Raw genomic sequence first — 72089 nt, 5'->3', positions numbered from 1 at the left:
CAGCTCCTATCCTGAAAGTTTGGGGGTGATTCGTGAAGGGGGACTGAGAAAAAAGGGGGGGTCCCAAAACGGGTTTTCTCCATGCAATTTCCATAGGAAACTTTAGACAAGGCTACAGGTCAAACTGCTGAACGGAATTAAGCCACATTTGGCAGGGAGAAAGGTCTTGGTCCAGAAAGCATCCTTTCATTTAAATGGGGTAAGTCCATTCAGTAGTTTTAGAGAAATATCACAATCTACAGCTATCGATATTTGAGAATTCTGACATCTGATTGTCTGAGGCGTTACGAACACGAGCGTGCGGCTCATTGGCTGTGAACGGTTGAAACTAGGATGTGTTGGCAGCCATTTTGTGACTGAGTTGAAAGGTGTGGGGCGAAAAAAAGAGAATAATTGTATAAGAGGGTATAGTAGGAACACTGTGGTCTTAGTTTAAGCAGTCTGTACGATGCAGAGGCAGGGAGTTTGAATGTTGCATAGGCTGTGGAAATTACGTCCGCAGAACAACGGTGTGAGGTATTGCGGCAAGGTTGCGTAGGCTCTGGAAATCCCGTCGGGAAAACAATGCGCCGTATTGCTGCAAGCAGTGTGTAGGGTGCACACACAGGTAGTGTGAATGTGCGGTATTGCGGCAATGCTCAGTAGGCTGTGTAAATCATATTGGGAAAATAACAATGCGCTTTATTGCAGCCTTCCTTTAATATAATGCGCAGTAATGTTTACTTATAATGCGGTGTTCATTTTTATCACGGACAGTGTCACTTTCTTAGATGAAATTTAATATTATGTGGGAGGGCATGTTCTCTTCCTGTGCCCGGAACAAAATTGACGTTTAATTGGCTGAGGTGTTCCAACAACGAGCTCAATGTTCATTGGCTGCGAACCATTAAAAGTAGAAGTGTTGCCAGCCAGGAGTCATGCGCACCGCGATATAAGATGGCCGCCTAGCGTCGGACTTCTTCTCTTTATCGGAGCGGTTTTGCTGTTCCGTTTCTCATGTGGATGACATCTTCTTGAATCGGAATGCCAGCGCTCTCAGAAGATATCTTTTTCTCCTCTTATCTTCAAGGGAAGAGATGACTTTATTCGGGTGACTTTTTTATTTTGCCTGACGGCCGCCATTTTCTTTTCTTCTCTGCCGATTTTCTCATCAAATCTCCTCACATGATGTACCTTGCTACATTATTTTGACGAATATTGAGTGTATTTGGCATTTTTTCCTCATGACTGACGTTTTGATGCGCAGAGCTCTTGTTTTTGTCGTTTTACAACTTTTTCTGAGGCAATCTACCCGTTATCCTGTGTGGTGTCACTGCTCTCTCTGCACTCTCTTCACCACACTTCATGGGTAGGAGCAAACACCTACTACATTATGCCAGGAAAGTAGATTTGAATACTCCTGCCTCTTCTGGGTGCAACGTCACTACTTTTAACAAATGTTCCTGTTTATCTGACCTACCGGCACACAGAGACTGTCCCATTCTTGCAGAGAGCTCTATCACCATGGCGTCCAAAGGGCCGTTACCTTCGACTACCAGCAAGAGACTTAAACAGGACCCTTCCTCTCCTCCTAAGTCTTCTTCTCCGGTTTCCTTGGACATGGTTTGATAGGAACTGCGTGCCCTCCGACCCTTTATTAAGGAAACCAATACTCGTTTACAAACGGACAATAAATGGTCTTCTATGGATTCCCGCATCACTGTGGTGGAACATCAACTTACTGTAGTACAGGATTCGTCTGCTGAACTGTCCTCATTGGAGAAGGAAATTTTACAGCTGAAAAAGGCGACTGAAGATTTGGAAAACAGAAATTGTCGTAATAACTTACGTATTTACGGCTTTCCTGAAGGTCTTCAAGGGGATCCACAACTAAACTGAATATACAACAAACTCATAGACTGGGCCCTCTTCTTTCTTCCTCATCTGCACCCTCTAACCCTCGTGGAATAATTATTTTATTTTTGCAATTCACTGACCTTCTGCTGATACTAAACGCCACCAAATCCAAAAAGAATCTCTCCTGGCATGGTACCAAAGTATTTATTTCCCAGGATGTTTTTTCAGCGACTGCTAAACGACGGAAGGAATTTTTGGATCTTCGTCCGGCTCTTCACTCCTTAGATGCAAGATATGGCCTGTTTCATCCCTGACTCTTCAAGGTCACCTACCTCAACAAGACTTCCACCTTTGAGGACCCGGCTGATCTTCGCAGATTTATCCAGTCTCATTCTACTTCCTCAATGGAAACAGCTCTTTTTCTACTGGATCTTGACTGCCGTATTTCTTCTGTTTTACTATTATGTCGAAGTTACTGTTATAACTTCTACTTCTTGATATCCATTGATCTTCTGCCTCTATTTTTACATAATTCTTTATTTCTTTTTACAGGTTCACTGATAGTTTATCTTGATGGTCTGTTGTAGTATGTTGGCCCCTGTTAAATGGATTGTTCCCTTTGTCCATTATCACAACATCTTTTTCTTTGTTCCACTTCCTTGAGGGAACTCTTCTTCGGATCTTCACAGTAGTGCTCCTGTTGTTATATTATTATATTTTATTTGTTGTATATCTTATGTTATTTGACTTCATTGCTATGTTTTGTCTTATTTATATCATTTTTTGTTCCCCCTTACAGGTTTATTGATCTTCATTGTGCTTCCCTCCATGTTTCATACTCCCGCTCCCAATCGTATATTATTTTCTCTCATTGAGGTTCTCGTGTGATGTGTGATGTGTTGCACTCCCTGGAGTGGGAATAGTCATTTTTTACCCTCCGCTATCCAACACTTTACCTACTGTTGCACTCACTGAAGTGGAAAATTTAAGTTTAAAGACTTTTAAGTAGTTTAATGTTTAATATAATGTTTTTCAATTAGATTTTATGTTATGTTATGGGTGTATGTATATATATATATTTATTTGTAAAGTTTCATATATACAATTATAAAATAAATTAAAATTAATAGTTTATTAATTGTTTTTAAGTAAATATATATATATAAAATGTTATATACGTATGATTATATATTTATAATTAAATGTAGTTGTTATATTTGTTAAAAAGTATATTAAATCTTATTTTTTAAGTTAATTTTATTATCTAATATATTTAATATTATTTTTTATACATATATAAAATCAATATTTTGTACAACTGTATTTTTGACATTTATATTTTTGTACTTACCATTATAAATATAAGATGTCGATATTTTTGACATCGATATTTAGAACTCGATATTTGTGTAAGGGAATATTTAGGGGGGTTGATATTCTATAGTGAACCGATGGCAACCCTACCAGCCGTTGATGTCTTTGAGTATTAATACGCTTGAGTCTTGTTGGGTGTGCTGTCTTCATTGTCCCTTGCCGCCTCTCATCCCTTCCTTTTGTTCCCCATAAGGTACGTACTACAGTCGTCGCTTTGACATGTACTGTCTTCTTTTGCTCTTACTCCTTCTTTCCTTTCTCTCTTCCCTCCTTGTTGTATTTATTTTTCTTTTCCCCTTATTTCAATTGCATTTTCCTTCCTTTTGCTGGTTTTCCATTTTTCTCTTACTCCACTTTTTTACATATTTTGTTCTTTATGTATTTTTAATGGTTTTAAATTCAGAGTTATCTCCTGGAATGTGAAAGGTTTTGTTAATCCTATTAAAAGACAGAGAATACTTTCTCATCTTGCCTCTTATAACCCTGTTTTGGTTGTTTTACAAGAGACCCACCTTACAGAAATTGAGGCATTAAAATTAAAAAGAGGTTGGGTAGGTTCTGTTTTATTCTCCCCTACTACCAACAAGAAAAACTGTGTTATAATTCTGTGTCACAAGAAATTGAATTGTAAAGTTATTTTGCAAGAAACTGATACAGAAGGTAGATGGATGTTAGCTATTGTTAATTAATAATATTTATTTAACTGTGTTTAATATTTATAATCCTACATTGCCTGATTGTTCCTTTTGGCCTTTGATTACTCAAAATTTTATTCAGTTTAAGGATGATCTTTTTATATTAGGAGGCGATTGCAATCAAGTTGTTGATCCCTTTCTTGACCGTCAGTCTCAGGTTCGCTTTACTCCTCACAAAACTCATAAGCACTTTCTCAACACTATTTCTCAAACACACCTCGTAGACTCTTGGAGACTTTCTCACCCTCATACTCTTGACTTTTCTTTCTTCTCTCCTCCTCACAACTCACTCCCTCGTTTAGACTATATTTTTCTTTCTCAATCATTATCTCAAAATCTGTGATCCTCTTCTATTGAACCTATCATCTTCTCTGACCATGCCCCAATTGTTACTGACCTTGAGTTGCTCCCTCCACATCCCAGGACCTCCCGCTGGCATTTTAGTAACTCTCTTCTCCTTGACCCCCTTTTCTCTTCCTCTTTCACTACTTTCGCTAATGAAGTTATTGACCTCAATAATGACCCCACCTCCTCCCCTTATATATTATGGGATTCCTTTAAAGCTACAGCGAGAGGCTTTATTATAGACTTTGTAAAAAAAAAAAAGAAACGTTTTCTTCAACAACAAAAAGCCACCTTGGCGCACATTAAAGCTTTAGAACATGAGTTCTATACTTCCTCAATGGATTCGATTCCACCAGCCCTGATATGTGCTAAATTAGCATTCAATAAGTCTTTGACCGACAATGCATCCTCAATAGTTCTACACAGTAGCGCCCGATACTATGGCGGTCGTAATAAGGTAGGTAAACTTTTGGCGAACTACCTTAAGACTCGTAAGGATCGAGCTTTGATTGACTCTATTTACTCTTCCGATGGTTCTCTCCTACAAAAAGATCAGGACATTCTTAATGAATTTAAACTCTTTTAGAAGGACCTTTACACCCCAGAATCTCCCCCTTCCAGTTCCCTTATCCCAGCTTATCTTGATAAACTCCCAGCTCCATCTAACTCTCACCTTAATCTTTCTGACCTTGAAACAGATCTATCTCTTAATGGAATATCCACTGCCTTAAATACTTTAACGAAAGGGAAAACTCCTGGCCCTGATGGTTTTTCTGTTGAATTTTATTTGCATTTTTCTAATTTATTACTCCCAAGGCTCTTAATTCTTTTCCACAAATTTTTTCTTTCTGGTAAGACAGAAGACACTTTTCAGGAAGCTACAATTTGCCTCATACACAAAGATGGTCGAGACCCCATGTTTTGTAAAAACTATTGCCCGATTTCTCTAGTTAATGTTAATTATAAGCTATTTGCCCAAACACTTGCTTTACGTCTAGATCCCCTTATGCCCCGTTTAGTTGGTAAGGAGCAATGTGGTTTTGTTAAGGGTAGGTTGACCTCAGACAACTCTCGACTACTTCTTAACGTTTTAAATAAAATCCCGTCCCTTTCTACATCTTTAGCGGACATTTCTGTTGATGCTGAGAAAGCATTTGATAGAGTTGACTGGTCTTTTTTATTTGCATCTCTGAAGTGGCATGGTTTTGGTCCCAAATTGATTTCACTTATTTCTTTATTATATTCTGCTCCCAGAGCCTCGGTATTAGTCAATGGCTGTGTTTCATCTTACTTTCCTCTTCAACGTTGAGTTCGCCAAGGCTGCCCTCTCTCCCCTCTTCTTTTTATTTTAGCTCTTGAACCCTTCCTTTTCTCAATTCGCAATAATGACTCAATTTCTGGATTTTCTTATGGTTATCACCGTTTAAAACTCTCTGCTTATGCGGATGATATTCTACTCTTTATTTCTGCTCCAGAAACCTCTATTCCCCCTTAATTACAGGAATTTGCTTCCTTCTCCCTTATACCTGGCTATAAAATCAATTCCGATAAAACTGAAATCCTCCCTCTCACAAAATTTTGTCTCCTCACTCTTTTTCTTCCACTGGTTTTGCACAAATTAATTAAAAAATCAAATATTTAGGTACGTGGTTCTCCAATTCTATCGCCTCTTCTAGTAAATTAAATATGTCTGCAGTCTTATCTCGAATTGACAAACTTCTTTCCTCTTGGAACCCCCTTTTTCTTTCCTGGTGGGGCCGGTTAGACTCCATCAAAATGATGGTTACCCCTATCTTGATTTATACTCTCTCCATGCTCCCTGTTCATATCCCTACCTATTATTTTAAGCGTATTGACTCTTGTCTTTCTAAATTTCTTTGGAAGAATAAGAAAGCCAGGATTTCCTTATCTTTTCTTCGCAAGACTAAGTCTAACGGGGGTGTGAATTTCCCTGACTTTCGCCTATATCATAAATCATTTTCCCTTCGTCAAGCCTCCAAATCGCTTCTTTCCAAACCTTCTCCTTTCACTCCTCTTTGGCTCTCCATTGAACAATCCTTACTATCACCCTTCTCTCTAAAGGAAGTTTTTTCTCTCTTCCTTTGTTTAAAAACACTTGTTCCCTCTTGAATCCTTTGATCCAACCTAATTCCATTTCTAGAGAATCCTTTTTAGAATCTCCGATTTGGCATTATTCTCATTTATAACAGAACTATTTTTTGGAAGGCTTGGAGATTGAGGGGTATAATCTGGGTTAAGGACCTTTTTGATGGATTATCCCCATGCTCCTTTCCCCAATTTCAAGTCTTATTCCACTGTCCCCGGTCCTTCTTTCAGAAATTCACTACCTTAATGTCGGTCATTCTTGATACTTACTATTCTCTTCCCTCTTCTCCTCCCCCTCTTGTTAAAAATTCTCTTCTTATGATTCTTCTTTCACTACCTCAAGCTTCTTTCATCTTTAAATACTTTTTCTGCTCCTAATCCAGATCGCACTAAAACCAAATTGGAGCTTTCTTGGGAATCTGACCTGGGATGTGAATGGACCACCATCTTCTGGGACAAATTTTGGCCCCGTTCTCTCAAAATCTCTCGATCTGCTTCTCTTACCCAATCTATATTTTTCCTTTACCATAGACTTTATCTTACCCCTTCCTCTATAGCTCACTTTTCCCACTCCACTGATTCCAACTGTTGGACCTGTGGCTCTCCTAATGCTAATCTCTTACATCTTCTTTTCTTTTGCCCTTCAGTCTCTAATTTTTTGGGGAAAGTTTGGACATATATTTCTAACCTATTTAATATTTCCATTCCTTATTCCACTTCTCTTCTTTTCTCTGGAAGTCTATGTGATTCTTTGAATCTCTCTTCTCACAATCCTGGTCTTTTCGATCTTATGCTTGCATTAGCTTTCTAACACATCTCTCTCAACTGGAAAACTCTTACAAAACTCTCTATCCAACACTGGTGGAATAGTCTATGTCATTATCATCGTCTTGATATTGCTTTCGCCTCCTCCTGCAAGCCAATGTTTAATAGAGATCTTTTTTTGGTTGCCTCTTACTACTTATTTAGACAGATTACTGTTAATAATTCTCATTTAAATTCTGAAAATTCTTAGCCTCCTTGAATGTATATCTTCTCTGTTCTTTGCTTTCTACCTTTGTTGGCCTATTATACTTATTAAGTGTATATTGGAGTTTATTCACACTCCTTGGTAAATATGCATTATCTCATTCTACCACTGTGTACGATTTTACCCTTCCCTACCCCTTCCTTTCCCATCCCCATTTATTTTCCTCACTCACTAAAAAAGAACATTTAAACAGCTTTCACTTTTATTTCTATACTAGCCATTTTTACGCTATATTTGATTAATATGCTTAATTTGTATTGCTGGTCTTCTGTACTTCTCATCTTTATCTAAATAAAGCTTTTTAAACATAAAAAAGAAGTGTTGTCAGTCATTTCCTCCCCGTCCGTGGAGTAGCAGGGACATCTGATTGGCTGACGTGTTCCAAGCAGGACATTCCCAAGCTTAATGTTCATTGGCTGTAAACCATTGAAAGTAGAAGTGTTGCCAGCCATTCCCTTCCCTCCCCCTCCGCGGAGCATCAGGGACATCTGATTGGGTAACGTGTTCCAAGCAGGACCTTCCCAAGCTTAATGTTCATTGGCTGTAAACCATTGAAAGAAGAAGTGTTGGCAGCGATTCCCTCCCACTCTGCGGAACACCATGGACATTTTATTGGCTAAAGTGTTCCGAGTACAAGTTTGCTCATTATTGGCAGGGAACGGTTCACTGTTGTGAACCATTTTATGACGCACTTCAATGGAGTACGGGAAATAAAGTAGTAGCGGGGAGGGTAGGAACACTATTAACTCTGTACAGTGGTCACAAGGTGGTGGACAGGGATTGTGAAGGTAAAAACTTTTTTGATATATTTTAAGGGCCATTTATATAATTGGCGTGGGGTGTACAAATCACGGCGGGAAAATAACAGAGTGTATTGCGGTCTTCATATGTACATAGAAAGAGAAAGCAGCCGGGTCACAAGAGACTGCACCACCAGAGTCAGTCACTATCAGTATGCGATATTGCCCACCTCAAACGTTCTTCCTTTTATTGAGTTTGCAGGTGGGATACTTCCCAAGAGAACTATTTACTTATAATGTGGTGTTTACTTTTCTGACGGGGAGCTGTGGTTGCACAGCAAAAATGTCAGTCTAGGTTTGAAGCAGTTTTTATTAAGCAATTACAAATATACTTTCTTCGGAAACTGAAGCTGTATAAATCAAAGGGGTTACAAACAAAAACGCAATTCATAAAATATCCCTTAAGCGTGGCCACGCCCTTCCTTTTTTTTCTGCTATAGTTTGTAAAAGTGTTGCCCCATATTCTTGATAATATAAGAGGGCATGAGTTACTTTTAGAAAAAGCAGAAAAGAAGTGCTACAAGAAACACTCCGGCACTACATCATCTGAGGTCAAAAGAACAATAACAAGTAAAAAACTGTTAAACACAAATGACTTTGTATTACATAAAAATGTACGCTTTATCATTTTTTACAATTTCTATTCTGTACAATTTGGGGAAGTTCTGTCGTAGTGCTTAGAGGTCGCATACTGCTCAGCTAACAAATCACATACTCTTTTAAGAATATATAGGATAGTAGTATAATAATCTGCACTACTGGTCCTATATATTCTATAGGGAGAAGATGAATAGGAACCACAACAGAGAAAAATAGAAATACCAAAAAAAATCAGAAATGTAGGGTTTATCAAAAGTATTCACTAAGAAAGTATGCAAACTAACTTTTTTTAAGCTGCAATTTCAAAAATATTCTCATTGCAAAAATATCTGATCAAGGTCAGTAAGCTGTATTTCAGATGGTTTACTCCTGGCAACGACAAAGCTCCAATTCCTGTTGTGTGAAAATATCACACTCTATTACACAATATATAGTGTCACTGATGCACACAAAAAGGAAAAGGAACATAAACTCATGAATACAAAACAAGATCAATATTGAAATGCTATCCAGCGATGAATATGTTCAGAGCCTCTTTTCTACGGGACTTCGAAATCTTTCATCTTCGCGCCGATGGGTCATAAACTCCTCTGAGATCATAATGGGTGGTTATTATAATATACATAATCACACTATCTGATCCCAAGGAGGAAACAGACTAAGACCAAGAGGCTGCTGACGTTACAAATGAATCTTTAGTCTTCGTGCCGACGGGTCACCAACACTTCTGAGGTGAAGTAGAGTGTCAATATTATAATATACAAAGTCACACTATTTAAGCTCAAAGGAGCCAGAAAAGGAGCAATGTTTGCTGCATTCTGTCTGTTTCTGAAAACAAGCTGCTGACGTTATATATAAATGGCAAAAACAACCAATAACACTTTTTTCTAAATACAAGTGCTTACATATTGACAAATAGCTACGTATTATAAATATCTACTATGCCATAATCAAACAACTTACAACTCAGGATTATGTTTTGTGGCCGCAACAGAAGAATACCACTCTCGGAAAGAGCACCTGCATCACTGAATGGACATGCGTAAATAACTTGCAAAAACTAAACGAATCAATCAACAGGTGTGGTTTATATACTTTTTGGTTATTGAGTAATCTATTGAAGGAAGATGGGGCTCTGCCCATTTAGATGTCACGTTTGACAGTTGACACGTGCTCACGTTTTAACTGTTTAACTTGTGCACCTGTTGGGAAAAGTTACAAAATGTGAAGCGGTAAAAGTTTCGATTTCGATCCTAACACGTATAAGGTCCTTAATATGTACATACGTTGGAGAGCTTAAAAACTGTTACCCGGCAAACTGCGTCATTTCCATTCTCATGACTAAATACATCTATTAATTGCCGTAATTCTAAATAGAAGACATAAAACAAATATCTTTCAGAATAGAAGAAAAAAAAGTGCTAATATTTCTCATCACTATGGTTTTAAATTAAAAAAATGCGAGCATTTGTAAAGCGTACAGCTACCCCTGGAAAGGTGTGCTGGCGCTCGGGGGCGTCGGAAAGATTAAGCAAGGTGTTGCCCACAGTGAGATAGTGGTGTGCTAACGTACCGCTGGAGCCAGGAATCAAACTGTTGTTCGAAGTCAGGTGTCATCGCTGCTGCGTCACACTTTTTTCACACTTATATGTTAATTACTGCTAATTAAGTTTTAAACATTGTTAAATTATAACTTATAACAAACTACTGTTACAGTTAGTTTTTCACTACAAAAAGTATACACGTCTTTTTAAAATTTACTTAAAAACAATATAGGTTTCAGGGACATTGTAGTTAGAAATTAGCATTTAAAAAACCTTTGAAATTCACTGAAAAAACCATAGGTTTTAGGCACGTTATAGTTAGCTGGACATTTCAATCGTACAAAACCATAAAAATTCCACCGTTATAGGTAGTTCAGCTAACTATAACTCGCGCCCCCGCTATGCACTGCTCATGACGTCACATATTACATCATTCATGCCATGGTCAGTGACATCACTGATGACATCACTGATGACATCTCAAATGACATCACTGATGACATCATCCACATGAAAATCTGATGCACCTCCTCACAGTCTAATATAACCTTTGATACACCCACTGTAAAATACAGACTACTATCTTCGAAATCATCGAGACACCAATACCAGTTACTGCACACGCACTCACTGATTCCTAGGTCTACACACACATCCACTCATTCACCCATACAATCACCTATACATGCAGTCACTCATCAATACAACACTATCATATGCACTCATACACCTATTCAGACACTCACATACCACCACTCATCCATAGAGTTACTCACACACCCAGTCAGTCATGCAAAGAATCAATCACACTCCCATTTACTCACCTATACAGTTATACACACACCACCTCACTAAATCAGACAGATACTAGCGCATAGTTACTCTCTTATATAATCTCTGATATAAGTACACACTCATCCATACAGCCACTCTCACAATCACTCACTCCACATATAGTTATTTATATACACCATCACTCACATATACTGCCATTTACATATGTAGTTGTTCACACATGTACCACTGAGACATCCATTCCCTCACCAACACACCCATACACACACTCACCCACCCATACAGCTGTTTCCACATGCACTCTTGAACCGTGAATGAACCACTCACACATCTATGCACAGTCACACACCTCAAACCAACCTGAACACACACACTCAGTCTCCCATACAAATACTCAGGCAAACAATCAATAACCCATATAGACACTCATGTAGCTACTGACCAACCCATGTAGCAGCTTACACAACAACAGACAGACTGATACAGACATTCACACAGTTTAGTCACTAACCTATGCATTTACAAAGACAAGTTTAATCACTCACTTCTACAATCAGTCACACACCTGCTAAATCCCCCATCCAGACACTTATACAACCACTCATTCTTCAATACAGCTTGGCATATATATAAAACAAATTTAAACTTTACAGAAACACACATTCACTGGATGATGTCACATGGTTTTGTATGACTGAACTGTCCAGCTAACTATAACGTGCCTGAAACTTATGGTTTTTTCAGTGAATTTCAAAGGTTTTTTAAATGCTAATTTCTAACTATAACATCTGTAAAACCTATTGCTTTTTCAGTGAATATCTATCTATATATATATATATATATATATATATATATATATACATATATCCTACTGGCGATTGCCAGTAGGTAGTTATAGTTAGGACCAAAGTTTCCATGGTAAAAGCATTTTTTGTTTTGCCAATAACTTTGACGCGACTCTGCTAAACTCCACAAACTTTTCTCAAAACTTTCCCTTTTTGGTTAACTGCTGTGTTGAAAGTTTCAGGGTGATCCATACAGCAGGAGCCAAGAAAAAAAGGGGGGGTCCCGAAACACGTTTTCCCCATGGTATGGGTATGTCTGTGGGGATTTTTAATTTTTTGAACAAGACTACAGCCTGAACTGCTGAACGGAATTACACCAAATTTGACTAAAAGCTAGATTTTGCTCCAGAAGGCATGCAGTTTGTGATTTGGTGTTCATATGTTCAGTAGTTCCAGGGAAAATAAAGTTCAGAAAATATAAATATCTGGGCATGCGAGTACTTGCAGTGGACTCATGGATCCTTCCAAAATTTGATTGGCTGCCAACATTTCAACCTGGAAGTGTTGGAAGATAACTTGGGACTCAGCTTGAAGCCGTGTCCCAGAAAAAACATAACAAATAAAGAAGGGGGCAGGGTAGGAAAACCCTGACACCCCAGATATGTTGGGAAGGTCCCACAGGAACCCGCCATGTTTTAAAACCATTTTATTTTTAAATGTTGCCGTGGACTTGCGGGTGGATTCGCGAATCTGAGGCAAAATAAAAAATAAAAAAAGATGTGGAGGCTCCCACGTGTATTTTTTTAATGCCCCCGTGTGGGTTAAATCCCGGAGGCATCAAGGAGGGGGGCTCATGGGGCCCCCCTCTTGAGCTTATGCAAATCCCCAGGGACCACCACCTCCCGGGGTCTGTAAACATTGAAAATAAGGGCCTGCTTGGCCCCCGCAGTTCTAGGGACAACCACCTTCCCGGGGCACTGTTACATACAATTGCTGGGGGCCTACTTGGCCCCCACATTGTCCCAGGGACCACCACCTCCCTGGGGAACAAACATTAATTAATAAAACAAGAAACAATGCAGGGGAAGCCCTAGAGCCTCCCCTCAGCCCTGGGGACCGCCACCTCCACAGGGCTAAAATAAATTATAATGCGTTGGGGGCTCCAACCCCCAACCAAGCCCAGGGGACCACCACCTCCCCGGGGCACAAATACAATAATGAAGAGGGTCCGTTGCAGGCCCTTGCCCCCGGGCCTACCACCTCCATGGGGTCAATTTGAACATAGGAGGGGGGCCGCGTGGCCAACAACCAGGAGCCCTACATGGTCCTGGTGACCACTACCCCCCAAGGCCAGCTCCAGGAATGTCCCGGAGTTCCCACCCGGAGGACATTGTTGTTTACAAAATCAGCTTGGGAGGGGAGCCGCATGGCTCCACTCCACCCCTCATCTTTTAAAATAATTGGCCTTGGGGCCCCCCTCGCATGTATAAATAAATTAAATAAAGGCCAAGCCCTGGGCAATAGGGTCCACGGGGCCAAAATTGGCCCAGGGAAGAGGAGGCTACGCAGCCCGCCCTTCCTTTATTTAAAAAAAAAACTGAAAAAAAGGAAAAGGCTAGGCCTCGGGGGATGGGGGCCGTGGGGCTGAAATTGGGCTGCGAGGGGGACCCCGCAGCCACCTCCCTTTTTAAAAAAAATAAAAAAATAATTAATAAAAGGGGCAGGTCCCTGGTGGATGAGGTCCCAGTGGCCCAAAACAGCCCAGGGAAGGAGGCCCTCATTCCTAAAAAACTATTTTTTTTGTTAAAAAAAACGGCAACTTGCCTGAGGCCCTGCCCCTTACTCCACCACTCGGCAAACACGCCTCCTGACGCACTGCTGGTTGGGGGACGAAGTCCCCTTGTCTGCTGATGGTCCTTAGGGGCCAACCAGACCTCCTAATATTTAGGATTGATGTGTACTGAGTACTATTTATGCACACTAACATTTTATAATGACATTTGGAATTTGACATTAGCTAGTATTTGTTATGTGACTGTGCTGCTTATTAACATGCATGATTTAAAATGGCATTTCTACCATTTTCAGCAATGAACTAAGAGAATATTGAAGGCACTAATATGATTTATTTTCTGTAGCTTTTAACATTTAAAAAATAATATGTGCAATTCCTTAAAACAATGTGGCCCTTTGGCGATCCTAATGTTAAAAGAAGTACAATGTTGGGAAAAGCCTTAAAAATGTATCATGTGAAAGTAAAGAATTCTATCAAAAACAGAAAACCATCACTACAACCCCAAAATGAAGAAGTATTACCACCGATATTTTATTATCAATAAATGTGTACCAAACATGAACATTTATAACCCACCACAATCTTAAAAAAATACTTTTATCTACAGTTCTTTTTATTTCCCGAAGGAACCCTGCCCAATGCATTTTCTTCTGGTCCCCCAACCTCCGCTCAGGCTTCCCTCCTCTTCCCTTTTTCTTATTCTGGGAATATTTTTCAGCAAGATAGCCCACCAAAGCTCTCCCTTTTTAACCCTCTCCTTCCCTTACCCTCCCACAGTCTCTCATATCAGTCTCTCCTCACCTGGCCCTCCAATGTGCTCCATCTTTTTTATTTATTAAGACAATTAATTTTAAAATATGTAATAAAAATATTGTTTCTTGTTATTCTATTATTATTATTATTATTACTATATTTTAAATCCCTTTCTCAATATATTCAATCATTAATATGTTTAGCACAAAAAAATATTATTATACCTTTTTAGGAGCTGTAGTGTATGTATTTACCCTTTACTGCATTACACCAAAATTATATTTATTATGCTGCAATATTTTCTTAGTTATATTTTTGAGGGTATGGGACCAATAATTATACATAGTGCAGTGGTAAATGTAAGACATTTACTCACATAGGCGTGCCCTCCTATCTAGGGGTGGAACGTGGGCCCCGCTGACCCTGCAGAGCAGGGGGCCCCAGGTTTTCTTGTTTTGGAAGGGGTCCCCTCACTCTCTAAGCCATGCCATTGCATGCTTTGAAGAATGCATGCAATGGCATGGAATATAAAATAGTTAAACGCTCGGGAACGCCACTCTACTCTACCGAGCAGGCCCTTGCAGTGTTGGGGGTACATCCATTCAGGGGGCATCCGTTCAGCCCATTCTGCATGGGGGGCATCATTTTGCCTTACGCCACTGCTTGCTATAGAAAATAAGACTTTGCTGTGTGGATACCCTAAATACTTCGTCTTTTGTTGGACCATTTATTTTTCCTGGCTTTAGAACTCTAAGCACTTTACCCTACTAACCAGTGGTAAAATACCTATGCTCCCCCTTTAAACATGGTCGAAAAGGCATACTCAAAATTGGTATATTTAACTTGCCTATAAGTCCTTAGTATATGGTACAAAATGTACCCAAATGCCATGGTAGATAAATGCCAATAGTGGATACAGCTTGTTTTGTGCCATCAAATATAGTAGCAGTGGAAACATTGCTTCAGGCATGCCACTATAGCCTGACTATATGTCACGGCGCACTCTGGGTGCCATCGGAGAACACTGACGTGCCAGGCAGCTCAGTGATGCGGGAAGCTGTAGTTTGAGGAACTACAGTTCCCATGATGTCACGGGGGACGTGCCACCGATGACGTCACGACGTTTAAAGGAAGCCGGATTTATGCGATTCCAGAGCATCAATCGAAGGATTCCGGTAGGGGTGCTTGCCGCACCAACTTCTCCTTTTGTTCTGTGACAGTAATCATTGAAACCTTGCTTTGCTTTTCTCTCGAGCGGAAGCAAGATTCCATGTCACAGTAGCCCCGTTGGACGAGCCGGGTCTTGGCTCTTGCGGGGTTACTCTTAAACCACCTCTGGCTTTCCTAGCTCTACAGGAACAGAGGGAGTGTTTCCTGCACTTAGACAGCACAAATAAATAGACAAATGGTGTGATTTACAGGTTTTGGTGGTGATTCATTTGCTACACACAGAATATTTGTGTGTGTGAGATGTACTCATGTAATTATTATTGTGAGTTCAAAGTGTGGACACTTAATGAGACCATAAGTGTTTTTCGGAAACCTTTTGATAAGAGGAAATCATTTTTCCTATTGAAAATCTAATGCAATTTTTCTATGTAAGATCTAAATGCATTTTACTCAATTTCCTCTTTCGGTGATATGAACAGCATTAAGGTCATTATGTGATAGTTTGTGTTATCATGTTTGGGTATGTATAAATCACTCTGAGATTGCTGAACACATGGGTGACATGGTGGAGGTGATCGTATTTAATATATCTAGCGTGATTCAGACATATTTTGTTTATAATTTCTCCATAGCCTTGATCAAGTCAGAGATGCGGACGCATCAGATCTGACGAAACACGTGTTGGCTATTGTTGCTATTTTGAAGAATACTGTGACGTGTAAAGAACGGATGGATTTTGACCTGTGCTGAAAATATCTCTATCTCAGGAATAAACAATGGAATTGAAAGAAGACGGATTGGACTTTAATTCTGTTAATACACAAAGAGTAGTGCTCAGGATAACTTGTTCTTTGCTGTAGGACCATTCTCTTCTGGTCTGTTTTTGTGGGTATGAGTGGCTGCCCACTTCCTTGGAGCACACAATCTGATATTTCTATATGTGACAGTGGTGATTATTGAGAATATTGCGCACAGTGCCTTGCCACACTCAGCTGTATTTGTTCCATTAATTCCTGAATTCCTCGCGGAGCCGAGACGAATCGAAGGATTCCAGTAGGAGTGCTTGCCGCACCAACTTCTCCTTTTGTTCTGTGACAGTGATCATTGAAACCTTGCTTCGCTTTTCCCTCGAGCAGAAGCAAGATCCCATGTCACAGTAGCCCCGTTGGATGAGCGGGTCTTGGCTCTTGCGGGGTTACTCAGAAACCACCTCTGGCTTTCCTATCTCTACAGGAAAAGAGGGAGTGTTTCCTGCACTTAGACAGCACGCACGGCTGTCTAAGTGCACAACTTTGCTTTCTCTTTGTTGCATGTATCCAGCTCGGCCGATATGATTGTAACACGGCAAGGAAGCTGGGAGTAAGTACATGCTTGCTGAATACCCCTGAACTAAAGCATATCCAAGAACTAATGGTATGTTCTTTGTAACATTCCTTTGACATTAAGCATCATTGAAATTAAATTCTTATTTGAGGATTCACGTGCACGTGGCGCTACCTTGAAATGGCATTTTATTAGACTCCTGAATTCTATTTGAGATCTGAGTGATTCTACAGGCAGTCAGTAACTGTGTTGCCATTGGCTTGTTTATCTCTATCCTATACAGCAGGGGCTTATTGAGCTCCTCCGAAGACAGCTCCAATTCCCCTGTTACGTGCCACAAAAAGTGCCTCTGGGTATGTTACCATAGCGTCAGGTTTTTCTCACCTTCCAATAGAAACTGTATTAACGATGTGTGTAGTAATGCCATTACTCTATCCATAGATCTGTTAGTGGCAGTGGCGCTTCATAACTACCTATCTAGGACACACAAACCGTTATTTTTCTTTACAGGCATTTGGGCCAGATTTCATTATTATATAAGGATTTCTGTTATCTAGAGTAATACAGTAAGGTGTATTTATTATTGTGTGCCTCTCGTTCCAGATCTCCCTCCGTGCTCATCCCCTCCTTTCCTTCCCTCACCTGATCACTCTATTGAGTCTGTTGTTTAACTCAGACCTTGGGGCTATCAGGAGGTGGACCCCCTAGAGAATCGTACGTCTCTGAGGATTCGAGGACCTGACACTGTAACAGTGCAAATCATGCACTATGATCTGTCAAACTAAAATATTTTTGATAGGTAAAAAACATTCTTTTAAATATTTTAAGTCACCCGTATGTAGACCTTGTAGCCCAAAAGGCAGGGTGTATAGTATTTAAAACAAATGAATGTAGAAATGTAATGTTAACATGTCCTACAGTGGCCAGCACCGAAAAGCTATTTGCACTCTGGCAGGACTAGTCATCCTATGCATAAAACAAGATTACAGATTAAAATACTAACAATGTATTTCAGGAATGGGACCAAATACAAGAATAGTTAAACAACCTTTTGTAATAGTTATAAAACCTTTAATTTAATGGTCAAGACAGATTTTTAATAAATATTAAGGAAAAGTAACTTTTAGAAAGTTACCTTTTCTCTGCCTGAAGTTCTGAAGTCTAATTTGCATTGGCTCTCCAATTTACACCAGCTAGTGACTAACCCTGAATAGATGCGAAAAGAGGTATGAAATGCCTCCCAGGAGTAAGCAATAGACTGATTTGAATGGGCAGAGATGACTCCTCTGAACTCCACAGAAAATGCAAGTTGGGAACTGTAAGCATAATTTTTGACTCTATCACGTAAATTACAGCTTGAATGTTACATTCTGTATTACAGCTATGCTGGGTTCACATATAACACTTGGAGTGCATTTGAAAGGGAGAGAACAGGATGCCAAGACAATTCTTGTATACCCACTGTCTGGTTGCTCATGAACCCTGCTTTTGTCCTACTAGACACATGTCTTTGAGTTTGCTATGGGTATAGGGCCTGCACTAAACTGGATTTTAGTGTTAGATGTGGGAGGGCACTAGAATTATGATAGTACATTCACCACTTTCACCCCAAGCCCTTAGAGTCCAAGTTTGATGTGGCCGAAGACTTTCGCCATTTTAAAAATCTGCCAACACATTGCCTTTAGGGCCTGTTTGTAGTAAGGCACAAATAAACGTGAAAAAGTGGGTATGGTTAGGTCCTGGAACCTTTACTCCATTGTTTTAGGGAGGGGCCAGGAGTCGTCCCACCCACTAGCTTGTGACAAGCATAAACGTGGCATCTCCAGGCAAAGCAACTCTGCTTCACAATACGTTTTGGACTTGCAGACAGTCAGAAGGGGACTGGATCTGCTGTCTTTGTCCTTAGAGGAGCCCTGAAGGACTGGACCTGTTCCCTCTTGTACACAGAACAAAGAAGTGAACTCCAACGGTAAGTTGGCTGGCTTCCTTTGTGGCAGGGAGACAGTAAGTTACAAGGGTCTTTTTCCTGGAAGCAGCCAGCTGACCAGTGGCAACTGGACCTGGACCTGGACTGAACCCTACTGTTGGCCTCTGCCTCCTACCCTGTGAATCTCAAAGTGCCTCCTCTTTAGAAGTGTACTCTGGTACAGGACTGGGACTTAAAGACTAGAGCAGAGAGAGTAAAATCATTGACCGAGGTGAACTTGGTTGGTGGATTAGAGCCACTGTGGTCAGCCTCAAATTGCACCCAGGTCCAGGTCACCGTATCCACAGACTATTATGGCACGTTGTGCCATTTGGTGCTGTATTCTCTTAATTTAAAAACAAATATCAATTTTCCAGTTACCTTTGTTGGACTTTGTCAAGTTTTCTCATTTCGCTTCAAATCTTACTGCTTTGCATTTTTTTTTGTCAAAATTATTTTTATTGTTATTCAGCATCATAGTCAAATACAACAACAATGGAATAATATAGCCTGCAAACCCCTGAGGCGGGAGAATCAGCTAATTGCAGTCCTGTTGCTCAAATCACAGGGTCTTTACATGCCTCCCATATCCGGCTGACAAGACGCTCAGTTTAGGTCCACATTTCGCAAGGGTACACCCTTACGCACGAACAAAGAACCATAAACCCAGGAACCTTCCTCCCCTTCCCCTCCCTTATCCCCTCCCTCCCCCCATGCCCCGGTGGTGGTATTTTCGCACAGTGTGGAGTTGAGTGATATGGACGAGTTGTGAGTGGGCAGCCGAATGAAGATTGGACTTTACCTGCCCTTGGAGAATAAAGATGTCTGCCTGGTTCCCTTGGTGGGGTTTAGAATTAGAAGAGGTGTATAGCTCTTATGGAGGGAGGGCAAACTGCTGATGGTAAGCCTCGGGACAGATAAGTGACCAACGGGCCCCATCTATATTCGAAATTCTTATAAGCATCTCGAAAGATGTCAACAGACGCTCCATGGAGAGTATTCTCCACAGACGGGAGTGCCACAGCGAAATGGTGGGAGCATCTTTCTTTTTCCAAGCGGCCGATATGGTGAGTTTAGCCGTTCCCAGCCCAGCCCACATGATTGCCTTATTGGCTCTCGTTTGGTGTTCCAGCGCGGGGTCCCTGATACCCAATAAATTCCCCTCTATAGTTGTCGGAATGGGGTACCCCAGCATTTCTTTAATTTGTGAAAGGATTTCTTCCAAGAATGGTCAAATGCTTGGGCAGTTCCACCAAATATGGCGAAAGTTTCCCTGCATGCCACAGCCCCACCAGCAGAGATCTGAGGTATCAGGAAAAATCCGCTTGAGCTTAGTGGGAAGAGATACCAATCTAGAAGCGTCTTATAGTGAGCCTCCCTCAGTGCGACCGAGTGGTTGTGACTAGTAATGTCCCCCCACACCTGTTTCTACTCCTCTCCTGTGATGTCCCGACCGAGCACCTGTTCCCAGAAATGCGTGTAACGTGCTCGGGGAGCTCATATAGTATTCACTAATAGAGTGTAGAGAGAAAAAATGGCCCCTTTCATGTTGCCTGCCTTTAAGATCAAACGCTCCACGACCGTCAGGTCCCTAGATGCCGCCTCCCTTACATGGGGTTGCGTGGGCCAGTGCTTCAGTTGGAGATAGTGGTAGTGTTCTCTGTGTGGGATTAGGAAATCACGTTTGCAGTTTTCAAACTTCAGAATGTCAAAGTTGTGGAAGAGGTCTGAAAGCTTTAGGCACACGCCCTTCGTGTAAGGCCCTTCGTGTAAGGCCGGCGGGAAGGCTGGGTTAAAGTGGATAGGGGTATGCGGGGATGGGAAAGTGGTCCAACCCTGTCTTCTTGTAACGTGATCCCAGATCGTGAGGGAGGTGCATGTGGGGTGCTCAGATATGCGTTTGCTGGCCTGTCCTTCTTAGGCTTCCATAGAGCATCCCAAATAGAGCAGCCTACAAAGGCCCGGTCCATATGGAGCCAATGTTTTTCGGATTCCCGTGCTGTCTATTCCATTACGACACGCAGTTGTGCCGCTTGATAGAATAAGGTGAAGTCTGGGAGCGCCACTCCTCCCTCTTTCCTTGGTCGCCTCAGCACCTGAAAGGGCAGGCGGGCCCGCCCTACTTGCCAAATGAAATTGGTGGTCAGTGAACGTAGGCGGGACAACAAATCCCAGGGAAGCTTGATGGGGAGAGCCTGAAATAGATACAGGAATTTCGGCAGAACCGTCATTTTTACGGCATTGATTCCCCCAAGCCAAGAGACATAAAGAGGTTTCCATCCCTTGAAATCTTGTTGCATCAGTAACACTAGCGCAGGGTAGTTGGCTTTGTACAGGTCCCCAATTTTAGGCGTGAGATAAACGCCCAAGTAAAGGAGGGAGTGCGTCGCCCATTGTAAGGGTGTTTGGTGTCGCAGTCTCATTGTTTCAGTATCCGTGAGTGTGAGATTGAGTATGGAAGATTTGGTTAGGTTGACTTTAAAACCTGCCACTAGTTCGAACGAGTCAACTCCTCCTGCACTGCCTGAAGGGAGGAGGCAGGTTCCCGGAGAGTAAGCAGAATATCATCCGCAAAAGGAGACGCTTTATGGTCTGCGCCTCCAAAGCGGATTCCCCGGATCTCCTCATTAGTTCGGAAACTCTCGGCCAGGGGTTCAATACTAAGGGCAAATAAAAGGGGGGAAAGCGGACAGCCCTGTCTCTTGCCTCTACTAAGGGCAAATGGGAGGGACGTGTTCCCATTGACCAGAACTCGCGACCTTCGGGAGTGGTAATTCGCCCGCACTATATGGAGGAACCTATCTCCGAAGCCAAATTTCCACATGGTCAGGAAGAGGAATGATCAATCCACCCTGTCAAAGCCTTTTCAGCGTCGAGGCCCACTAATATAGCCGGGATTTTAAATTTAGAGACTTTCTCCATTAGATGGACAGTACGACGGATATTATCGTGTGTTTGGCGCCCTGTTATAAAGCCGGATTGATCAGGGTGGATAAGTGTGGGCATCAGGTCATTCAGCCGGGCAGCCAGGATCTCTGAGTACAACTTCGCGTCAAGGTTCAGAAGAGCTATGGGCCTATACGAGGCACACGTCTGAGGGTCCTTCCCTGGTTTGGGAATGACCGATATCACCGCTTCGGCCATGGTGTCCGAGGCCCTGGCACCGGTCGCAATTGCATTAATAAGTTCAACGAGGTGTGGAACAAGTATAGACGTGAAACTTTTGTAAAATTGTGGTGTGAGTCCGTCGGGGTTTGGCGATAACCTGTCTGACCTCCTCAGCGGTAATGGGGCCCTCTAGGATTTCCACAGTCGCTGGGGAAAGCTATGGGAGTTCTACTGAATCTAAATATTGCTGTTGTAAGACTATGTCTGGTGTGGTGCCAGTGTAGAGTTCCCCATAGAATTTGCCAAAGGCGTTAGCTTTGCGGTCGTCTGCATGTGTCACATGGCCATCTCCGTCCAAAATACCCCCGATAAATTTGCGTTCCCTCTTCTCACGGAGTTGCCACGCTAGGTGACTCCCCACTTTATCCCCTTGAGAATATGCTGGGTGCCTCAGTTTCACTGCTTTGCATTTTGACTTTATACATTTTTTGATACTAAAGAAATACTTTAAAAATTGATTTACTGAGATGCATTCCATTAACACATATTTAAATATACAGATATGCTTGTAGAAACTCAATGCAAAATACCTTTGCACTTTGTAATCGTTTTTTTTTCCTACAGTGGAAATATTATTCCCTTATGGTGATACTTTTTCCTCTAATAATTTTGGAGGTGCTCTTGACCCAGTCTCACCTTGAATCTAGATTTATTCCTGGGATTAACAGGAGTAAGAGCCTAATATTCAGAGGGCCAGGGTGATTGGCTGTGTCTGTGATGTGATCCAAATCTTTGCACTGCACTGTACAAAAGGTCACTGGGAAAGATGCAAAGAAATTCGACCTCATTAATATGCATGAGCCATGCTTAGCTAGGGAAATCTTTGAGAATGGCTACAAAATCTAGGATGGAAATCTGCAAGATATATAGCACCTCCTGCACTGCATAAACATTAATAAAGTGACTTTGCTGAAGCTCCTCTCCCTTGACTAGGCAGGTGATCAAAACAAAACTGTGGCATCATGCAAAGAGACATTGGAGGTATCATGTGGGGGTCCAAATGATCTGTCTGCTCCATTCAATGCCTGTAGCTGTCATTCACATATTGGAAACTGTGCCTCATGCACTTCTTCCATTTAGAACAACAACTTATAATTGTTGGTAATCCTGCAATGTTTTGAGCCAGCAAGGAGTTGCAAACCACACATGGTTCATTGCGAGTCACAAAGAGCAGGGACACATTTTTTTAACATCCTTATTTAAAATTTGCCTTTGTCTAAAACAGCATAGGATGGCATTCAAAACCAAACGATAACACATTTTACAATGATATTGTAAACATGATTACTTGTCTCAAGACGGGCCCCTGTCAATCGTAGGTACTCCAGTTAATTATAATCATCACACACTGCTCAATCTCTTGAGTGTCAACATTTCCCTCCCTTGGTGCATTACTGAATCTGCATTACTGCACTGCATACACAACCCCATTAATCATCTTCAACACTAGAGTCACTCTCTCCCCATGAGGAGGGCTCCCTCTGAGTACTCAATGGCGTTGTGTCACTCCGCTGAGATTCTGTTAGTGTGCTTTTCAGGTCCTTTCATATTTCTAAATCATTTGCCACAGTTTCCTTTATTGGTCCGTTGACACCCAGGGCCCACTCCATCATATGTCTCTTTCCGTCTCAACCTTGGGTTGTCTATAGGACAGCCAAAATATCACAATCCTCAATTTCACCAGGCGCAACCCCAACTCCGTAAACCTGTGTTGCATTTTATTCCTCGTATGATTAGGGGTCAATTCAAGCAGACAATCTTTTATTGCAGTTTATGATCTGGTCGCCACAGCCTCCCAATGTTCTACCATAACTCTGCATGCCCAGGTCACATGCATGATCCTGTTCTTCACATTGTGGGTGTGCTGGTGACCTATGTGCATATATCCTGTTCAACTTCACAGGTGCAACATAGGTACAATGCAGGAAATTGAAGTGTGCTAACTTTAACCTGGTATTGCTATTTCTATTCTGCACAACATCACGTACTCTCTTCCACTCGCTACCTACCAAATGTTGATGTAAGTCATGTTCCCATGTTTTTTGTGCCCTCAAGGTTGTCCTCTTCCTATCTTTCTTCAGTGCTACATATAAATAATTGTGAAATAAGACTACTCCCTGATCCTGCTTCTAGCATAAATTTCAATGTGTAGAAAGTCTCTGGAGCAGTGGGGAGGTCTGTCGAAATATCTCCGGTGGTCTTCAATAACTAAGCAAACTGGAGAAACTGACCGGGTCCCACTCCTAAAGTGGCTTTGGCCTCTTCAAAGGTCATGAATGCCTCTCCAGGATACAGATCACTCAATGTGTGGCAACCTCCCCCTTGCCATTGGGACATAGTCATGCACTGTGTTATTCGCCTGAATGGTTGTGGCAACCACAGAGGCAGTCATCTAAAGATCGGTGGGTGTCCAATAATTTGATTTCTATTTACCATGTAGCCGCCACCTGTTGTATAAGATGCAGCAACCCTCTGCCTGGTGACTCCCCCTCATTTAGCCAATCAGGAGCTCCCCTTCCTTAATAATCCAGCCTGGAGGCATTACTCTCAATTATTTTCTGCAGCGCACCATTGGTTCTAATAGCATGTTGAAACGCTGCTATTTAATAATATACTTCCAGATCTGGCATGCCCAGCACACTTCCTTTCTGTCGAGTTCCAGTGTATTATTAATTTGCCCACACACACCAATGAAGCAAGGATACTGTTTAGCTCCTTGATGGTCACCTTGGGGATTGTACACATAATGTTGCAAAATATATAGGCATCTTGAGAGGAGCACCATCTTAATAGACACTTGGTGTGTATTCCAGAACTGAATGGATGAATTAAGAGTGTGCAGAATGTGCCCCATGTTCTAGGGGAGTGTTTTACACAGTGTGGGGCTATTTATATCCCCAAACATTGAAACATGCCAACTTCCCACTTCTATTCCACCCTGAGAAACTCATCTATGGACCCAATCAACCCCGCAAGAGTGAACAGGACTGTTTTATTTTTATTAATGTTTAAATCTTATTCCTTCCTAATGTATTCCAACTCGATTTGCAGTCGAGGAATTGAAACCTGTGGTTTCCCCAGACATAGTAAAGTGTCATCAGTGTACATAGATACTGTGTGCAGCCTGTTCCCTGTGTGTATGCACCAGGTGTGCAGGGATATTTGCAGATGTGTCAGCATAGGCCACACAGTCAGGGCGAATAGCAGCGGGGACAATGGGCAGCCCTTTCTGGTCCTCCTTTCTATGATCCACCTATTACATAACAGGACCTTAAAATGCACCCAGGCTGCATGTCTTGAGTTTTACAGTTGCCCCAGCAGAGAAACCTAGGGCCCAATCCCATGCTTTCAAGTACCAGGCAGATCCCAATCTAGGGTATTAAACTGTTTTCAAATTTATCAGGCGCCACCACAACCCCCTCAAGTACCATGCATGCTATAGTGTTCATTAGATGGTTAGTTCTTCTAAGATTCATGTATGTACTCCAACCTGGCATGTAGCCCCACTTGCCTTCATGTACCAGTGTGCCTATTACCTGTAATGTTCTATTTGGAAGTATCTTGGACTACTCTGTATTTTAGAGTCCACATTTATCTTTTATAAAGGCCTGTCAGGCCCCAATACTGTTGGATTTATTTAGGTTTCAACATCATAATAATGATGCCTTTTATCATTGTTTCGGGTGATTGACCCAATTGTCTGGCCTCATTGTATTCTTCCAACAAAATTTGTTGGAGCAGTTATGCAAAGGCTTAATAAAATTCTGGAGGAAAACCATCAACACCAGCAGCGTGGCGCTCCTAGCAATTTAGCAAGGCTGCGCTGAGTCATTAAATAAACGCAGCAATGTGCCATATTTACAAGAATATGGGACACCCTTGTGTTTTCCCTTGCACTGTCACTAAAAAAATCTACCTAGTGCCAACGCAGGCACCCTTGCACCATGGTGCAAGGGTGTCTGCGTTACAGGATTGATTATTTATGTGCAGGACGGGACACCTTCCAGCACATAAACAATCTTTAAAGGCTATTTGCTCTTTCTATGTGTGCTGAGCCAATGCAGCACACATAGAAAGAGCAAATACAAGTAGAAACAAAAGAATTTCTCTTCGTTGTGCCAATCCAATGCATGCTATTCAGTGGCGTTAGTTTTTGCGGCTGCCTCAAATTTAAAGATCCTTGTAAATCTGGTGTTGCAGTGGAACGCCCAAAGCAAGACCCATTGCAGATACCTGCGTGAAAGGGGACGATATTTACAAAGCGGTGTTAGGCCGAGCAAAGTGGCTTAATGCCGCAACGTAAATATGGAGCAGGGCATTGCACCACCGGAACGTCAGAAAAAGTGACGTTCCGGTGGCGCAAAACCCTTGTAAATATGCCCCAGGTGTCCTCCAACTGGGCATCCCATGTGGAGCTTCCAGTGGTTTGTTTTTTAGCATATCTGATTGCAATGCAATTATTTGTTTATTACTAAGTATGGGAAGCTGGACTCATGGTAGTAACTTGTGTGATGCCCCATACTTATCTGGCACCTGTCTTTTATACAGATTCTCCAGAGTAGCATCTGTTCTCTCCAGGGTCAGTATTAATGAAGAGAGACGCTCTCTCAGCAGCAACCAGGCTAAATGTTTCCCTGATTTATCTCCTTTATGTAGCTTCTGTCTGTACTCCTTGTGGATAAACGTCTCCAGTGCACCCAAAATGTCCCCTCTTCTGTTATTTTCCTCCACCTGCTCCCCTTGTATGGCAGATCCTCTGCTACCTGTCGCTGTAGCAGTTCCAGGCTTTGTGCAGTTGTCTCTTAATGCCACATATCTTATTCGTACACTTATCCCTCAATACCACCTTCAGGTCTTTCCATTCGTTTGCCCTAGTGCTCGATGAGCCCCTATTATTTTTCAAATAAGTCTTTATCACACAACGGATATCAGGAGCATTTTTAAGGCCCCCTTTTCCCTTAGTTTTCACAAGAAATCGTAAAGTGGATTTTTGCAACTTGCAATTTCACCTTTGTACATAGCAATTTTGATTTGTACATTCACAAAGCCTGCATTAAATGATAGGCTTTGTTAGATGAAAATCTTTCTATACATCCAGGGCCTTAATCTGCACCTGCTGCCAGCATGGGAAACTGCCTGCAGCCTGCAAAAAACATAATAGCTTGAAGCTTCTGTGTTTTTAGATATTATCAATCTTTAGCAGGTCAAACAATCCTAAAATATGCACACAAACACCTGTGCGTAGATTTGACCCATTTCTTTGTAAGCAAATCCCATCTACAAAGTAAAATCCAACTACCCTGAGTCTATGAACCAGGACAGTGATATTGTCCTCTAAAATTCTACATTTGTGCACCGAAGTACTTAAATAACTTAGTGATTCAGGACCTTGCACGCAAGACAGTGGTAAGTTATAAAGTAAAATGCTTCTGCTGGAATTAGCTGCCCCTCCCTGATGCCTTGTTACATTGCCATCCTTGTGCAAACCAGTGGTGGGAGGTAATTTTACCAGGGAGGGGTGCTGGGGTTCACACACACTCACACATACACACTCACTCATACCCATTCACAACACTCACTCACAAATACAAATATATTCATACATACACTTATGCACGCACCAAACAAAAAACACACATAAAACGACCTTCACTGCAACTCTCCGAGAGGGAAGCCTCGGAGGGCCCAGGAGGGTTGGGACTGCTGCTTTACCTCGTTGGCTGGCTTAAGGTCAGTCAGTGAATGAAGGCAGCAGTCCCTCCCTCGTCACAGAGTGGGATGGGGCCAGTGAGAGTGCTGACCCCACCCCACTCTGTGACAAGATGTCACTGATTGACAGTCGGCCCTGTGCACTTCAGGGCTTAAAACTGAAGCGCCCAGGTCCAAGGCAATCAATGACCCTCCCCCTTGTCACAAAAGGGAGAGCCTTGAGGCACTTTTTACAGGCTGAGGAGGTCACGCCCACAGGGCTGTGAAATCCTCAGCCTGGCAAAGTTCAGCTCAGGCAGTCAGGAGCATGCATATTTAGTGCATTTTTAGCATGTTATGCCCCGTTTTCAGGGCAAAACTCCAAATAGACGATAAATATCACTCCTGATAAATTCTTACTACATCAGTATCATAATTTTTAGAGTGCAATGATTATTGTATGTGTCGTCTGGGCGCTCATAATCGGAAATCAGGGGCGTATTTACAAGCCCCTATTGCCACCACAACGTCACGTGACGTGGCGGCGATAGGTGCTTCGCCTTATTTACAAAGCAGCGTTAAGCCACTTAACGTGGCTTAACGCTGCCTTGTAAATAAGGCACCCTTTCATGCTGTAGTTAGCGTGAAAGGGGAGGGAAATGGATGTTGAGGTGGGCGTTCCACTGCAACACCCATTGATTTTGACGCTGCCCCCTATTTACAAGGGTGGCGTGAATAGGAGGCAGCGCCAAAATTAAAACCAGGGCAAACCTGGTCTTAAACAGGCAAAACGAGGAGAAATGATCTATTCTCCCTATTTTTGCTGTTTCCATGTGTGCTGCGTTGTGCAGCACACATAGAAACAGCAAATTGCCATTGATTGTTTATGTGCAGGAAGTTGTCCCTTCCTGCACATAAACAATAAAGAAAAAGAAATTACATTTTGCAACTTCTATGTGTCTTACATTAAGCAGCACACATAAAAGTTACAAAACGTCATTTAAAGATTATTTATGTGCAGGAAGGGAGACCTTCCTGCACATAAACACTCTTCCCCTCAATGCAGAGTCCTGCGTTAGCGCTAGGCTGCTACGTTTAGTGCCAGTGCAGGGGGAAATGTAGGGCTGCACCATAGTGTTGTAAATATGGTGCAACACTGCGTTTTTGAAGTGGTGGAGCGTGGCGTTAAGCGAGGAAGGCGAACGCCACACTCTGTCACTTCACTGAAAATATGCCCCTTAGTGTTTTCTTGGGGTAAAATTCAGCGTGGAAACACAGTGCGTGCCTTTGCACATTTAAAACAAGAAATTTACTACTAGCAGTTTGGTCTTGGTGAGGGAACATGGCTTTCGCTTGCAATGTGGTATTGTCTTGTTATGAACACGATTAATTTCATCACACACAATTGTACTGACAAACGTCTAACGTGTGCAACCTTTAATATATTTTCACACATAGTTATCATTTGCACATCACGAGTCTTGTCTTGATCCTATTAAAACCTTTGTTTACAATTCACTTCAGCAGGAAAGAAACACTGTGCCTCATTTGTACTCCCCTCGCTGCTGATATATTTTAAAATGCTTGTAAACTTCTTTCACAAGTATTTCAATTCATGTGTGTTTGAAAACGTGTGTCATATTGTAGCCTACTCCTTCCCACTCCATGCACCCCAGCGAGAATTTCTCTAGGTTCATATTTACAAAATTCCCTTGCTTTTCAGTGACAGAAAGAATAAGAATAAACAGCTATTTGTCAGAAAACATTGTCTGACATTTGACCTGTGATTTTGAACGCACAGAAAAACTACAACATAAAACAGATGAAAAGGCTCTTTGTTTTTCATTCTCCTTTCGACTTCCTTCAGGGTTATTCTGGGGGTGCTCAACACTCCCCGCGTCCTTAGTTCCATCGCAACTGAGCCTATCACAGAGTACATCTATCACAGGCTAGACAAGCAACTTTCTCAGGGAAAATTCGGTTTTACATGACCTCCTACAGGAGCAAACGGTGCCTCTCTTTTAAATAATAATTTGCCATAGGCTTCCGGTGTAGACAAAAGCGTATGGTCTGACCTCAAGAGGCCTCTGACCTCAAAAGACCTCGGAGTTGAGTTAAAGTTCTCGAAGGGCAAAGCCGGACCCTAGTAACAAGTTGCCTTTCAGGTAGAGTGTGTCCTAAGTGCCAGAGTAAGCTACTCCTCGAAAGGCTCGGTATTGGTATAGTGCTAAAAACACAAACACAAGTATTGGCAACGTCTATAGGTCTCACTTTTGAGACAAGAGCAATTGGCTTTGTCAATTTGTATTATAACAACCAATGGCCTGCTCTACAACACATCAATTCATATATTAACTGATCAATGGGATTTCAAATCTTTTATGATTCCCTAGTGTATGTTTCCTATCACACCTCATATGTTTGTGTTGTGTCAATTAAAAGTGTCAGAAAAACCATCAAAGCACCAATTCTTCCCAAAAACTTTCAAAAACAAGGTGAAAAAGGAGAGAAAGGAAACAGAGCACCTCACGGTAGTAACACCAAGGAGGGTCTTGCTGGTTGGTACTCACCAGTATACCCACTTATCATCATAGGTTGCTCTTATTCCATGTGAAAAACACAGAGATTATAATATCCTAATATATAATTTCAGTGTATAAAAGTGGTGAAAAAATAATAATAATAGTGCCACGTGCATTTACATGTGTCCAATGAACCCCAGTGAGAACATAAAAGATTGTATTCTCACTACTAAAAAGCAGTGGTGCTTACTAGTTTATCATAACTTTATTGAATACTGTAAGCTCCCACAATAAAAATGGTTTCAATCAAACCATACAATAAAAATGGTTTCAATCAAACCATACCCAGTTCTGCGTATGGTTTGATTGAAACCATTTTTATTGTGGGAGCTTACAGTATTCAATAATGTTATGTTCTTGGTTAACTGTCCGGGCTGTAGCAATATTATAATGTTTCTCGTGCACTTGTTACTGGTTCGGTGTGCATGCTCATTAGTATATATGTGGGGGGTGGTGACGGATGCGTATGTTGCCCTTTGTTGCTATTGTTGCTGCATCATCAACTTGAAGATGTGTCTGAAACCTACCTGGCCTCATTTTGTTTTTATATTGGTGATGATCTCGGAATGTGGCATGCACAATGCACATTATAATTTTGCAGGCCGTTGGGTGTTGCTCCAAGCGTCCCCAAACCTCAGGTTATCAAGTGGTTTATTCCGAGGGTCAGACAACCCGAGTTAAAAAATAAACGGTCGGAGCCACACTTGAGCTGTTTCACACCAGACAACCACCAGTGTGCCTGGCTCCTTACTACAAGGGGTTCCCACATTGTGCACAGCATACCAGTCGGGCCTAATCATGCGGCCACCCAGGGGACACATCAACTGGAGACAAGGACCATCTCTCCCACTCTTGCATCACCTGCTCATAGTGCTGGATAATGCAGTCCCTCTACTCCACTCCCGATCCTGTCAGCATGAGCCCTCCAATGACCGTGGTGCATGGTGCTGCCCTGCCCATGCCTCCTAGCTCCCAACAGCTGACATGGATGGTGGCCTCCTCTACTGCATTGCCCGCTGCCCTTACATCCTGCAACTCGTGCTTGCTGAGCACAATATTTGTCTCCAGTGCCCAGGGGCTGTACATCGTGCTTCTCACCTGAGCATCACATGGTTCCTCCTATAGAGGTTGTGCACTGTTTTGGAGTCGCGTCCTCATCCTCCTATTGGCAATCTTGGCCCCTCCATGGATTCCTCCTGGCGGCAGATACTGGGTCAACACTGTCCCTGCATCTCCGCCTTCCACAGCCACGTCCACCAGCGGCCCATGGACAAAATGCTCCTACTGTAGGCTATTTGGTCATCATGAGGGCTGGCGCTGCCACAACACAACATGCCTACCTCAAGTACGTGACCCCTCTTAGTGGAGTTTTCCACCAGCCTTTTGCCCAGGCATACTGAAGAGCAACAGCTTGGGCCACAGTACTGTTCATAGAACCTTTCATCGACTTTAGAGTCCCCTCATCCCTGGCACCAATTCTTTTAAACGAATAAAGCACTAGCACCTTCTGGACCCCAAACCTTACAGGTTATCAAATATGTGTGCAACCTTAGAATATGACAACCCTGATCCCCCAAGGAAATCATGGTAACAGATCTAGAACCTTTTTCGTTTAGACTCTCATGCATACTCAAAGAAATACACAAGAAATGTTCAGCAAGGCTTTTCAGTATTTATTGAAGCATTACGATTCTTATATGGAATATGTGTGCTGCGATAATCAATAGAATGAAACAGGTTGTGCACTGTTTTGGAGTCGAGCCCTCATCCTCCTATTGGTCATCTTGGCCCCTCCATGGATTCCTCCTGGCGGCAGACACTGGGGTCAACACTGTCCCTGCATCTTTGCCTCCCACAGCCAATTCCACCAGCGGCCCATGGACAAGATGCTCTAACCACAGGCTATTTGGTCATCATGAGGGCTGGCACTGCCACAAACGACCTGCTAACGATGCCTACCTCAAGTACGTGACCCCTCCTAGTGGATTTTTCCACCAGCCGTTTGCCCAGGCATACTGAAGAGCAACACCTTGGTCCTCAGTACTGTTCATAGAACCTTTCATCGACTTCAGAGTCCCCTCATCTCAAGCTAGGGGGCAACCAGAAACGGTCGCCTTGAAACTTATTTTGCGGCAGTGGGGTTGGAAGCAGATTGTCATATGGCTTGTAACTCATCAGTAAAACTGTGCATTTGTTGGACAACATAAACCTCAGGATTGTGCCAGACTGATTCCGCTCACACCCTCAGGATATGTTGACCTATATGCCTGCTAGCCCAGGTGCACCATTCAGTGCGTAATTGGAGCCAGTGGTTTCCAGTGCTTGGCACAGGCACTTATTTTTCAACACCGGTACTTACCACAGCCTGCCACATGGTGGTGCTGTTTTTCTAATCTAAAGATTAGCACCACAACAGTCATTTATTAAATCAACATACATTAAAAATGACTTATGCCTTCCGCGCAAGCTATTCTTATAGCTTTGGGGGCCTGGAATGGTCACACTTGCAGGAGTGTGATGGTTAGTAGTTTTGTTGTTAGTGTTATTGGCAGCACTGGGAGGGGGAAATGGGTAGTGCAAGCTGCAGTGGCCGCTTGACAAGGACCCTGGCACCAATTCTTTTAAACAAATAAAGCACTGGCACCTTCTGGACCCCAAACCTTACAGGTTAACAAATATGTGTGCAACCTTAGAACATGACAACCCTGATCCCCCAAGAAAATCATGGTAACAGATCTAGATCCTTTTTCGTTTAGACTCTCATGCATACCCAAAGAAATACACAAGACATGTTCAGCAAGGCATTTCAGTATTTATTGAAGCAAGAGCAAGTGCAAGGTACAAAAGTACAAGGGGCCCGTTAACAGGCTCACCAGAAGATCAGCGTCCAAAGATCGAACCAGTTGCGTCCATAGGCATATGTTCAGGGCACACTTGAAAGTGCACAGAAAACAGTGGAATATGAGCTGCATGCAATGTAGCCTCACAGGCCAAAAGGACAAGAACCAGTGTTCATTCAGTTCCTGAAGCAAGGGTGCACCAAAACACTGTATTATGCGGTCATGACACAGGAGCACATGTGGAAGTGCCAGTTCCATTTGGCCTCTTAATGGGACATCCATTGCGGAGCAGAAAAAGTAAAAGCAAAGTTCTGAGAATCAGAAACAGGACCAGCAGAAGACCTTCAAAAACGCTTCCCAGAGAGAAGTGTATAAATGATGGAATAACTCCGAAGACTGTCTCGTAGGTACTAACCAAATCAGAGCCCATTTTCTTAAAAAAGTGCACCACTACCAGGGTACTAGACATGTTAAAAATGCAGTGCACAAGTTCCCCAAAATGTAGCGGTAAATTAGTGTGGAGATATTTCTGTATTATGAGAAGCAGACCTTGCAACCTGAAGATCAAATGTCTCTTCTGCAGATATCAAGGCCACATCCCTCTGGAACATTAAGGCTTTCAGTATGCTCAAAGCATCAAAGTGCACATTTGAAGGCTGTATTGAAGGCCAAAGCTTTGCCTCCCTAACTGTGCGGGCAGGTGGAAACAGTACTTGCGTGCAACATGTCACAACTGCAGAAACTGTCACCAGATTGGTGATGCCCAGTTTTATGTCGCAGGAGCCCTGATTGTTCAACATCAAAAATAACTCCCATTCAAGAGTAATCTGAAAGCAAGGCGTATCACAGCAGCCTTCAGATAGTAGGACAAATTTACCATGGACGCATTACTCGCACCATGAAGCGAAACCTCCCTACACACCAGGGAACGCCCCAAAGTATTCTCGCAGTCAATCCCGCTAAGAAAAACATCAGTCTCGCCATTCCTACAGCGATACCTAAAATGTAAATTCCATGACTCGTGCACATATCCTTCTCCTAATGCTTCGTATATCCCTACATGATGGTGTTACAAACAGCATTGGAAGTTGAACGTCGAGATTGGCAGAGAAATAAACCAGTGGATAATTCAATCCGCAGAAGGTATTTTTGTAACAGTGAATGGTACTTTCTCCAACTTTTCTATGTGTATCATATTGTACGTTGCATACTTACTTGCTATTTTTGTTTGCTGTTTTGTAAGATTGTATTGTAAGAACAAGCTTGTGTCATTAAGGTGTTGCCATGGTACGCAACCAGAACGAAGTGTCTGTGGAGTACAGCTTATTAACATGATCGATCTAAGCTGTGACTGCCCAAGTTGTAAAAAGGACATGTAATTCTGTATGATGTCTATTTCAGATGACACAATGTTACCTATCCTAGTGGACAATGTAGTCACACCATTATCAACTACTGCTAGAGCCCTTTCTAGATTTGCCCTGCCAATTTCTTTCAGTCTCTCAGCAGCCTCCTGCTGTGAAACCTTCAACGCTTTGTTGTATTGCATACAATAAGCGCTTTTGACGTCGTTTTTAAGGACCTAATAAAAAGTACTGTAGTTCCATGTCATCAGAAAGAAAGGACAAGTGTTGTTTCACCTAGGACAATGTTTAGGTTTTTACCAATCAAAGCACAACTTCCCACAACTATAAAGTGTTACCACCCCGAGTGTTGTGTCTGACCTGCGGATCTTGAACCCTTTGGTGTCCCCCAGGACACGTAATGACTAAGGGTGGGCGTAGTGGGCGTAGTGGGGCTACGTGAAGCAGCACGTAGTGTGCCCAAATCTACGCACACTACGCGCTTCGCGTAGCCCCACTACGTGCCACCCACCTCCCGCCAGCCCTTCTTTTAAATAATATAAGCAATGAAAAATAAATTAAAGTAAGTCGACTTACCCGTAAGCGCGGCGTCTCCGGGGCTCCCTCTTTCTGTTTCTAATTTCTTCTGGCAAATGCGCATGCGCGGACGCCCGCGCATGCGCATTTCTCGCGAGAAATGCGCATGCGCGGGTGTCCGCGCATGCGCATTTGCCAGAAGAAATTAGAAACAGAAAGAGGGAGCCCCGGAGACGCCGCGCTTACGGGTAAGTCGACTTACTTTAATTTATTTTTCAATGCTTATATTATTAAAAGGAGGGCAGGCGGGAGGTGGGTGGCGGGTGGCAAGCAGCTACGCTTCGCCCTCGGCGTGTGCGTAGCGCTGCCCTGCTTCGCCTACTTCGGAAAGTGCGAAGCAGGCAGCGCTACGTACACTACGTGGGCGAAGCGTAGTGCTACGCCCGGGGTTAGTAATGACATCTGTTAGTATTTAACGGTCCCACTAGCCATCAGCCCTGATTGGTCCTTGAAGAACTGTATGAAGCTTTGCAAAACATGATGTTTCCTTCATGTAATTTGTGAACCATTACCAGTCCAGATGTAATGAATGTAACTTCTCACCAATAAGCCACATCCAAACCCTGCACTCCCTTAAAGAGAGGCAAATGTATCACTGCACCTTTAAATCATACACTTTTGCACAGCACTTCCAAAGGCGAGGCGAAAACCCAGCACTCCCAAAGGCAAGGCAAGAAGACAAATCCCTGTGCATTTGAAATGACAAACACATTTATTAATGCAATATTTTAAAAAGGCAGTCCGAATATATCAGTAATTGCAGACTCTCATATATCAAATGACTAACTAAATGAACAAATGAAATAGAATGCAGTATATACAAGTACTGATTCTGCAATATCCTTGCCAACTCAAGCTGAGGAAGCCCTTCAACAGCCCAGGAAGGAGTTCAGTCAGGACTCAAGTTCCATCACCTCCACAGCAATACGTCTATTCTGTGGTGAACTTCCACCTGGCCCCCGCAGGTTCCCAGCTTTAATACTATAACTGAACGTGAGGCAAAGCTTCTAGAAAACCTCGCCCCTTCTCATTGGAAAGAACAGAGCTGGCTGGTACCCGTCTGCGTCAAGGCCAAGACAGAGGCTGGCCAAGCTCCCGTATATTGACTCTGATGCAGAGTTGTACATTCCACAGACACTTCCCACGACATATTCCAGTTCACTCTGGTCGGTGAGGTGTGAAAAACATGTGAGGAGCAGAAAGACCTTGAATGTGCTGTGCACGCAGAAGTAAGGCAAAGTCAGAAAGCAAGATGACATGAGGCCATGTCAAAGCCAATAGTCTAAGTCAGAAAACAAGATGACATGAGGCCATGTCAAAGCCAATAGTCAAAGTCAGAAAGCAAGATGACATGAGGCCATGTCAAAGCCAATAGTCAAAGTCAGACAACAAGATGACATGAGGCCATGTCAAAGCCAATAATACTGTTCTACTCCGTGACAGCTCCCACTAAAAGACAGCAAGATTACAAGACGGAAGAGAAGCAGGCATATGCAGGACCGTCCTTCATTAAGGCTCCGGTAAACTAAAACACTAAAGCCATTTAAAATGGTAGTAGTCGAAGGTCATCATAGGGTGCCAAATCACAAGAGTGGCTCTTTCACTACATTCCACCCCATGACCTTTGATTATCACCATTTACATATATCAAAAACCGAACCTCCTAACTAAAGACACAGCCATGATTGATAAACTGCATTTCTTAACTGAAAGAACACATCTGTGATTGAAGCACTGCATTTTTTAACTGAAAGCACAAAAACTGCATTTCACAACTAAAAACACAACTACGATCAAAAAACACAGTAAAACAGTAAAATCATAAAGGCATGTGATAATCACTTCAAAGCAAGTCTTAACTGAAAACACAGCCATGATTGAAAGACTGCATTTCATAACTGAAAAACACAACTGTGAGTAAAGAACTACATTTCCTAAATACATGCTGAAGCAGTAACTCATGTGCTGAACTGAAAGCACAAGTATATACTGTGAAATCATAAAAGCATGTAATAATCAATTCAAAGCATGTAAAAATAGCTCATGTATATTTGGATACTCAGCAAAAATAAATGTTTGATGGATACACAACATTAATGAATCAAGCTTTTGAACTCGGTAATGCTCCTAATGTCTCTAATGGTTAAAACTGGAACCTCTACTGCTGAAGCAGCCAAACGTATTTATTTTGTGCTAAAAAATAAAAGTAACTCTTTAACTAAAAAAAACAAATTTTCCTCTCCAAATGCAGAACATTTTTGTCGTTCTGTTTTCTCTTTTACGCAAACAGTCATTCTGTGTGAAAGACACACAGCCTTCTCGCATTTTGTTTTAACTCCATGTTTATAAAACAGTTCACCGGTCTTGGCAAAGCAGGTCCCTCTGGTCCGTTCAGCCACAGAACATCAGCTTGCTTTGTCCGGTGATCACTCCAGGCTTGAGGGGAGGGGAGGGGTGGGGGAGGGCAAGGGAGGGGAGGGAAAGGAAAGGGTGCCACTCATATGGGGACACAGGCATCAAGCACACCAACATGACGCAGTATGATGACCTGGAAAAGAAACAAGCATCACTCTTCTTGCAAAAAACATTTTTTTTTAAAGTGCACATTTTCCTGTCTCTGTTTTAAGTCTAAAGGCACAATATTTTCATTCCTGTCTGCATGGTTCACTGCTGGCTCTGGGGAATTGTCTGAGAATTCTACCCACACTTTAGCCTCTGAATCCTTGGTATTGGAGTGAAACTCTCTTTTCCCCTGCACAGTAAGAAGGGCTGGGGCAGTCTCCTTCCTGACTATTTCTCGACTCACTGATGGATATGTGCTCCCTTTATCAATTGGCAGAAGCCCAAGGCAATCCAGCTGCTCTGTCTGCTCTCGTAATTTTCCTTTCTTCAACTCGCCCTTCACTTTCTGTGGGACTGGTCTGGCTTGTGCATTCTGATACATAAGAATCATAGTTGTGAGTAAATCTAGGGGGACATTCATCCCATAATTTTCTGCCCACCTGTTTGTATGGCCCTTATCTCCTAGGTGCTCGTATTTGGTCATGTAATCATGTGTCACCACATCTGTCTCCAAGATTTTAGCCTTTTCATCTGCAAGGAAATTAAATGTTCTGTCATGCACAGTATCTGCGCTTTGCAGTACAATCTGCCACTTCACTGGGGAATCCTGTGTCTCAAACTCCACCCCTGGACTTTCTATTGGGACCTGCGCAAACTGTTCATGCAAAACTGCAGTCTCTGTCTGTATATGCCACTTAATCATGTCTGCTTTGTCCCATCTGCAAATCACATTTTGTCTAATTGTCCTCTGTCCAGTATCTTTCAATGCGCAAAAGCACAAAAGCATCTGTATTTGTTCAGCATTAAGAAATGTTACAGTCCACAACTTAAAAGCATACTTTTCTTTCCCTATTCTTCACAGTAACTAAAATCTCAGACTGCTCCTGAACTGGCACACATGATACACTGTCTCCTTTCTGAATTGACCACATGTTTGAAACATTCTGCACAGTCTATTGTGCAGATAAAAAAACACATTGCTGCATTTCATTTTTTAAAATAGCGTCTTTCCATGTAAAGCAAGATTCATCATTCACTGTCATGTCTGAATTATACGTGCAACCAGCCATCGCTAAGTCTAAAAAACGGGTCTGTATATCTCCCTTTACATTCCTTTCTGGCTGAGGAATGTCCTCAAAATAATTAATTAAGACCGTGAAGTACTTACCAAAATATCTCAAGGGCCACACTTACCGGTGGCCCGCAATATCTGACCAAATAATAGTCAGTTGGCAACGTAGAAGGTTCAAGCGTTTATTGGCCAAAACAAAACTCTACATAGAGGAGCTTCGTCGATCCTCACCCATCAGGTGCGCCGAGGAAGACTGCTGGCTCCTTGACAAAACCACACTTATATACATAGCTGACTCAGCATACAGAGCCTTACAAGTGGAAAAGTACCAGTTAGGCCTTGGGCTCCTGGATGAGCTCATACAGTGTTCAGTTTCAGTTTTACACAAAGGGTTGCTATCTATACAGAGGAGTTCGGCAGGGTGACTCCCTTCTCGTCCCAAGGCCTGAAGGAATTTGCTTGATACTCCCCACAGCAGATGTGACCTTGGGCCTCGGCCGTAAATACAGCTAACCTGTCTCTGGGCTGGTACGAACTAAATCATGGAGATGGTGGGCAAAGGAGACCACGTGATCTGAACACGCAGCCTAACATAAACCAGGATGGCGGCAGTATGGTTTTCGGCCCTTTCATCGTGTATACACAGAGTAAAAGAAATAATGCTCCTGCTAAATCATATCTCGTGTTTATATGATCGAAATACAGTCAGAGATACATTGTGCTAACATACCATTGTACGAATAAACAGAATAAATGATTTTTATCCCTCAGATCGGCCCTTTTAGCACAATGTAGCTAACATACCAAATTAATCTTCAAAGATACCTTCATCTATCTGCATCATGTCGTATATTTCTTTCTGCACTAATTGAGTACCTATCTTTGTTGGTTTTGGTTTAGGTTCAGGGAGGGCAAGATGAAATCGATTAGCACAATAAGAACAGCAGACAGGTCCACATTGTATGCAGACACAACAGGTGAAAAAGAAACCTGCTATACCTAAAAGGATCATGAATATTTTCCATCCCCAAGTAGTAAGGAGACCCCAGAACCAATTAGAAATAGACCAGGTACCTGTATCTTCATGAATTTCCGATGCTAATCGGTGCAGCTTTTGAATGGCTAAATGCACCGAAGGGGCGGAGTCAGGTATATATACACAACAAGAGCTGCCAATTACTCTGCATGCTCCTCCACGATCAGCTAAGATGACGTCTAAAACCATACGGTTTTGAAGAGTCACAAGCCTGGTCGCTTGAAGCTCAAAAGTTATATTAGTTAGTATTCCAGCAGTGATATTTATTACTCCCTCTACTACTCTAGATAATCTTCTAATTTCTTTACTGGTCAAAACGGGTCCCCATATGGGCAAGACTCCTTTCATTATGTCTACAAAATGTTGTGCAGGGATATCAGTCTGATCAGTAGCATCTCCATTAGTAGCTCTTTTTACTAAACTCTGTTTGTTCAGTTGATGGGTCTTATGATAGTCTGAAGGGACTATATATACTGGGGGGTATAGGAAAGACAACTAGCATCTACCTGACCATCCTCTCGGGAGCCATGTGTATGCATTTTCCCCACATACAAAATATACATTTGGAGGAGTAATTATCGGTGGGCTGCTGAATGTCAGCAATCTGTACGTGTAATTACATTTACTGAATCCAACTGATAGATGACCAGTACCATGTATACAAAAGGAAGATGAAGTATTCAATACGGGGACCAGAATGACCTTATCATCGGATACATTGCGTTCCTGAAAATATTTAAAATACTCAGTGAAATTAAAAGACATAAAATCTAATACTTTATCCCTTAGCCAAGTGTCATTTTCATGTTCAGTATATACATTCAGGCAAGCAGTTGGATCCAGAGTACCATCTGCATTTGGAGTGAATCCCTGATGCATTTCTATATATGCCAGAATCATTTCATAATCCTTTACTGAAAATCTGTGCTCGTCAACAGTATAGTGCATATATATCATAGATAGTAATTTAAACCAGGCTTCGCAACTGCCTAGATATGACAAGGGCATTGAAATAAAAAGCTCATGTTTGTGCATAACCGAGGGGAGGAGGCCACAGACCCAGCAATTTGTAACATTAGTCGGGCTGTGTGTCTGGTGCAACATCTCAATAAAGGCATTATTCACATAGGTTTGACGATGTCTTTCTTTGTGCGGGGCAAAAGTATGGAAATGATGCTCCTCAGGAACAGGAGTAGAAGTTATAAGGGTGTGTACAGGATGACGGAATTCTAAATAAATGAACACACCTAAACATATCATTAGTAATACAGCTATTACAGTTATAAATACTATTTTGGCACGCAAACTCCAGGTAGAGAACATAGGCTTATGCGTATGCAAAAGACGAGGTACTATATGTTCCTCTTCGGGAACAAAGCGAGCAAAAGGATACATTCTCACTAAAAGTTCAGATATAATCTAAGGGGAATTAATTCACTTGCAGTCCAACCTGCCAGAGGGTGCTTCTTTCCTGTGTCCGTTTTAGAGCCTCACAGGCAGACTCCTATCGTTCATAAAAAGAAAATACGAAAGGAAAAAATGCAAAAAACTTCTCGCGTTGGAGCTGTACTTGACACAACTCTTACTGAAGGACTCCACCTTGGCCCCACTAACTAATCAATGTCTCTATTTTCTTTCTGAACAGAGCTTAATGAAAGTTCCGAGCTCTCAACTAGTTCAGTCCAGTGTTCTTTGATTATACCAGGATTTACTCAAGTCTTTCTTCTCTTTCTCTAGACTGGACCTGGTATCTTTGCCTTTTGTTGGGGCCGCAGGTTGTAGCGAACATGACCAGGGGTTCTGGGATCAGAAAAGAGAACAGGCACAGCAGGATCAAACAAAATACTGGAAGTGTGATCTTCTTGTTCAGGGGCAGCATTCCCGGGATCAGAGCTGATCGTCGAGACGGCTGCTACAGACGTTTCTGAACTCTCAGCACCCTCCTCTAGCCCGTTCACTTCTCCTCGGGCTTCAGAGAAAGGTATATCCTTAATTGTCTGTTCACTTCCATGCACTAATACCTCACTCTGATCCCGCTGGTCAGCCGGCAATGGGAGGGGGATTCTTTTTAGGTGCGACACGTGAATCCAGTGCCGTTTCCCCTCAACCTTGACAGCCGTTCTTGTAGATAGAAGTATCTGATATGGCTTGGTCCACCGTGGATCTAGACTTGATTTCCGCTGATAGTTCCGGATCAGAACCCACTGTCCAGGTTCAAGACGATGTCTAGGACCCTCCGGCAGGGGCTGCAATACTGCTGATATCTGTTGGTGAATGGAACGAAGATCTTTAGTTAATGCGTAAAGATAATCTGTTAACATAGGGTATTCAATATCTCTAAAGGATTTCGGTCTTGATACACCCCAAATATTAGCAGGTCTGCCAAATATCACCTCGTACGGTGATATTCCAGAACGGGAGTGAGATGTGGTTCTTAAAGACAACAAAGCTAAGGGTGAAAGATCAGGCTATTTCAACCCTGTGGTGTCTTGTAATTTTGCCAGTTTTAACTTCAGAATCCCATTATACTTCTCTACCAACCCTGCTGATTGATGGTGGCGAGCAGCATGGAATTTTTGTTTATTAGATAGGCCCTTACAAACATGCTCAATAAGATCGGCATTAAAATGACTTCCATTGTCACTCCAGACCACGCGTGGCAAACCATAGCGAGGAAAGAATTCCTTTACTAGAGCTTTGGCTGTCGCTAGAGCAGTATTTTCCTTGGTAGGGTAAGCCTCCACCCATTTGCTGAACGTACAAACCACTACTAGGACATATTTTAGATTATTGACCCGCTCTAACTGAATGAAGTCCATTTGTAGTACTTCAAAGGGTAAGCTGGGGGCGCAAAATTACCTTTTAGAACAGGGACACTACCTCCTGGATTATGATGTAAACAAATCATGCAATTCTGGACCAAATGTGTTGCAGTCTTATTGATATTAATATTATACCAAACGGGGTCTAGTACAGCACAAATACCTTTTACACCTATGTGTGCAAGACCATGTGCCATGGATACTATCACATTCACAAATGCATTTGGTAATAACCATCTGCATTTTTCTGACAGGTCAGTCCAACATCCATTATCATCTAGTTTCCCTATCTGTTCTTGCCAGTGTACTAGTTCTTCAGGGGTCGCTTCTTGTTGAATTTCTTTGACACTTTCCATGGTGCTATTGAACATTTCTGTTTCTACCCTCCCCCTAGACGAACTGGTTACAAACATAGAGGTGGTGTTAGACTGGGCAGTTTCTTTAGCGATTCTGTCAGCAAATGAATTCCCTTTGCTCACAGCATCAATCACAGTTTTATGTGCACTACATTTAACAACAGCAATCTCCTTTGGCAAAGTCAAAGCAGTCAATAATCTCAAAACCAACGGACCATTCCTTATTTTCTGACCATGAGAAGTAAGGAAACCTCTCTCTGCCCATAATCTGCTGAAGTTATGTGCTACACCAAAAGCATACTGACTATCAGTATAGACGTTTACTCTCAAACCTTCACTTAATTCACAAGCTCGTAGCAGGGCAACTAATTCGGCAGCCTGGGCAGATTGATAAGGCACTTTAGCCGTTTCGACTACAGTCTGGAGAGTGGTGATCGCATAAGCAGATGTGGTAGTGCCATCTGGTAACTTAAAACATGGGCCATCGACATATAACTCCCCTTGTGGTTCAGATAAGGGAGTGTCTGTCAAGTCTACCCGTCCTTTCGTTTCTTCCTCTGTCCGAAATATACAATCATGAATATCCTGATTTTGCTCTTCCGAAGGGAGGGGTAGTAATGTGGCAGGATTCAAAGTGGCACATCTTTTGATAGTGATGTGAGGTGCAAACAGGGTCAATTCGTACCCTGTAAGACGCGCACTAGTTAAGTGCTGGGTCTTAGTCCTGTTTAATAATGCATCCACAGCGTGAGGCACCATCACTGTGAGATCAGTGTTCAGGACGAGCCCTTCCGATTGTCGAATCACCACCGCGACAGTGGCCGTGGCTCTCAAACAACTGGGAAGCGCTCTGGTGACATTGTCCAATACCGCCGAAAAATACGCACAAGGTCTTTGCTTACCACCAAATCCTTGTGTTAACACAGAAAGCGAGCAACCGTCCACCTCATGCACATAGAGTACAAAAGGCTTCTGGTAGTCAGGAGTGCCAAGCACAGGAGCAGAACAAAGAGCAGATTTCAGAGATACAAAGGCATCCTAACATTCATCAGTCCAAGGTAAAGATTCATGCACGTGTTTAGTCGTTAAATATACGAGAGGTTTAGTCAGAAGGGAAAAATTAGGGATCCACTGGCGACAGTAAGAGGTTATACCAAGAAGAGCGCGGACATCACGTTGCGTGCAAGGAACAGGCATGTTAGAAATCGTTGTTATGCGATCAGGAGTCAATCGCCTACCCTCCTTCGACAGGAGATGACCTAAATAGGTTACCTCCGGTCGACAATATTGAAATTTAGACAAGGATACTTTATTACCATGCTGGGCCAAATGCTGCAACAATTTAACTGTAGCATCCCGACAACCTTGTTCAATATCAGAAGCAACCAACAGATCGTCAACATAATGTAATAGTACATTACCAGCAGGCAAAGTTAGAGTATCCAATAGGGCTTTTAATGCTTGACTATAAATACTAGAACTCTCTGTATAGCCCTGGGGAGCACGGCAGAATCTGAAACTTCGGCCGGCTAATGAGAAACCGAAAAGATATCGGCTATCAGGATGAATGGGAATACTAAAGAAAGCATTTTTCAAATCAATCACAGAGAAAAAAATAGCTGTAGGAGGAATCATAGTTAAAATGGTTGTTATGTCAGGCACCACAGGATACTGAGGCACCACAATCTTGTTAATTTCTCGTAGATCAATCACAAAACGATATGTATCAGCATAATCAGGAGTTTGATCTATGGGAGCCTTTTTAAGAATTGGAAGAATTGGACTATTACACGTATTGGAGGCTGTTTCCTCCACTACACCAGTGCGAATTAAGTCATGAATAATGGACAACAAGGCTTGTTCACCTGCAGGTGCAATTTTGTATTGTGGTATTCTTGGTAGACGAGCATTTTGTTTTAAGGTATTAGAAATTGGGGGTATTTTCAATAAACCCACATCAATATCTCCGGTAGCCCAAAGAGTTTTAGGAATTTCGCAAATTCAGGGGGTAAGGTATCCGTCTTGGAAAAATATTGCACTGAAGAAGTAAATGGGTGTTTAATAGTCAAATAGACACCGTCTGGAGAACAATATATACGAGTGTATAACTTTTTCAATAAATCTATGCCTAGTAAATACTCACCACATTGTGAAGTTAACAGAAATGGTGAATCGATAGAGATAGGACCCAGGGTGAAAGAAAGAGGTTGGGAAATGGGGCTCACCACCGGAGCTCCAGAGAAACCTACGGACAAATTATTCTGGCCAGACAGAGCAGCCCCAGGGACAAGGGCATGTGAAACAGAACTGTTCATAGCTCCAGTGGCAACTAAAAACGTACCTGTTGTGCCCATTAAATGTGCCCTAACATAAGGTCCGTTTTGATCTACAGGAATTGACACACGTCCCTCACTCTGCCTTCGGCTATCCTATGCATGAGAATAGTCTGCCGATGCATCGTTAACACATTCTTCGTTAAAGTACTGCTTTCCCTGACCATGATCAAAATAGTTTTGACTATTCCCACCTTGTCCAGACTCTTCCTGCCTTGTACTTCCACCTCGGTTACCACAACCACGTCCTCTCCCTTGGCCTCGCATAGCGTTGTTCTGTGCATATAACAAAGGACACTGGGAACGCCAATGCCCCTCCTGTTTACAGTATGCGCATTGGTTTATCCCCAATTCAGTTCTTCCTCCACCTTGCACTTGGCCCGCCCCTCGTGAAGCAAAGGTTGGTGCTCCTCGGCCCCTCCCACGGCCTCTCACAACTTGCTGCAACAGAACTCGTGTTTTTAAATCCTTCGTTTTCTTCTCCGTTTTATCCTTACTTTCATTCTCTCGGTGCTCATAATATTGAGCCATGCTTAAAATAATCGAAGGAGTAGACGTCGTCCAAGTACTTTCTGCTGCCTGGAGTCGGGCAGACACTTCAGGTAGTAAGTTAGTTACAAATCTATTAACAAACAAACGTATGCCGCCCTCCTTGGATAAATCCTGTCCGCTAAAATCAATAAAAACACCTTCAAATCTAGTGAAAAAATCTGACACACTCTCATCTTTCTTTTGCTTGCACGCTTTCAATTTATCCCAATCAACTTTTCTAGGAGGGATTAACGAATGCATGTATGTAATTATTTTATCTGGTAACGTTAATATTGCAGACCTGGGCTTTTCTCCTGGTTTTCGATCTCTATCCCAATCTTTCAACTGATCCCATGTTCCCCCAAATTCAGCCACATGATCTTGGTCATGTACCTGACGCCATATGTCTACCGGTACTAGTAGGGCAAAAAATAACTCTATATCTGCCAACATCATCACCACCGATGAGGCGGCTTCAGTAAGTTCTTTATCATACGCTGTAGGGTTTTTCCTAGGATCAGGCAAACTGGGTACTGTGTTGAACCCGTAGGAACAGCAGATTGAAGTCGTATTCTATAACTAACCATTGTTTTAATATTTCCGTACACCTCCTCTGGGCTTAATTGAAATTTATGCGCTTGATCATGAATATCATACAATACTGCTGGAGCCTTCCCCCCTTCATGAACCTGTTCCCATAATGATATAAGGCGTCCAGCCATATGTTTTAGCGCATGCTGTTGCATCACGGGCTCATAGTCTTTCATAGTACTCCATATGTCGGACAAAGTATAAATAGGTTGTCACATCCATTGTGATGCCTGTTGTGCAATAACTTCCATTTCCTCTGATCCTAAAGCTGACCGAGTAAACAGCTTCCTGCCGTCAAGAAGACGGAACGGATGTACCGGAGTTGAAACAGCCGGTATAGGAGTTGCGCTCGCGGAGGAAGAGGTCAACACAGGAGGAGAATGTGCTGACCTGGGTGACAACTGAGGAATTTCAGCTGTTGCAGACGATAACAAATTGGGCAATAAAGTCAGAATATCTGAGATAGATGAAGGCAACAGGGATAGATTGGCTGCAGGCGCGGGGAGGTGAGGGGCAGGAGGTGCTGACGCAGCAGGAACTACCGCCGGCACAGCTAAAACTTGCGCAGGGGCGACTGGTACTGCTGGATATAAACGTTGCGGAACATATGGAGGTGGTGGACGCATGTCCAATAAATCTCCTATTTCATCTTCAGCGTCAGGCCGAGCTACATAACTTTTATCGACCTGTAATCTAAACTTACGATCCAAACATTCAATCCCTTCTTCCATTTGGGCTCTATCATAGGCAACAGCTTTCTGAGTAATGGTTTGTCCTGCCTTAACTCTGGCTAGTTTCTCTTCTCTCATTCGTCTTCGCTTAGATTCTTTCTGCCAGGTGTTTAACGCTTCAAACATAGACTGCCTACTGCGTCTCGAAAATAACCGATCCTGCAAGAAGGCAATTTTCTTTTCATCAAAAGAACCAGTTTTAAGCCATTGTAATTCTTCATTATCTTTGGTATATTTATGCCACAAGGTATTAAACAATAAAGGAGCTCTTCCATGCTTTACGTATATGTCATGGCTAGGACTGCCTTCCGGTGGGGCAGGCTGACTTTCTGCCAAACGAGAGTCGCTAGTCCAACAACAACAACCAAAACAATTAAATTTACTGAAGCAGGGCATGTTAGTTAGCAGACAAACACAAACGTCGTACAATCAAACTTTTATATCACATATAACATATATATTGACATTTCCTATATAACGTTTTCTGTAGTTCAACCCCAACTTATCTATCCAAACTTGATGCATCCGAATATACGAACTGAGCCCGTCGACTCTCGTTCGTGGAGAATCCTTCAAAATACTGGACCGACAGAATCACAACGAGCAGTCTTCCAACAGACTGGCAAGAGGTAGTCAGACAGGTGTGACCACGGACAGGACTACAGACCATCCCATGACCTCCTTGGTTCACCACTGAGACTGTTCTGATTTGGCCCGAGCACCACCTCAGATATGTCTCATGGCTACCCAGTTACAGTCACAGGCTTTTCTGAGTACAATCTGGCCGTGTGTTACACACAGGTAACAACTAGGCATCTGATCAGCGTCTCTAAAACACAAAAGATCCGTGGAGTCTCCACAGTCAGTCCCTACCGGACCACCCTGCAAGACCTCCGTAATTCTCCTAGGGTACTCACGGCCCCCAAACCAAAATACAGTTAACTGTTCCAAATGCACCGCTCAAATAGCGTGCGCCAAACAACCAATTTACTCACCGGGTGCAGCCAGGTACGGATGTTCGTTCTCCGCTGCCAACTTCTCAGGACCAACACGGTCGGCTCCTGGGTTAAGCCCGTAGGACCCCGGTGAAGGGCTACTATCAGCAGAGGACACTCTGATCGGGAGCGCGGAGTGAACGTGCCAAAAAAAAAAAACAATCCTTCTCTTCCACCCGCTCGACCAGAACGCCCTCAATCCTACCACCCGAATACGGGGGAGGAAAGACCCTATCACGGGGTCCCACCAGAGTCGCCAACTGAAGTACTTACCAAAATATCTCAAGGGCCACACTTACCGGTGGCCCGCAATATCTCACCAAATAATAGTCAGTTGGCAACGTAGAAGGTTCAAGCATTTATTGGCCAAAACAAAACTCTACATAGAGGAGCTTCGTCGATCCTCACCCATCAGGTGCGCCGAGGAAGACTGCTGGCTCCTTGACAAAACCACACTTATATACATAACGGACTCAGCATACAGAGCCTTACAAGTGGAAAAGTACCAGTTAGGCCTTGGGGTCCTGGATGAGCTCATACAGTGTTCAGTTTCAGTTTTACACAAAGGGTTGCTATCTATACAGAGGAGTTCGGCAGGGTAACTCCCTTCTCGTCCCAAGGCCTGAAGGAATTTGCTTGATACTCCCCACAGCAGATGTGACCTTGGGCCTCGGCCGTAAATACAGCTAACCTGTCTCTGGGCTGGTACGAACTAAATCATGGAGATGGTGGGCAAAGGAGACCACGTGATCTGAACACGCAGCCTAACATAAACCAGGATGGCGGCAGTATGGTTTTCGGCCCTTTTATCGTGTATACACAGAGTAAAAGAAATAACGCTCCTGCTAAATCATATCTCGTGTTTATTTGATCGAAATACAGTCATAGATACATTGTGCTAACATACCATTGTACGAATAAACAGAATAAATGATTTTTATCCCTCAACCGTCTGTGAAGCCTGCAGATTAACTGGCACGTTCTCTAAGTTCACATTTTTCACATATCACTCATCGCTGGTCAAAGCAAACGGCTTCAGAGTTTGGTACATATTTAACTTTTTTTTCAAAGACTTGTTTTGTTCAGTACGAACTGCAGCCCTTTTTGCCACAGTCTGGTAGGTTTCCAACTTATCTTGCAATAACTTAGTCTGATAGGTTAACATCGTAGAGGCATTTTTGGCTTCAACAAACTATTTCTCAAAGTTTTCACATTCACACTGCAATTGAACATATTTTTCATACATTTTAAAATGAGCATTTAAAAGGATCCAGCCCTTTCTTCCTAAAGTAGCAAGCTCCTCTCCTTTCCTCACAGGCACTTTTTGCAACCACGCAACCACTTGTGCTGGCTCAGCGACAGCTAAACACACACTCCAATTCTCACTCAACCCAGCACAATTAGCCCACTCTTGGGCAAGCGCACCATATGGGACCATCTCCCATCCTGGAATCTCAATTAGTATCTGGGAATCTGCCTTTAATTTTCTACAAAACATATTTTTTTCCCTTTTAATTTTTTTGAATTCTGTGAAAGTGACGCCAAGATGTAATGAATGTGACTTCTTACCAAAAAGCCACACCCAAACCCTGCACTCCCCTAAAGAGAGGCAAATGTATCACTGCACCTTTAAATCATACACGTTTGCACAGTACTTCTAAAGGCGAGGCGAAAACCCAGCAGTCCCAAAGGTGAGGCAAGAAGACAAATTCCGGTGCATTTGAAATGACACACAAATTTATTAATGCAATATTTTAAAAATGCAGGCCGGATATATCAGTAATTGCAGACTTCCATATATCAAGTGACTAATTAAATGAACAATTGAAATAGAATGCAGTATATACAAGTAGCAAAGAATAGAAAATATATATATATATATGGTTAGGAACACCTCACCAACTGATTCTGCAACATCCTTGCCAACTCAAGCTGGGGAAGCCCTTCAACAGCCCAGGAAGGAGTTCAGTCAGGACTCAAGTTCTGTCACCTCCACAGCAATACGTCTATTCTGTGGAGAACTTCCACCTGGCCCCCGCAGGTTCCCAGCTTTAATACTATAACTGAACGTGAGGCAAAGCTTCTAGAAAACCTCGCCCCTTCTCTTTGGACAGAACAGAGCTGGCTGGTACCCGTCTGCGTCAAGGCCAAGACGGAGGCTGGCCAAGCTCTCGTATTTTGACTCCGAGGCAGAGTTGTAGATTCCACAGACACTTCCCATGACATATTCCAGTTCACTCTGGTCGGTTAGGTGCGAAAACCAAGTGAGGAGCAGGAAGACCTTGAATGTGCTGTGCACGCAGAAGTAAGGCAAAGTCAGAAAGCAAGATGACATGAGGCCATGTCAAAGCCAATAGTCAAAGTCAGAAATCAAGATGACATGAGGCCTTGTCAAAGCCAATAGTCAAAGTCAGAAATCAAGATGACATGAGGCCATGTCAAAGCCAATAGTCAAAGTCCGAAAACAAGATGACATGAGGCCATGTCAAAGCCAATAATACTGTTCTACACCGTGACAGCTCCCACTAAAAGGCAGCAAGGTTACAAGACGGAAGAGAAGCAGGCATATGCAGGACCATCCTACATTAAGACTGGGGTAAAATAACATACTAAAGTCAGTTAAAATGGTGGTAGTCGAAGGTCATCATAGGGTGCCAAACCACAAGAGTGGCTCTTTCACTACACCACCAAACGTGCAAATGAGGGAAATGTTAGGTAAATTTAAATCTTTTATCTGAGCCAGGCCAAGATATGATATCTGTTGCACTGTTTTGTTCATGAAAGTCATTTGATATGGTAATTGGCATGCTCTAAATAATGCCTTATTTCCCTGAACTTGCAGATCTTTTGTTCTCCAAATTGAATTTAAAACAACAGTGTCTCTCCAAATATCAAACCCTTGTGTAGACAACTTGAAAAGAAAAGATTATGAATATATCAGCTTTGTATTAGTGAGCTTAGTTATTTTTTTGCTGGTGTGAGCCTTAAATAATAAGACACTGAGTCATCTGTATTGTGAGCAGAGACGTATGTAAACTTCTGTGCAAATGTTAGTGAGCTACCCAGTGGTGGTGTAAGGCAGTTATCCCATTGTATCAGTGGCGGCTGGAGGATTTTGAAAGTGGTGAGTGAAAAATTGTATCCTAGTATAATGACCGAGTGAGCAAAGCGAGCGAGCCCAAACTGCAAAAGGAGGGCGCGGGGGGGTTTTCCCCGCAAGCAAATTTTGCAAAATATGGATTAAAATGGTGGCTTTTACACCACATATTTACTGAAAATTGTTGCAAAAACAGGATTCAAATATGTGCCCACTAACTGGTCAGCTTGCAAAATGACCCTCAAGCCAAGCACACAACCAATGGAAACAGGCCCTCTAAGTGTTTTCTACCAGTAACACATTTCTGCCTCTTTACTGTATTGGTTGATGAAGTCATCAAGGCTCACACCATTGGTAACACCGTAAGTTGCAAATACTTTAAAAATAAGATGGCGAAAGAGATCCATCGAATTCTGGTTGGGCAAAACGAAAATGATTTTCTATAGTGAAAGGTCAATGCCAACATCACTTTAGACACTGTAGCCAATTTTCTTGAAAGTGCAGGGGAAGACGAAGAATTCACTGGAAAGAATCCTAAAGAAAATGTGTCCCTAAAAGTTATCCCAATGGAAAAGCCCTCCAGGGGTTTAAATTATACACTGCCTCCATTTATGCTATAATTTGAAATCACTTAACTTCAGTGGTTCAACACTTTAAATGTACAGTGCCAATTAAAGCCTTTTAGGACATTACTGGAGGGTCATGTCCCATCTCTGAGAAAAGTTTGAAAAAAGTTGTGGAAATGGTGCACTGTTAAAGAAAATGTTCATAAAGAATATGGTGAGAAGCAAGGTCGTTAATGAGGCAATTTTGATATATAGTCCTTAAATATTGAAACTTGAGAACTGCCCTATATGTTGGTGCATTAAATATATTGAACACTAACTGGAGTGTGCAAATTGTACAGAGCGAGACAAGTAAAACATTGTAGAAGCTAACAGTTTTTTTTTTAAAAACAATTCTGTATACTGGGCAGTGTGATGCTTTTGTGTCCTGCTTTCATTTTTAAATAGATTTGAGGAATAAAACAGACCCAGGAGGAATCAGTACGTAATGCAAATAAGTGAGGGTGGGCCATTGTGAAAAATAAGGAAGAAGGTGAAGCAGTGCCTTGGCGGTGCCCCTTTCCCATTCTCTTCTGGACTGGTTGAGCATCTAAAATATTGCATGGCTGAAGTCCAAAGGAGACAGCAGACTTTGAGATTATTGTTTTGCGGTTTTATATAGCGCAAACTCGGGCCAAGGGCATTGGAGCATTTTACATGAGCACCAGGTACATACATTACACAAGCCTGGTACTGACACATGGGCAGTCCCTTGAGGTGGCAGGTACGAGCACAGGTGTACAGGCTTCACGTGCAAGAACAGCAGCTGTCTTCTTAGCTTATCAGCTCATTATTAGGGCCCAGATGTACACTCATGTGAATGCGTCGCTGATTTGTAGTCTGTGTACCCTCTTATTTTAATGACGGTAAACAAAATCTGCTAATTTGTCTTCAGGATCTAGAAGCTGAATGGCTGTGGGAAGGAAGGACTTCTTGACTAAGTTTGGGGGCCTGATCCAATGAACCTGAAGGCAGGGTAAGGCCAGTGATGCTAGTTGAAGGAGCCATTAATTTCTAAATATTATGTGATGAAGGTGGCACTGTTCATTCAGTGTGTTAAAGAACAGTGCATTATTCATTTAGCTCTCGAAGCTGAAGGAAGGAATGAACCTGCACCACAACAGAACACATTAAGAAACACACTATAATTACTTGTGCTAATATTATTTATCACTCAGGCCTCAATAAAAAATCATGGATGCTGTGAAATGGCTGCAACTCTCCGTGCCAAGTCCTAACGTACAGCAGGCCTGGACCTAAACCATCAGCTCTGCATTGCACATAGTCGCACATCCCTTCCTTTAATAAAACAATGGGAGAAGCAGTGCCTTGGCGCCCATGCACCATTCTCTTGTTGCCTGGTTAAGCACCGAAAAGAATGCATGGCAAAAGGTGTTCAAAGAGATGGCAGAATTTCAGATTCCTGTTTGCAGGTTTATATAGCATGAACTCATCTCAAGTTCATTGGAGCACTTAATATAAGCACCAGTTATGTATTAGGGCCAAGGATTCCAATAACATAATCTCTGCAGTGCTAACAGGAACACAAACACGATCTCACAGAAAAACAGCAGCGCAGAACCACATGATGGCAGCTATGGCCTCAGCCGTGCTGTGCACTATAGAAGTGTATTTACTCACTTGCGCTCACAATCACTGTGTTCTTTGTTGCACAGGTTAGTGCTTACACTTTTTACATCTTACTCTAACAAACTTATCAACACTTTAAGGGAAGAAAAGGGCGAATTTTCAAGACTTTTAGTGTAAAGTAACAGGAGGAAGTCACCTGATTTACATGTTCGGCAAAGACAAGCTTGGAGACTCACACATGTAGACATGTCACACAGACACAACAAACACAAATATCAATCTCCAGCCCCTACACACACATTCACACACTAGAAACGCACATATCCCACTCTGGGATGTTTACCAATCACAGAAGGAGTAGGCAAGAGCAAGGGATGTATGCACTTTCCTTGTGTGCCATACACTATTAGTTTCCAATTTGTTAGCAGAGCCAGCCGAGGCCCCCCATTCCCAGACTGCGTCCGCCACACCGACCGAAACAGTTGGCAAACGTAACGAGCCAGAGCACACACCTGCCGCAGATACCCCCTAACAGTCCACACCGTAGCCCAAGAACCCGACAGAGGAATTAGCCAAGTCGCCAGCCACCAGAGTAGCCCCAAACACCTACACAGAGGACCTACTTACTCCCCTCCCGTCTGCACACACAACCTCCCTCCCAGCTGATCCCAAATGAGTACCTCAGTTCAACACCCAGTTTTTTCATTTCAGGATACAAACCAGCAGTTCAGATAACGTCAACAGGGGACAGGGACTGTCGCCCACTCACTTGAGCAGAATGCTAAAATTCCCACAAGAACCATGGGTAGGCGTCGCCCCATAACCAAAGTATAGACATATAGACTAATCCCAGGACAGATAAGTCTGCCACAGATAGCCTCAACACATGTGCAATACCGGGATTGTGATAACACATAATTGCAGCTAAGAAGGATAACAATTTTGAATGTATACTCAAGTGCCCAAATTGTCTTTGTCTACCGATGCGTGTAACTCGAAATTGGAACACTTTTCTATGCTTCATTGTATCTAAAGTGTTAAAAGTTATTAAAAAATGTAAACAAAATAAAAAATGGTGTCTCATTTGTTCTTTGCTACTATCCATTCCTTTCAATTAATACAGGCCTTCAACAACAACCAAAAGCAAATCTCGCAATTGTCATTCACAACCCTATTTCGCTTTTCAGCAGACTTATTCTGCGCCTATCTGCCACCACAGACATTACAGGCAGGGAGAGAAGTGGCAGCGATCGAATCAAGAAATTGACAACTTCAGGGGAGTTTGTGCGGATAACTTGCGACAAGGCCAAAGCACGTGGCTGACCTCATCATTTATGGTCCAGTCACCTATTAGCGTCGGTCATTGCCCCTGTAGTTCCAGGCACTAATGACACTGAAGAATTAGACGAGGAATTTCATTCTGAATATGAATTGAAGAAAATATTTTTTGTGGACTTGCGAAAATGTATATTTGAAAAATGTTTTTATTTACATCGCATGTGCTACTTTGCGAGGCGGTATTTGCTTTCAGGGTCTGTCGGGTGTTAAAAATACTACTTTTCTACTCAGCCCTATGTGGCCCCTGAACAAGGGTTTAATTCTAATGAAGAGATTAGGTTGGTGTCTCTAAGAGAAGGTCTGAACTGAACCCTCTACAGTAGCTATTTGGCTCCCTGAGACTCTCGCGCCGGCAGTCAAACATGCCCTTAGCAGCTCCACAGAATGAAAACAACGGTGGTATCTAAACAGAGCTGCCTTCTCCTCCAACCACCGGAAACAAACAAACCCATTTTTTTTATATTTACACATTCATGCAATTTCCATCACCCACCTCCCGACCATCACCACATCCACTCACATTCACCCACGACATTAGGTATTGCTACTGCTATTCACCCACCAATTTACCCACCCACCCGCTCAGCTTCCTCCTTCACCGACTTGCCCATCAATGCAACCTCTTCGAACACACATGTAAATGTGCCCATCAATTAAAAAACTCTTTCAGGTGTGGAAAATCATACCTGTTGGCTTTGCTAAAGCTTGTTACATTACTAATTAATGTTGTTTGCACTGCGTGCCTGATGATACACTTCGATGGGAACCACAGAGCGCTAGTGTCTCTGCTGCACCTGTGCAGGGCCCCCCATGTGACCTGAAATATCTAACCTGGACTTTGAGACTTTAACCTTTTGCTGCAGTAACTAAAAAACAACATGAGCAGCCATCAAACAATCAATGTACAGGATTTGGGAAGCCCGTTTTCGTATGGGGTATTATGACTGAAGAGAGTAGCATACAGCAGCCTGCCCTTGAACAAAAGTTGACAAGAGGAAACGCTTTTCAAGAGGGAATACGTGCCACCGGAATATCAAAGTCTAATGCTCATGTACCATACTTTTGCACTTCATTTCTGTATACATGATTAAGCTATTAAGCTTTGATATTTTAGTAACATGCATTTCAACTTACCGTCTTCTTTTTGAAAAGCCTGCCTGGAATTCGACCTTCTCTACTTCACTGTGCATGATGTCTGTGTGTCCACTCGACTCGGAGTTAGGATTCTGACGTCAGGTCACATGTTCGCTCCCATTCCCTTCAGAGGCTGCAAGCAACACCCATTTCCAACTTGTCACAAGGGGTGTTGCTTGCCGCCTTTGAAGTGATTGACAGACAGCCCTAGATATACAGGGCTTAAACCCTGGACGCCCGGGATTGCCTAAAAATCTGACGCTGCTGCGCATCATAAATGGGAGGTCTCTTTAGACCCCCGAAAATTGCAAGCCAGGGCATGCGCTAGGTGAGCCCTTAGCCTGTTTAGGAATAAAAAAAGGAAAGAAATACTCGCTATGTTGTGTCCCTCTCAAGTGTGCCTGGTTTCATGACTCATCTCCGCAAGGATGACAAGAGGCAGCCAGGCATTGAGGGCAGCACCCAGCATGGGCCTAAAGCCCTCATATAATTAAAAAGCAATTCATATGGATGGTAATTGCTCATGGCAATTACCATCTACATAGTTTGGAAATCTAGGTGTGCAGCGCCCTGGCGCCCTCTACTGGCAGCCACCACTGCATTGTATGTAATTAAATACAGCATGTGGAGTACTTGCTTTATGCAAGAAGTGGTGACCATAATGTTGAAAACAGGAATATTTCAGCATCATTAGTTGTACAATTAAACATTTCTTCTGCATCAAAAACAGTGGAATACTCTAAATCTTCTAGCAGTTCATGTGCAGTATCAATGTCCCAATCATTGGAGACAGTACTAGGGGCGTTAGTATCATTTAAAGAAATGCGGAATACATATGATATTTGTAAAAGTTCAGTCGGGCCAAATTTATCATACAATACTCTATCTCAAACAATTCCATCAGGAACTAGAATAGCAGTAATGTTCACCAGGGAAAGAACTCTTCGCACTTTGTGTGATGAAGAATGGGGTGCTAGTACCAAGTTCATCAATTGTACAGCAGAGAGTTCTGGGAGATAGTGTTCATTCAGAAGAAGGAAAACGACTGTCACAAAACCAATCCAGAGGATGAGAAAAAGTAACGAAATTGTAAACTACAGGTACAGCCATGGAGGAATAAAGTAAGCCTTCTTCAGCCAAATGTAGAATACATGCAATCTACCTCGTGGAGATGGAGGTGGTGATGGAGGTGGTGATGGCTCTGATGAATCCAAAGAGAAGTCATTGAAGTTGATCAAGTACCCGGAGGCTGTTCTATGTATTTTTGGCAGCTCTATAGGTTGTGTAGAACTTGGAGTAGACTTGAATTGTGGGACATTGACATAAACACCATCTGTGTCGGGATTTTGAATAGAAATCTCTGTTTCTGTAAAAGTTGTTTGTACAGTACTTGTTGATGTAGCAAGTAAAAGAGATACTTCATTATTTGCTGTCCCCAGCTGATCAAAGCCTCCATTGGGACTTCCTGAATAGAAGTGAGAGGAGACTGGTAACTACTCAGGATCCCACGTGGCCTACTGTGAAGAACCGGCCACATGATGTGGTTTGATGAGATTGATTGACACAAATCTCTTGTTTTTGCCACTAGCAAGGGGCAGTAGAAGTACAGTACTGGTACCGTCAATAGCCAGGACAGGTACAGGTACTCTGTAAGATGGCCTAAATTCTTTCTTGTCTACTATTTTCTCCTAGAACAGTTCACCAATCTTGGGGAGCAAAACCAGGAGTTGCTGGTGCTTCCTTCACTTCTCCAGTGGTGGTGCATTTTAGTTGGACATTGTTCTGTGCGTCCTGGAAGTTATTCAGTTCCTGTAAAACAGCCAAACATTCACTGATGGGAAGAGTGTTTCTGCCGCCGCTGGGACTGTCGATGTCAGGTACCCACATCTTAACCCCAAACAGGATCTCGTAGGGAGTCCTACCACCCATGGATTTTCTAGGCAGATTGTTGACTGCTCTCAGGACCCCGGATAGATGATGCACTCAACTGTAAGCTGAGCCTAGTATTGTAACTGTTAAAGACTGCTTTAAGTCCCGGTTTTTCTTCTACAATGTCGAATTTCCCTCGGGATGATAGGGTGAAGAATACCACATGGTCACACCCAACTTTCCCATGGTGTCTGTGCAAGCCTTAGAGGCGAACGCCGGCCCCTGTTCTGTATGGAATGGGCCACCCGTGTATGTTCCAATAAAGACTTGCAGATCTTTCATAACATTTCAGGCGTCAGTCGATTGCTGTGGCTATACCCACAGGAATCAAGAGCAGGAATCCACTGCAACCAAGATATATTTGTAAGCCCCATCCGATTGTAAGGGGCAGCAGTTGTCCAGATAAATACAAGCGATCAGCTTGTTTGAGATCAACAGAGGTGTCCGTGGTAGACGTGTCACGGTGGAGCCCATCATCTGCTGGCAGATTTCTCATTTCAGGACGAAGTCCCTAGTCTATTTGTATAGACCTGGCCACCAATAGCATTGCTGCAATAGTCAAATTGTAGCCTTCATCCCTGCGTTTGCAGATACTGAGCCTCATGTGCATCTAGTATTAAACATAACCTGTGATCTGAGTTTGATACTACCCTATCCCCACTCCGGGAATATGAGCAAATGGAATGTTTTGCACATTTAACTGTTATAAGTACTTTGCTGGTAAGCCTTTCGGCAAATGGGTGTACTCACGTGCAGTGTTGACAGCCATCATAATGTCTCTATCTATCCTCGTACTGGAACGAGTAATTGCAGCGACAGCAGCAGTTTGCACTGTTGCTTTTCCAGATTCATCAGCCATGGAATTCCCTGCAACGTATATTCCTACAGGTAGATGACTCAAGGCGTGAATCACATGAGTCTGTGGCAAGCATTCTTTCTGCTTAGCCGTCTGTCCCCAAAGCATTTTTTGCTTTATGGTGTACCCCTTAGAATCTCTGACTCCATTCTGGCTCCAGGAGTGTAGATACTCATTGTAAGATTGGAACCAATAATATGAGTCACACACAATGAGTATGGGAAATCCAGGATCCAAATTCTCAAGTGCAAGAATTTGAGATTTTAGTTCTGTCAGCTACGCTATGCAATCACCTACTGACTGTGTGTAGGTCTTTAAGGATGGAATTCACCATCCTGCATTCTACCCTTAACAGCTGCACATTCAGCTAAGTATTGCTCTTTTGTCCCTACAGCAGGCAGTGCAGAATCATCATTACAGGTGATGTAATCATACTAATACTGATCAAGAGGCACGACTTAATTAGCCAGAGGGTATTAATTTTTGTATTGCAGGTATGCTTGTGCTTGCAGTGTAGAGTCAAATCTGTAGTGGTGAGAGAGTTGGCCAACTGCCTTTATCTTGGATGTAATGCTTTAGCGTTGGGAACGCTGGCTTTCGTGACAGCCTCTAAGGCTGGCGCTGGAGTCACAAAGATTATTCATTTCCCCTGAGGTAATGCTCTCTCTCTCACCACAGCTGAACCGCCTACAGAATGTTTTCTGTTGGTGCAAAACGCATCTCAGCATTGGTGTATAAATGTGATTTATATGCAATTGGTACAGTGTCTCCTTCGTTGAATGTATCATAGATATATCCTGATTCACCCGCAATGATATGGATTACCAGGTTTGAGGTGTTGACACTTGTGTAAATGTTTGGAAGCCAGCATGTCAGCTTGTACTGAACGCAAGATCTATGTGTGTTCAGTGGTCCAGTGTGTGCTTGTAAAGTCTGGATAAATCAAGTCATAGATTGGTTTAACCCATTCTGCTAATCTGGAATATATTTTCAGCCAAAATCTAGGAATCCCAATATAGACTAATGTGTCTTCAATGTGTTTGGTGGTTGTAAAAGTGCACACTTCTCTAAGAAGTGTGTGGCAAAGCTTTTGCCTTCACTTGACAGTGCGTAACCCAGAAAAAGGACATTGAGGTGGGCAATTTGTGAATTTTTAAAGTTACATTTGTAGCTCATGTGAGAAAATTCCAGAACAATTCCATCTACTCTTGTCAAGTGTGTAGAAAGGTCATTATCCGTCAAATATATGTCATCGACATAGGACAATGCCTCATTGTCAAATTTTGTAAAAGTTCGGTAACTTGGGCTGAGAACAACCTAAGGCTGTTCGTCTACCCCTAGGGGAATCAACAGATCTGTTTTTGAGAACCCAGAGCACAGAAGCTTGTCAAATATCTGCTTTTAGGCGCTATATTTTGACAGAAAAATCTATTCGAGATATCTAGTGTCGTTGAACATTTTTAAGCACTATATTTTTTATTAGTGCAGCGCTGTGCGCATTAAGTACTGTAAATGTTCATTTTAGCGCTATGTTGATTTAAGAAAGCCGAGCGTGTTGGATGCAAATTGTTGAGGGATAAAATGTTTTATGGAAGCCTTACATTTTGATTTTGATTTGGGGGATGGAGAGAAGCAGTTGCTTTAAGGGGAGAGTGCCCTATATAGGATGGTGCAGAGCACGAGTTATCAGTTTATTTGGTGACAGCGTGGACTGTAATGTCTAAATACTGTTAGTGTGATCCTGCTTTTTTGCTCCGGTCTGTCCACTACAGCTGCCACACTGACGACTAACGGCACAAGCAGCAAGGGGCACTGCAGAGCTGCTGGCTGGCCTCTGATTAACAGGCAGTGTGCCTTGTGTATTCAGAGAGCATTCCAGGTACTCCTTCAATATCCCCAAGCTCTGTGACTGCCTGCTCTGTGACTCCAGGCCATCTATCGCTCATTCCTAGCGCTCATGAGCCAGTTGATTTCCGAGGCGCTCTGCACAAATGCATCAATTCTCTCTGGTGCATGCTGGTACCAAATCAGTGCATGGGAAGCATGCAGTATGTGTTTGCCTGTTTGTTCCACACTGACCATCCTTCATTGTTAACCTGCAGTGCTCGGATTCCCTTGCGTTTGGCGCTATGTGATTCCTACAAATGGCCCCTGTCAGGTTTCTCTCACATCGCCTCGTTGCATATTCTTTGTTCTTTTCTTGGGATCCTGTGTATATGCAACAAATCACCTCTGTTCTTTAATTGTTACGCTTTATTTTCTCATCACCCTATATTATTTCATTGTCCACTTATTGTTTAACCTGTCTTTTTCTATCTCCTCCTGTTTAAGATGTTTTATTAGGAATCTTTCAGAGAAAGGTACATATTAAATCACACCATACACAAATTTTCAATTTGCCATTGTTTTCTCCTGAATACCCCTTCTGTTTTTCAAGGTCATCCCTTGTTTTGTCTTTTACTTTTTAATTCATTTATCTGCTAGTCTGTGTCTGCGGTAAGTGGCATTCTAAAGGATTTGCTTCATACAACTTACATGGCTGGGGGGTGTATGGAGATGTATGACAATCATGGGAAGAGCCTTGGAACACACTGGGTTCTGTCAATCTTGCAGCAAACACCCTGGGCTGCATTTTCTCCTTCAGTCTGGAGTAGTACAAATTCAAGAGCGGAAGTCAGGCTCTCTAGGGACCTCTAGTAATGGCATGTGGTAGTGCAAAATACTGCAACCAGCGCTGTATATTCCTATCCAGGAACCTCTAGTGACTACCTGTGGTAGTGCACCATAGCTCACCCTGCGCTGACACTGGCTGATAATGTGCTGCATAGCTATGTCCCAAAGGCGAGACCTATTTCCTATGCCAATGCTTGTTTTATTAGCATGGCTCCACCCTGGCGTCGACCTGCCGCTGCTCTCCCTTGGCCAGCTGTGTCAGCCTGTCATCCAGCAGCACCGGTGGTGACGGCTTCACGTTGGACGGGCTCTGCCCGCGCACTCCAGCGCCTCCGTGTCGGCTCCCCCAGTAAAGCCTTTGATGGTGCACGCTTGGATTCTGGGATTTTCGTAGGGCTACAGACTTTTTCAATGTCCGGAATTTGGTGCTTATCACAAATGCAAGTACATGTTTGCACAGGCATGCATGCACAAAGCAGCTACTTAAAACAATAATTGGCAATAAGTCCAAGGGCTCTTTGTGGAGATGGATGGGTGGATGTAGATAAAATATCCAATTAGTCAGACAATCGGGCCTTTCCAGTGATAGTCCAGTCGAGCAACACCACTGTCTTCGAAAAAAAAGCTCAGTCTAAGGTTTTTCCATCACCAGTTTTCAGTCCCAGTTACAGAGGTGTGCTTTAAATTTACCTACCTGTTTCACCCGTGCTGCTCTGAGCCTCAGGTTTTTTCCTGCTTGTGTCCGATTTATTTTTAGGAGCCCAAATCAAGCCTTGATTTTACTTTTAAGTACATACACATGTCTTCTTTAGCACACTGTGGTCTTGGACAACTTCATCAGTAACGCTTATAAGGGAGAGATAAGTCATGGAGTGTGTCTGTGTGTCTAGGCTTACACTCTGGACTGTTGACTGTGCAGCGCACATCGCTATTTCTGATCCTCCATGGCACAAATACATTTGTTGAATTCATGTTTGTGAAATTATAATAACATAATTCTTTTCTTTAAGAAAAATAGTTGAATTATAGCACATGCATAACTATTGGACAAAGGCTATATGGTGAATAAATAGCACAAACCATCCTGCCATTACCGAGGATGATGCTTCAATAATCTTTTAGGTAGAGGTGATTTGAACTAGTGCTATGTCTAATTTCAAAGTTAACATGTGGAATTAAAGCACATTTAACAGCAAATAATTTGTCACACAATTTGTGATAAAGCCTGCATTCCAACCTTAGTTCCATATATAATTGGGCTGCTATACGCCTTTATTTGTGTTTACTCCTTGCAAACTACTCCCTTCATATGGGGAATCAGTACTCTTCTGAAGTTTGAAAAAATGCATATTCTTATGAACATATCTTTTGACTCACTCCTTAAGCACTGCTAAATGGTTGGTGCCCATCATAAATGAAGATTCGGTTTAGATTTATGTGGTGCTCTTCTTGCCCGGCTACAGGATGTTTATGACTCAGTCCCCAGTCATAAATGCCTTGAAGATGTTTTTGGCTTACTTATGTGACTATCTCAGACCACACTTTCTGTGTGGGGTATTTGCTGTAGAATCAGTCTTTCATTCTCTGCACAGTTGACAGACCCAGGATCTGAGTGGCTGCTTGAAATGCAGAAAATGGCTCATCTGTTTTACACAGACATTCATAGTGATGGTGGAACTGCAGATAGTGGTGTGAAGAATAAATAGTCCTTGTGTGAACACTGTGAAGTGAGAAGGAAGCCCTGTGAGGATTTCAGGTAGGGTGAGAAGAGGCTCTTTGTGAAAGCTCTAAGTACTGTGACAGCAACTGCCCTAACCAGCTCACTGTGAAGTAGATTCTGGTGCAATAATTGTCCCAGGGTTAATGGGTTGGAGCCGTGCTACTAACAAAGTTTTATTTTGCACTTTGATTCAGGGCACGTGAGATGTGTTTTCATGGGTTATTATAGCCAGTCTTGGGTAGTTATTATTTATTCTATCAATGAACTGGGGTAGAGTCTGTGTCAGCTGTGGCAGATCCTTAAAGCTATTTTTAAAGTCAGGAGGTTGTTAAGTCCTGCAATATTGTTTAGATGCAAGTTCTCCTTGAGCCGGTCTTCTGGAGTGCTCTAGTATTTTTCTGCTTCAGGTTTTGCTCATATTTGCACTGACTGGCTTCTTCTCAAGTTGCTACCTCCAGAGTTGGTGAGAGAAAGTGCTCGAAATATTCAGTACAGGTCTCAACACTATCTAATCTCTATGCCACATAATTCCAAAACACAAATGCCCTAAGCACCACCCAATTCCACCACACAACTAACATTTACAATAAAAACAAAATAATACCTCTATCATCTTTATCTCACATGCCCACTACCCCTAACATCTCACAATTGCACTAACCCCTCACATCACGCTCTCCTAATCCACCTCTGCTCTCCAAACTACCTACTAACACATGCTACCTTCCTATAAATACTAAAACTAAGTTCAACTCCATCTCTCACCTCCACCGCCTCTAATTAGCACTTACACCACTCCCTCTCTCTAACAACACTATCTCGCTCTCTGACACATCAATCCATAATTTCTCATATACGTTCACTTCACGACTTTCGGCACAGTTTGATAACCTATAATTTTCTAAAAATGTGCACCTCTAACACACACTACCATTCTCTGCTTTTGGTGTCTTCTACCTACACAAACACAGCCTCTTTATAAGTCTTCAACATTCTCTATGCTTCTTTCATTCTTTCACACACAGTGTTTCTACTACTCATTCCAGTGTTCACTCACCACTTCAATCACAAACTACCTATCCCTCTCCATGTTACTTTCAATGTATTCTATACAACCCTTACCAATATCTATTCACCATACCACATAATTCCAAAACACAAATACGCTAAACACCACACAATTCCACCCTACACAATTCCACAATTACCAATTCCAATACAAACAACATAATACCACTACTAACAACATACATCCACTCCACTGCAAGCAAATAAACATACATAAAAACATTGTAATTTGCAATACAAATAGCTCTAACTTTCACAAATGCGAAACCGATTGCGGTCCACCTCTCTGTTTTTTGGATGTATCCTGAAAGGAACGAGAGGAACGCGTATCAGTATCCTGTTATCTGACAGGCGTTTTAATATTATCATGGTTACGCACATTATAGTGCTTTTCAGTGGCCTCCTGTTGCTGAGCTCTGCCCCTTGACTTAGTCTTTTCTTTATGTTTCTTATTATCCCACTTCTTCCTAGAAGAATCGGGTCCTTGCTTTGAGTTATCCTTTTCAGAATTACTCTTAATTTGCGGTTTTAAAGGTCTGGCTCCCAAATTACTTCTCCCTTTAGATGCATAGGTTTCTTTGATAATTCTAGGTAACTCTCGCTCTTGTTTGCTCAGAGTAAGTTAGTCAGTAGTTGGTGTACTGCTAACGCTGCTGCTTCCCCTTTAATGTTACTCAACATAATGGCGGATAGTGCGGCAAATTTGCCCATCAAGTTTATCCCTAAATCCAGGGCAGGGGCTGTCCCCGTACTCATTTTAAATCTGTTGAAGTTCCTCTAAAAGATAATGAGGGTGTAACATGAGTCCTAGTATATACTGTAGCGAAGACTGTGCCCCAAGTGGAGCAGTCCTCCACCGGGGGAGCCATCTCCATTGGCAAGCATATTGTAAGAAATCTGTATTTTTCCTGAGGTGCCATATGGGGAAACACTGCTTCATGCTGACTTGCTTTTTATGCAATCCAGAATGGAATTACCTCCCAGTCTGTGGACTAATGCCTGGTGTAGCCAATTGTGGTTGTGCAGCTTGAGCAGTCCTTGTAGGATTTACTGTCATTGTTCGCATGACAAACTGTGTCAGACTTCTATATATTCTAATTAGACTAATATGTTGTCTGCGTAATTGTGGTGCTGTCATATTAGCTATGTTTAGATGTGGTGTGTAACCTGGTAAGACTGGCCAAGTTGCTCCCTCATTGCTAAGGGGATTTAGTCTAACTTCTTCAAAAGAGTGTGGTAGGGAGCCTTCAAAACAGTTTTGATGTTCTTGGAATGTTAATGGTATTCCTAAAGGTTTGTAAGCTGTGTAGTTATTTGGAACGTTAGTTGCAGTGTAAGTGTGAAACAATCTTGTGCGGTCGTTCAGTGCTGGAAATGTAGCTCATGAATAGTATACCTTTGTCCTAAATGCTTGGTGTGCCTCAACTAAGAAAGTAACATCCCCACCTGAAAGTGCAAGATTATGTTGTAGCAGCTTCTGAGTAACTGCATGCCTGCAAATGTTAGGTATATTTAATGCTGCTGATTCAGCCATAAGAATGTTAAATTTGCTGCGAGGGCACCCCATGGGGAGATCCTTTGTGAGGTTTAACCTTGAACAATCTACAGCCAATACATGGGGTTAACCTACTCAGATGAGGAGGATTTTTCCCTAACATCAAGGACATCTCCTGTTAAGAGGTGAGTAGGGGTCTTCGGTGCACAAGACAAAACTACTCAGGTGATCCATTTAATAAGAGCCCAACCAATAACTTTGGCGGCACCATGTCGTACCTCTTGTACCTCCTCTGTAAAACTGTGCGTTTATTGGACAACATAAACGTCAGAATTGTGCCAGACTGATTCAGGGCACAAGCTCAGGATATATTGGCCTATATTTCTGCTCGCCCACAGTGCACCATCTGGACCCCAAACCTTATAGGGTAACAAATGTGAGTGCAACCTTAGAACAAGACAACCTTGATCCCCCAAGACAATCGTGGTAACAGATATGGAACCTGTTTCACTTGGATTCTCATGCATACTCAAGGAAATACACAAAAAATGCTCAGCAAGGCTTTTCATTATTTATTGAAGCATGTGATGCTTGTATAGAATACGTGCAGTGCGATAATCAATAGAATGAAACAGATTAGCATGATTAGCATTGCAAGAATAGTGAAAAAGCTGAAAAATTCCACCATTGTGCGAAAACAGTCAATATGTGCAGGCATATAAGTACTTTATATAATGCACTTCTATCCTGCGCTCCCTTACCTAGTCTTGCCTAGGGTGGGCGACCTGCCAGATCCCTGCCCGAGTGGTCTAACTTCCCATTACCTGCGGGTGAGTGTCATCAAGGTGTCCGTCTTGGTATAGAGCTGGAGATCCATTGTGTTCGTAAGCAGGAATCAGCTGAACTGAAATTCCGACATGAAGTGACCTCCCAGTGTCAGCTGTTCCTCTGCCTAAACAAGCAAGTGGTTCTGTTTTTTATAATAACAGCACCTGTGTGGCCATGTTGCAACCCCTGTCAGGCCACAATTATTTATTTTAGTTGGATAGCGTCGTCGCCTACCAGACAATAACATTAAATAACATTTGCACAGTGAACTTTAGCCCTTGTACTGAACATTCAAGGTGCTGTGATAGTGTGCCTACATAGTGGAAATTTAAGCAATGCAGATTCAGAGAATGTTATCCTGCATGATCATGCACGCAAATGTATGTAAAAAATCACAGTGTTTAAAGGAGAAGGCAACTAAAGAAATATGAGCATGTACATAATAGCGTTTCTAGCCGGGCCTGTCCTGACCACAATACAGAATAGGCATCGGCCTATGCTCCTTTATCTAGGCAGTGTTACCATACACACACTATCCAAAACTGTAGGCAAAACTGGCCCTCCCTATGCCTATGCTATGCTCAAAGCCTCTTTGACAGCCCACTTTGAGCTCCTGGCCAACCCAGAATACAAGCGTTTCCTCCTTCCCCAAGCCTGTCAAACACCAGAGGAACCCGTTGACAAAGTCTATGCCAGACGTCGGGATCTTGCAAGCACTTGCACCCTACAAGATTAGCAATTCATTTGGGGCTGCTCCTCTACCAAGCTATGCAAGCAGATATGCCAAGTCCCCCACATGACTATATCAGACATCCTCACTTTAGGCCAGTTGAAAGAGCTGTCAAAGTAACAGTAACAACAGCCCACAACCCTCCAGTTCGCCATCAGGACAGAACGAATCAACCAGGTCGCTAGTACCACGTCGCCTCACAGTTAACATGAGCACCCAAAGACATCACAGACCAACAGTCCGTGTCGATGGTGTGGCGATGCCACTCCACACTCGGGAGACTGCCTGTCAAAAGGAAGAAGTGCTCTGCATGTGGGAAGATGAACCACAATGCCAAGAATTGCCGCTCAACACCCCTGCCAAAAGGGTCCAAAACGAAAACAACCAAATATGTAGAAACAGAGTCAGTGTTCACAGACAACAGCGACATGAATGATGATGCCTCAGTGGGGACTGTTCACGTCATACATACATTAAATATAAATATTTGAGTTTATTGTTACCTTCTTCCCAAAATCAATGAGCTGGTGTCCACTTTAAATAGTGCTGGGTACTTTAGATCTTAAGAGTGCATATCACCAGGTCAAGCTGGAGACAGCCTTCATAACGCCAGAGGGGGCCTTCTGTTTTAAGAATATGTCATTTGAGCTGGCATCAGCTGTATCTGTCTTTTCAGCAGCTTATGTACAGGATTATTGGGAAGGTAAAGGGATTACGACATTCCAGGATGGCATCCTAGTTTATGGCTGTGATGAGAGAGAGCATCGTGTAGGCTTGTTGAAAGTCCTGAAAATCCTGAGGAGTAAGGGTTTTAATTTAAGGAAGGATTACTTTTGAAAGATCATCTCTAGTAAAGGTATTTCTCCTAAGCCTGCTCTAGTAGAAGACTATCACTTGTGCTCCTGCTCCCACCAATAGGGAATAGCTTATCTTCTTCCTTGGCATGTCTGTATACTTTGCTAAGTTAAATATTGGAATAGGATAGAGCCCCCCAAGCACTTGCTTGCAGTGGAATGAAAAGTAGGAAACTTGTTTTAAAGACATAAATATGAGTATTCCCACAACAAAGTCATTGCAATGTTTTGATCTCTGTCTGCAGTGTCTCGTCACTGTAGATGCCAGCCAATATGACATCAGGACTATGCTCACACTAAAGTAGGAAAGTTAAAAAAAAACGATTAGGTTTACATCAAGAACTCTCAAACCTACCAAATTCACTTATTCGTGATCAAAAAAGAGCCTTTAGCTTGCTCATGGGTGATAGAGAAATTTGTCAGTTTGTGTGGGGCACCTATTTTGTTCTTCAGATACATCACAAACCTTATGTCAACATTCTTACAGATGATAGGCAACTAAAGTGTTCAGCTAAATTGATGGGTTGGTTTGTTCTGTCAACGAGTTTCAGTTTGAAGTTCTGATATTTCAGAGAACAAGAATTCTTGTGCAGACTGAATATCTAGGTTAACCTTTAGAGATTATGATGACAGAGGAGAGTGACAATTGATAAGACAGCATCATAGCCAGAGTAAATTTGAGCAATACATTGAGAGGAGCATTAGCAAAGTATTATGGATGGAAGAATTAACAATGGGCACAATTTTGAATGAAGTGTATCCTATAGTCATTGAAGGACGACCAGGAGAGAATGCTTTGAGTGCTTTGTTATAACCTTTGTGGCAGATTCGAGATGAAGTTTTGGATGAAGATTTTTTATTATGTGAAGAATATAATTTAATTCCACCAATTTCATTCAGGAATAGTTTGGTGAGTCTGGCACATGCTGGGCATTTGGAGCAAACTCTTCTGCTATGCACGAGGGTGTTAGGTGCACCAGACATTTATGGGTTTGGCTTTGTTTGTTCAACTGATAAGTCAGGCACAAAATCACTGTCAAATCAAGAACCTAAAATGGCAGCTGGCAAGCATGCGAGTCAGCTCCGACTTGTGAGTTGTGTGGTGAAACCTGAGCTTTTTTTCAGGATTATTGTTGATTTTGAACACCACAGTGTACCATGTCCAATGCCCTCAGGTCTGCCATCTCTGGGGATGGGAGCCCATGCCTCTGTAAAAGTGTATTTTCACAGTGCGAAACCCGTGATTCGGAGCTGACTCATGAATTTCCATATGGCAGAACAAAAATGTTTTCAGCCCTAATTCAGCCAATCACATTGTCTTTGATTTTTTTTGTGGTTCTTGACAAAGATTCCACAAGGGTTAGCTGAAGGAGTAAAAATGACCTAGAGAAGGTCTTGACATATAAGGACACATTACGGTCCTGGGGAATCATCCTATCATTGTCGACTCTGGTTGGGTATCCCGACCCTCTAGTAATACCTCTATTGTATTCCCTCAAGCAAGTAATTCCACCAGATCAGGGTTAAAAAATCAAACCGGTTCATCTGAGCCACCACAGGTATTTAGTGACTTAGGTCCTGATTAGGACGTGGCTGGATGAGATACTCTGTCACAAACTTGACGGATATCCTATCTGCCGTATTACAAGTGCAATCGGATATAATAGGATTGTAATACGGAGGACAGGATATCAGTCACGTTTGTGACGGAGTATCCCATCCGCCAAGATCATAATCAGGCCCTTAGTAATAAACTGTACAAGGAGCCCAGAGATGCTTGTTTCCATTCTTCAAAGTCAAACTCAGTTTGAGCAGAAGAGGGAGGATTGGGGCTGGCTGGCATCAACCCTTAGACAAGGTTCAGCAATATATTGATAGCAATGGAATTACATCTGCTCAGAGGTATACTAAGGCTCTTTCCCTGGCCAGGGTTATGTCATTTCACAGTAACCGTCAAACCCTTTCTCTGTTATTCTCTAATGTTGCAGGTCTGTCTAAGATATTACAAGATGCAGACTCCTGTACATTTCTCACAACGAATGATATTATTTGTATTCAAGAAACCTAGCTTTGAGACCCAACTGCATTTCCGGGCTACCACATTAAGGGTGGCCGTGTGTGCAGGGAAATGGGGGGCCTATGTGTCTTCATTTCTAACACTCTGGTTTGTAATTCCACCAACACTCACACTGACAGTGCTAATAAAAATATTCAGGCAATTTTATTTACTCTAAAAGTGGGCGGTCTATTGTTTCTATGGTCTTTGGTAATGTGTATTTGCATCCTAATGCTAAGCTTAAAGCCATGGCTATTAAACACTTGCTTGCAACTTCAAGCAAACATACCTCTGGGTACCCCGAAGCGTGGATTATACTAACTGGTGATTTTAATGTAAATCTTTTTATTTTTTTGTCCTCATTCACCGCCGGTTCTAATGTCTAGTACCTTAGCCCTCAAATGCGAGAGATAGATCAACCTCAAAGGGCATGAGAGCTCGGCATCCCCCCCACCCCCGCAGGTACATCTCTCTCAAAGTGCCCGGTTTACGGCAGCTGCATCGCATAGACCAGTGGGGGTGGGAGACATTACAGCATAAACAGACAGTTATGTAGGTGTAATCATTGGGCAAAAATTAAAATCACTCATCTCCTCCATTAACCTTACTTTCTACTACCAATGCCAAATTTTGCAACATAACCCAAAATCTTTTCTTCTCGGAACCTTTCCCTAATAAGTCCATTTTATAAAACATGGAATCTAGCCACTCCGGATGTTGAGGCGGAGTTTCTCTCACCCAGTTCCAACAGGTTTCTCTTCTATCCAATAGAATTGCATAAAACAACAAGGGGCATATCAACAACAATCGGCGATCATTATCGCTGAGCGCACTTAGCGCTCGGATAATTATCGCCGGCTAGCGCTGATTTTTATCGCTGAGATAGTGTGCTATTAGCAACGCTTATCTCATCAGCGATAAAAATCCTAGCGCTAACTGGCTAACGTGAGATTATCGCTGGAAACCCAGCGATAATCTCACATTAGCTTGTTGATAGGGACTCACAAACTTAGCCATGATATCCTCCTTCCATAGGATATAATGGCTAAGTCAGTCCTGAAGCAGGTGATAGGAAAGTAGCGATAACAAGTGTTATCGCTACTTTTCCTGACGCTATGCTTCATAGCGTTAGGCTTGCTGACAGGAGAAATGTCGCTTAGCGACATTTCTCCTGTCATGCCAGGTCAGGAATGCCCACTTTGCATCTCATTAGAGATGCAAAGCTGGGCGTTAGGAATCCTGACGCTAAAGCAAGGTTTCACGCGTTAGCGTGGCCTTGCTGATTAGGCGATAAAATTATCGCCGCTTTTTGGCCGAAAACGGCCGCAAAAGCGGCAATAATTTTTTAACGCCTGCTTGTTGATATGCCCCCAAGTCTCTAGCAATTCCTACCACTCCTTCCATTACTCCAAAAATGATCAACGAAAGGCTTACCTTCATTTGTACCCCTAGAACACCTGAAACTGTCATTTCTACTTCATCCCAAAACTTCCTGATTTCTGGGCATTGATGGAACATATGGGCATCCGTCGCCTTTTCAAGACCACACTTTGCACATGCCATCGGTCTTCCCTTCCCCATATTTGACAGCTTCTCAGGTGTTAAGTATGCCCTGTGGAGTGAAAAGAGGTGGTTTCTTTTTTAAAAGCAGGCTTGACAATGGAATATAATATGTGCATCAATACTTGCCACGTATATTGTAAATCGCCCCTCGGTAAGTATCTTCCCCACAGATCCTCCGCCAGACTGAAATCTCCATCCATGGTGTCTCTTATTTCCCAGTACCAGAAAGAGACTTCTTTGTTTCCTCGGGGTTTTCCAACAAGTTGCTCTTTTTTAAGTAATTTCCAATACCCAAAGGCAGCTTCCGACTCTGTTACCAACTCTTTAATTGCATATATTTGAATCTTGAAATTTTGCCCCCAAGAGGTATTTTAGCTCGTTCCATGAAA

The sequence above is a fragment of the Triturus cristatus genome, chromosome 3_1 (genome assembly GCF_964204655.1).
Source record: "Triturus cristatus chromosome 3_1, aTriCri1.1, whole genome shotgun sequence".
Classification (NCBI taxonomy): domain Eukaryota; kingdom Metazoa; phylum Chordata; class Amphibia; order Caudata; family Salamandridae; genus Triturus; species Triturus cristatus.
This window is presented reverse-complemented; position numbering follows the sequence as displayed.